At 45.9% G+C, this 53,478-nt stretch overlaps 1 long non-coding RNA gene across 1 annotated transcript; it reads right to left on the bottom strand.

Moving 5' to 3' along the window:
* Nucleotides 1-18,417: 18,417 nt before the first annotated feature.
* Nucleotides 18,418-35,422, bottom strand: LOC102020382. The gene is made up of 5 exons (XR_261991.2): nt 34,938-35,422; nt 34,263-34,314; nt 27,639-27,774; nt 23,195-23,341; nt 18,418-20,643 (listed from the first exon to the last, which is right to left on the bottom strand). It is a non-coding gene; the product is annotated as an uncharacterized LOC102020382 (long non-coding RNA).
* Nucleotides 35,423-53,478: the final 18,056 nt, after the last annotated feature.

The following is a 53,478-nucleotide window of genomic DNA, read 5'->3' as shown; positions in this document are numbered from 1 at the left end:
TTGAAATAAAGTGTTGCCCAATACTAGAATCACATATTAAGCCAATTAAGATCTTTAAACAAAACATTTTGAAACCCTGGATTTGCAACTTTGAGGAATATATCGATTACCTAAAATAAAGTGTCATGCATCCATAAAGAAATGTTTTGGGGGCAGGCAGAAATTGCCTTCTTAAAATTCACTGGGAAGAGTTCTCTCATCCCAGACAGCCTGCAAAGGCTGCTGTTCAGGTTGTTGCTCGGGACCTTGCTAAGAACGCTCCTGAGGGACACACAGTGCTTCTCACTTCTCCCAGGTGCAAAGAGCTCAACACACCCCCTCCTCTGCCTCTGCTGCACTGGCAGTGAATTCTCAAAGTCCAGAGCCTCACGCTGCCAACACAGCAGTGAAGAAATTGCTTTTCCCCGGAGCTCCAAGCAGAAGTATCATGGAGGAGCCATCAGGAGGTAACCAGATGTTTTTTTGTTGGTGGTATCTGCCAGCAGGAGAACGGCATCAGTTCTTACCCAACAGGGTCTTCTTTTCTCACAAGCATGCCAGAACTGGGGCCAGCATCTACTAAGGAGACCTGCTGTTACAGCAGGCCTGGCTTTTCCAGGGCACAGGCGGAGGAAATGTAGAGGGAATCTGCAGTATCATGGAGAGCCACATCAGCTCCCTGAAAATGCATCTGCACTTTCTCCTAAACCTTCCAGGCACCGCTGCAACCCTCCATGCATCAGGCACTCCGCTCTGCACTGGCAAGGTAGCTATCTTTATGCCATCTTTCTTATGTAAAGCTGGTTACCATTTTTAGTAATTTCCTACTTTCCTGAGCAAGGCACCACCTGGCGGGTTAAAAACAGATAGCCCCCAGCTCCAGATTTTCTTGGACTTTCCAAGTTGAAGAAAAAATTATTCCACAGGGGCAAAACTCCTGAACAGAGTTTTTTCTGGTGAGCAGAAGAAGGCAGGGCCCTGCATACCACTGAGGCTTAGAAAGACTCCAGAGCACAGGACATGAGACAGCAGGCCTTGCAGGCATGGGGTGGGAGCTACCATCCCTGCGGGGTGTATGTGTGTGTGTGTGTGTGTGTGTGTGTGTGTGTGTGTGTGTGTGTGTGTGTGAGGCCAGGCAGCCGGGGTACATGGGGATGCTATAGCAAAATAAGGCTGTGACTCCTGGGGCTTAAGCTTTCCTATGGGGCCCCACCCAGCTAAGCACCAGGGTGCAGGCAGGTGCCCCCTTCCCCTCTGCAGGAACACAGCAGACCTCTGGCCAGCTCATGGCATTGGCATGGGCTCATCAGCAGCCAGGAGGGTCAAAATGGTCTTTGCCTACCACCCGACCCCATGTCCCTCACTCCCAGTCTAGTCTAGCCAGGCAGTTCCTCATTTTCTGCTCCGCTTTGCTGACTCCAGGGCTGTTACACGTGCAGCCCATTCTTTGTGGAGCACCAAGCATATACTCTCTTCTCATGTCTGTTCCTTTTTGATATTTGGGTCTCAGCTCAAATACTGCCTCTTCCAGCAGTCCTTCCCTGGCTCACTTTCTCCCGTAGCTCTCTTTCTCCAGCTGACAGTCATCTCTGCCACTTTGTTTTCTTTTAGTACCATCATTAAGTGAAATGATCTTTTTCACTTAGTTACTTGTTTAGAGAGATCTGCATCTGTTCGAGTTATAGATTCCAAGCAAACCGGAACCTCACCTGCCTTTCTTGCCCGGGGTATAAAGCACTGCCACACAGCAGACACCCAACCCATCCATGGAGAAGGGCAAGGTAGCCAGGCCCATGGCACTGGGAGGAGGCAGTGGTCAGAAATGCATCCCTATAACCTCAGAAATCTCCCAAAGTATTTATACTGCATGAAGGAGCCCTGAACTCCAGCCTGACATTTTAATCCACCGCTGTAGGCCAGCCCTTGGAGCTCAGCCTGCCTTCCCCTCAGAACACCTCTCTCTGCAATGTGCTCAGTGTGTGCCATCCCTGAACAGCCACCTTCTGCACTGACATTCCATCAACATCTACTGAGCATGGGCCACATGGCTATAGCCCAGCTGGGTGAGATTCCTTCACTGATTGTTCTATTTGTGTACTATTATGATTTGTGTCTGAATGTCTCCCCAAAGCCTCATGCTGTCATGGGGGATGGGCTTTTCAGAGGTGGCTGAATTGAGTTTGTGACTGATTCATGGTCCAATGCTGGGATTAAGGGTGTGAGAGCTACACCCACCCTAGGGCAGGTAGCCTGCATACAATATAAGGGACAGAAAGAGGTTTGTCTTCTCCTTTCTCTCTTGTTTCTTTTGCTGTCTTCCACCAACGTGAACCGTTGCCCCTCTGCAATGTGCTACCCTGCCTGGAAGTCAGTCAATTATGGGATGAAACCTCTACAAACTGTGAGCTAAATAAACCTTTCCTCTTTGTGTTGGTTTGGGGCTTGTTTTGCAAGGGGAACACAATATAATACAGGACACATTTTTATAAGATTACTTATAATAGTCACCCAAAGAATGATATATAAGAGAGTGCAGGAAATCTGTCCACACAACATAGACCAAGAATCCACTGAGGACCTGGATCCTGCAGTAATGTCCTGCATGAGTCCAACTGAATACCTAGAGCTCATGGCAATGCCTCCCACGAGTCCACCTGGAGGCCCAGAGCCTATAACAATATCTCACGCAGGCCTGTTTCACGGATCTGCACTGTGAAGGCCCAAAGGTCAGTAGTGGAATCTAGAAAGTCAGCGGAATAAAGGATCTGTGCTAGCAGGCTGAGGGATCTGCACTGGAGCCAGGAAGCAACACTCAAAGTGAGGATCAGAGCTCCCCCAAAGTGAACTAAAGCCATTCTCAGTGCCAACAAGGTCCCAAGTTCCTCGGAGGATGAAAATAGCCAAGTTCATCAGGAAAGCCAACGTGACGAGCTCGGCCAAAACAACCAACAGCTCCTTACTGCTTCTACCACCTCCCGACAGCCTCTCTGAGGTCCCAACAGCCTTTTTAGTTCCCAAAAGCCTTTCCTCTTCTTCTCCAGGTCTGCCTCTTATCCTGCTGGCGATAGTCCCCAGGTGGGCCTCCCATATACAACTCCATGCTTACTTAGTTCAGCTGGAGGTTGCAAGTTGACCACCAGCTGTCAATCCACTACACTCTTTTAACTGTGAGTATCAGGTATTTCGTTTCAGCAATGAGAAAAGTAACTAAGAAATTACCAAGAGCATTTTTGTGCCCACATTGAAGGTGGAGTAGTAGAAACTTAGCAAACTTCCCAACCTCAGAAGAGCTCTTCCTCATGCTCTTCTGCACATTCCTGGCCCAGCTGCAAGGCCATATCCCTTCAAAGGCACCAGGCAAGAACCCTCTCTGCTGTCTGCAGGGCTTTGACCGGGTGCAACTTGGCCTCTCCCTCAGTCATTTCCTCTTCTGTGCCCCTAGTCCTGGTGGGCTAGCTCCCCCTTCAGTGCAGTGTACCTGTGCCACTGCAACTGCAAGCACTTTGTTCCCACAGAAAGCCCAGTAGCCGGGGCTCCTGCTGGGCATCTATTTGGGGGCACATTCAGCCTCACCCAGCTCCTCGCTTCCCATGATACTCTGTTGCTCACTTCTCACACACATCCCTCCTGGCAGCTTTTCTCTATTGTCCTCTTTCCCCATGGGATTCTCCATGTCACATAAATTGACTTAGTCTATTTCTCCTCCTCTTTCTCCTGCCTCTATCACTGGAAGCTTCCATAGCTCAATAGCCCTGGAGAAGACCCATGGGGGCAGAATCTCCTATGAGCCAGGACTGTCCTTGGAAACCCACGTGGTCTGGGCAAAAGGGGAAGGTGATGAACTGAGGGGTGAAGATGAGGAAGGAAATGAATGGGGTGAGCATGCTTCTCCTTTTATTGCCTGTATAAAGGGCAGATTGTCTCTATTTTCTGACTCCTGGGACAGGGCTGTGTATGAAGGTGGTAGGTGATGCCCCTGGGATGTGAGCACAGTGACTGCTGCCTGTCCCTGGGCCCTGGATAGTTGCTGGAACTGCCAGTGTCTGCCATGTGATGGCAGGGGACAAACACACTTGATAGATTTAGGTAGATTTATTTCTCACTTGTTCAATCTACCCATGAGAACAATAAAATAGGAGGCTGTGGCAGTGCTGTGTAGGGACTTATTTTGGTTTTATTTCAGATGTTTCCTCCTATACCACGCAGCAGACCATGTCTGCAGGTGGCCTCTGGGTATGGGAAATGCAGACCCTATCAGAGCACTTGCCACGCTGCTGTCCTGAGCTCCAAATGCCCTTTTCCTTTTGGGAGCAGTCCTGGGTCCTGCAGCCTTATCTCTGGCAGGCTGACCCCAACCCAGGCTAGGACAGACAGGTACACAGACCAGCATCTGTCCAAACAGCCAACACTCCCAGGAGGCAACTTAGATGGCCCAGAGTCTCAAGTTGTGTGTCTCCAAAACCAGGCACCATCTCAGCCCATAGTACAGGATCAGCCTTCTCCTGTATTCAATGTGAGGACCTCTGTCGTCTGTTGGCTAAGCCTTGGTCTTGTACCCCAGGAGGAGGAGCCTGTCCACCTCTGTGCCAGGAATGATGAGTGCCAAAGCAGGATGGTCACACAAGGGCCTTCACAGTATGCCCCAACCCGGTACCAATACTGGCATTTTAAAATTAATATCTAGAATCCTTATGGTTGCTTTTAAAATCCTAAGCATGTATTAGTTTATTTTTCATTTGAGATCATTTTGGGTTTGTTTTGCTTTGAGGTGCTTGGGGTAGAACCCAGGGGTTTTTACATGCTAAGCAAGTGCTCTACCACTGCGTTACGCTCCCCTTAAACGTGTTTCAAATGCAATATTCATAAACATCACAAAAAGCAAGGATGTACATTTATAAAAACAATATGAACACATATCATTTTATAATGATCCTATTAAGAGACAAGATTTAAAATAGGATTTAGAAACATGCCAAGTACTACACAAAATGGAAAATCTGTTATTAATAATAAGTTGTTGTGAAATATTATTGCACATTGCTAACAGTGTGATTTTAAAAACCAAAGTGCACCTCTGATGGTATTATTGTGGAGTGAACACACACTTGGGCACATTCTCCCCAGCCTCGGAAGAGCTCTTCCATGCTCTGTTCTCCAGCCGGACATCTGCAGTCACCTCCATCATCCCATTTCCACCGTGTACAGTAGACAGAGATGCAGGTGATGCCAGATTAACATTCTGCTTTTCAGACCTGTCTTGAACTGGAGCGGGGACTGTGCTTACAGCCAAAACCTCGCTTTGCGCACTACTCCTCCTTTCCCCGCTTGAGGGGTTCTGCAGCATGGAAACTTGCCTTCTGGATAGTGGTTCTTGGTTTGCCTGGAAATCTGAAGCAGTCTTCATTCAGTATCATGGGGTGACTCAACAGCACTTCAGCACCTGGGGCTCAGGGCGATGCTGTCTGGGTTTAACTCTGCATGCCACTGGGCAGCAGCTGACTAGAATGAAGGTCACCTTGCCTATATGGCTCCACAATGCCCACTGTCACCAAAGGGTCCAAAGGCTGAGTGAACTGACCCCACCAGGGCTGTTACTGACATGTGCAGGCTGGTAGCATCGGCAGGATACTCCTCTTCCTGGAATGCCACCTGCAATCTGTCCCTCAGCCTGACTGGCTCAGAAAGCCTGAGGACTGTCACCCTCCATCTCTATTCTTGCAGCAGTGTGTCTCTCCTGTATTCTGGCACTTATCACTTTGCTCTGAAGCTCTGTTTTGTCTGTCTGTTGCTTCTTCCTTCTGTTCTATTAAGTCATTATCCCCTTGAAAACAGAGTACTAATATTTTCACCTGAATCCTAGGTAGCTAATACAATACCTAGAACACTGAAAAAAAGACTTCAAAGATTCTGTGTTATATTTCAAAAAGATTCCAGGAAGACATTTTTTAGAGAACTTAGACCACCTGTTAAAAAAAAGGAAAGTAAAAAATAAGATTTCTATTATTTACTGAATCAGTGCCTCATTCCTGCCTGAATCACCATAACTAAAATAAAGAACACAGAATCCATGTTATCCTGACTTCCAAAATAAGACAAAACTTCCAGTGGGGTGGAATGGGGTGGGGTGGTTATTTTTGCTCTTGCTCACGGCCTTCAGAGCACACCAGAGAAATTATTTTCACCGGTATGAATCTTCCAAATTGTCAAGCATTTCCTGACACCCTAGGTTATAACGTATTACCAGTGTGAACAAATGCCACATGTGTGTGTTTGTGTCTGTGTGTATGTGTGTGTGTGTGATTTCTTTTAATCTCTTCCATTTTTACCTTTGGTGGATATAACTGGATACAAAATAACTAGTTTCACTTTAGACACCAAAAGCTACTTCCAGAAAAATCAACAACCAGAAGACAAGTTAATATGCCTGATATGCTTAAGTAAGGTAACTCATTCCTTTGGTGATGGAAAAACCCTTACTGGGAGATTTTTGGGTCCTCAGATGGGCACATGCCTGCTGTGGGGGCATGACTAGGAGAAGAACCAAGGATGCATCTTCTCTAGATGCCTGGCAGACCTGGCTGAACCCCTACAGGTCTGCACCAACACACCAAGTGGACACGGTAGTCCTCTTCCTCCATCCCTGCTGCCCTAAGAGTGGGGCACCATGACCAGGGCCACTGGCTACTAAAGGCTGACTCCAGCTTAACTGACTCCAGCTGAAAGAGTAGGATGTCTCATCTCCTGTGACTGAAAGTCTGGGTAGACTAGCAGCTCAGGTGATGTCCCAGGACACAGGTTCCTTCCCAGCTCTAAGTCTGTTTTGCTGTCTTCTTAAGCAGATTCTCATCCCTTCCTCAGCAGCTCTAGGCTCACACTCCCTTAGCTCCAGAGCAACAGCATGGATATCAGAAGCTTCTAGAGCAGTGTTATTTCTATTGCTCTTCACTCCCAACAGTTGTCTTCTCTATTGTTAGGGAAGCTTTTCTTCTTGAAGTGTGAAGAACTGCCTTTTGGACAGTTTGATCTTTAACTGTTTCTATTCCTATTCAAAATAATGCAATGTTTCTAACAAAACTAACTAGAATAAGTTCATCTCTCTTTCATATTCTCTTTGTTTATCTTTATCCTTTCTCCTAATTTTTCTCTTGCCCCATTTTGTCCCCTATCCTATCCTCTTTCCCTATTCATCAACTATCTAAATAATTGTGGTAATATTAGTTACCTGCCTTGTTTTTTATTGGAGTAAGATAGAAGATAGATAGATGAACAGATGGACCGACCGGCAGATGTTTGGAGGATGGCTGGCCAGAAAACATCTAGATAGATGCATTTTTTAATATTTCAGACAATTATTTAGTGTGTGGTAGACAAGTTAATATGCCTGATATGCTTAAATAAGGTATTGAGTCAGGCTAAAGGATCTGGCATGTTATTGCCATAGAGGGTCAGAGCAGGGAATCTGGTGGGTCTTGTGTTAAGTCTAGGATTCTAAATAAGAAAGGTCGTCTTCTGAGGCCACTATTAAATGCTTGAAGCCAGTTTTCAGAACTATATTGAGTATTTTCTTTGGCAAGAAAGAAAATTTCTTTTAAGCTCAAATATGACCTTATAAGTCTCTATGCATTTATGTTCTTTGTTACTGTGCAATTGTGTTATTTGGCCCCTGAGGCAAGCTTTAAGGCAAAAAAAAACCTTAGGTTATTCCTTTTCAACGGAGGCACATAAACTGCACTGTAATTGAAATATAGCAACTTGTAAATGCCAGCTCTTTTTCTGATGTCTCTTCGCTATGACACCTCAACTCCTGAAAGGAAACAGCAAAATGCCCAGGCAGGAATTTCTCAACCCAGATGCAAGACCAGCCTGGAGTCACCCCTAGCCTGTTCTCTGCACTGAGGCTAAGGGTTGACTGCACACTTCCCAAGGGCTGTCCTGGGCAAGGACACACTGGTCCCTCCACCCCTTGCCCGGCTCCAGGGCTCATAGGTGACAGCAGGTACTGCCTTTGTCAGGTAAACTAGTTCCCACAGCCCCTGTGTGGTGTTTGTGTCCTCCAGGAGGGGAAGCTGCTAAGGGAAGCTGTTTTTCAGACAGCCTCAAATGACTGAGTTTTTTTTCTGGTGCTTTTTGTAAGTAATACATCCAAGTCTATAATTTTTCTAGAAGCCACTTGCCTGCCAGTGAGTACTGAAGGAGCAGATCTGCTATCCTCTTTCTAAGGCTCCAAAAAGATCATATTAGTGACCCACACACACACACTCCTTTACAGTGGGAGAGCTAGTAGGGTGTAGAGGCCACCCCAGGCCAGGTCAGAGGACTGTGCTCCCAGGGGACCCTTCTATACCCTTCTTGCTAAAAGTTAAGGCACTTTGCTGCTTGGGGAATGCAGTTTTCTTCTCAAAACTGCCTCCCTCCATTTCTGCTCTTCAGTTTTATGTTCTTTTTCCCTGCGATAGCTACTTTTCTATCACTGGGGCAAAATACTCCACGCTTGCCGCTTACGAGAGAAGAGGTTTATTTGGCTCATGGTTCAGAAGCTTCAGTCCATGTGTGGTGGACCAGTTCCAGGGCAGAAACAGCATGGTAGAGGGTATGGTGGAAGAAAGCTGCTCAACCCACAGCACTCAAAAAGCAGAAAGGAAAGAGAGGAGCTAGGAACAGCAATATACCCTTACAGGTCACCCCCAGTGACCCACTTCTAACCCGGCCTCCAGAGTTCACGGTCAATCGTGAACTCATCGATAAATGATAACTGGTGAGTATGGCACCCGTGACCCAATCACCTTTCAAAAGTGCCACCTATGAATACAGGAGACTTTCGAGGGACATTTTAGATCTTAACAATAAGAATCTCAGTCTAACACAGAGAAACAGTGACACAATTGGACCACCATGCTCCGACGGCAGTTGCCCACCCACGGATGTGTGTGAATCATTGAAACTTTGAACAACCCCTGGGAATATATGCCATACAACGGGCCACTCTTGCTCCTGCCATTGGGAACCAGAAAGGTCCAGAGCCAGCGGAGGAGCAGCTGCTGAACAAGGACTCAGAGAACATGAGAATGCAGACTAAGCCCACGGAGTCAGAGGTCCAGTGGACTGGGGTCATGAGAGCTGCTTGGAAGGTGTAAACCAGGAGGACCTTGCACGATACCTACAGAGACTCATTGGAAGCCATTCTTCCCCTGACATTACAGGCTGTGGTGAAGCTCTGGAGAAGTCTGCAGCAGGATTCCTGCTGCCTGTGCTGACAGTTGGGGAGAGGACACTAACTGGTTGTGGGGTCCCAAAGCAATGAGAACCTGGAAAGAAAAAGTTACAAAGAATGGCTTTCACCCCAGATAGCTCACTTGAGATGTTAGTAAGAATTGCCTCCTCAGTATTCTATAGCCATGATGAGGAGGAGGCCAGGGAGAGAAAACAAAGAGACCGAGAAAAAGCAGCTGCTTTTGCTGCACCACTAAGAGAAACAGATCCCAGGTCTGATTCCCGGGGCTCCAAGAAGAACTTGACAACTGCATTCATCGGCTACCACTGTTAAAAGCCAGGCTATCTCAAGAGGAACTGCCCTAAGAGGCCCCATGCGCCATGCCCTGGATGCAAAGGAGACCACTGGAGATTGGTCTGCCCTCTGAGGTGGAGGCCCCAGAGCTCAGACCCATGCTACCAGTTAGTCCAACAGGAATGAGAGGGCTTGGGGCATGGTCTGCCTTCTCCCTCTGGCCAGACCGTCATCTCCATCGAGGAGTCCTGGGTAATCATGACTATAGAGGAACAAGAAAACAGCCTGTTGCTAGTCACAGGTGCAAGTCTCTCGGTCCTTCTTTTCAATCCTGGCCTTCCTTCCAGCCATCATACCTCAGTGAAAGGAGTCACTGATGAGGAGGTAATATGCTATTTTTGACAACCCTTAGGCTGTAACTACTTATTAGATCCTTCTTGCATATCTCTGTCTTCCTGAGAAACCACTTTGAAGATACCACCATGTATTACAGCAGCCGTTGATATTTTCCTACTAATCTATCCATAACTGTGTTGTTTGTAATGTTCCTATCCTATTTCATAATGTATGTTTATTATTATGTGTTTCCTACAACAACCATTGAGAATACTTAATGATTTTTCAATAGGTCACTCATGTATAGCTCTATTTATTTTCTTTAGAAGCCTCTTTGAAGATACCAAAGTATAGTACAGCAACTCTTGATAATCTCCTACCTCTTTTGTCTCTAACTCACTATTATTTGTCTATTTGTTTTCCTGAGAAACTATTTTGTAGATAATAATATGTAAAATGATAACCATTGATAATTTCCTACCATTTTGTCTGTAATTTGCTAAGTCCCCCCTATTATTATGTTATCCTTCTTTTATTCTTTAAAATAAAAAAAAAAAAAAAAAGAATCTCAGTCTAGGACCCAGACTTTCCTTGCCTTAAGAGAAAAGAAAGAAAGGCCCTTTGAATATATTCTTCTCTACCTTGGCTTCCAGAAGTTGGCAGAAAACACTAGCTATTTTCAGCAGGCCAGCTCGTTTTCCCTGTGAGTTGTCAATGAAATCCTTGTTATAAAGCAAACCTATGTAGAGAAGAATGTGTTACCCCATAGGACAAATATTATAGCTGGGGTGCTTTGGGGTCAAAAATAATATCCAGGACTAATAGAACAAACAGACACAACTCAGAAGTCTTTACAAACATTTATAATAAGAGGGCATGCTCCAAGAGTCCCTGTACAGAGTCACCTACAAACTCTGCATACTTTGTAACTCAGGTCCCAAATGTAAATCCACCGAGTTAGACACCTAACCTAAGCTACCAAGCTGACTGGAGCAAGGGTCAGGGAAATGCCAGGTCAGCAGCAGCTGCTTGTCCTTTGTTAATGCTGGTGATGACTTTGGAACTCTGGATCCCTAACATCTACTGCCCAGAAAGTCAGGATTCAGTTTTTCTCTTCATAAATTCTGTTCTGAGGTGGATTCCACTGGAATAACTGCCTTGTTCTTTGAGTGCCAACTTGGAAAACGCTTTCGGAATATGTCACTGCTGTAGGGAGATGTGTGGCTCCTTCTCAATTCCACTGAGGATGCTCGTAACACACACAGGGTCCATGTGACACTGCAGAAACTGACCAGTGCCTTCAGTGTGACTTGAAGTTCAGCACTGTTGTCCAAGGATCCTTACCGTCTCAGAACCAGTTTCCAGGAGAGGACAAAATGTCCTCTAAGCTCCAGTCTGGCTGCATGGTCTCAGGAATCCTATGCAGTAGGAAGTATTATTATAGTGCTTTCATCTTCCAAATGAAGAAACTGAGGCTCAGAGAAGCTGAATGGTTTTCTCATGGTCACACAGCCAGAGGCACCAGGATTCCACTCCAGCATAGGCATAGTAACTTGCTGAGAACTTGGGGAGGGAGTTATCCACACCCAAAGGCAGCTCCCTGCCCAGCCATGGAGGAAAACAGGAGAGCCATGGAGCTGGAGCAGGGGGCAGGTTGCTGCAAGGCCAGGAGGATTGCGTCCTTGCTCCCTGGGTCTCCCTCACACACCCTCCTAGGTGGCTTTCTGGTGCTACATGGAGCCCTTCCCTCCCAGAGTAGCCCCAGGGCACTGCTGAGTTTTTAGGAAGGTTCTGGGTTAAAGGAAGGAAACGTGTGAGGTTAAAGGCATTGAGAGACATGCTGGGTGTTAGCTGTGTTTAGCTCCTGAGCATACAGCCAAACACCACCAGTTTCACTACACAGCAGCTCTCAAATGAAATCTCATTCAGATTTTCAAATTCTGCCCAAGTCAACTTCTGTGAGTCTGTAGATTTGACAGTGGGAGAGTTTTGGGAGAGAACCACAGGGGGACCCCATGTCACTTTGCATGCATCCCATAGCTGCCTCCCCCACCTGTGACTTCCAATGACAGAGTCAAAACCTTGATTCAACCCCACTTCTGTCTCTGCTTAGACAAGTTACTCAAATTCCTCCCTCTAGTTCCCATCCACAGGCACACTGGCTGCTTGTGTGACTTCCTGGCCCCTTGTGCACCTTTGATCCCAGAGCACTGCTGTACTGAGTTTCCTGCCCCTTCGGTGTGGCCGTGCTCATTGGAAATGCAGGCGCAGGACTGCACCATGGACCCGCTGACCCTGACTGAGGTCTGAGATCCCAGGAGATTCATGTGCATGCAGAGTTTGAGAAGCACTGTTCGAGACTCCTTAGTGGCCCTGCCCCAGCCAAGCAATCAAAGTCTTGACTTTTCACAGTTACCAGGCACCTCACCACTCCTGTCCAGTGTGTTCTCTGTGCCTTAAACCTCATCATTTCTGGTGCTTACAGCTCCGCTGTCCTCCTCCTCGCCAGGCTTCTTGCTCCTTCGGCATGCCCAGGCTATGCTCAGTAGGGATTGCCCACTCCTTGCTCTGTATCTCACCTGGCCTGTGAGACCTTGAAGCAGGAACATTTTATTCTGTTTTTTACCCCTGGATCTCTGCCCCAAGGTGGCGTACAGAGCATGAGCACTTGGGTGACGAGTGGGAGGACATCACGAGAGGCGTAAGAGGGGCCTTTCCGCCAAAGCACAGCACTTTGTGTTGATACACGGATATGACTGGGTCACTCCATAAATTCAAATGGTAGCTCAACTATTGCCAAATGAGAAAGTGAAAACAGATGTGGAAAAGGTAACAAATCATCCAGTGACTGGGCCAGGAGATGTTCTAGGGATTTAGATGTTAATTCAGATTTGTACCCTTCCCACCTCTTCAGCTCTAAGACTGTATTTAAGATAACTGGCCATTTCTGTGTTAAGAATTCTAAGATACTGAGTAGCCTTTCCTTGGCTACTATCATACCTGAATTCTTTATTTTAAAACATCAAACAACCTCCTCATTAAAATTTATAACTCAAACATGAACATCAGATTTTCCTTGCTGCTGTAATGCGGAGTAGAGCGATGGCCCTGATGGTGCACAGGTCAAAGAAAGGAGCAAAGCCTTGAGAACACTGATCAGGAGGTAGAGGACCCGAGGTGCTTGCGTCTTCACTCCTTCACCTTCACGTTCACAGCCGGCTTTGCTAATCAGGCTCTAGCTGTGTGTCTCACTGTCCAGCTGTCACAGATGCCTGCGAGTTTTGTACAACCCTTCATCCTAGCTGTCTCACCTCATCTCTTAGGGATGAATCCTAACCCTAATCCTCAGGGCTTCTCTGTGGCTTTGAGCATGCGCCTTGGAGCTTGGCATGCTTGGGCCTTCTGCCTAAAGGCTGTTCATCCAGCTCTACAAGTGACTCCTTCACCATTATGGGTTAACTTGGGACTCGAAAGAGATGTGTTAATATTCTGACTCCAAAACCTGTGACTATGACCCTGGAAGGGGATTTTTGCAGAAGTCCTCCAGTAATAGTTAGGCCATCCAGGTGCTCCCGTTCAATATGGGTAGTGAGCTGCAAAGAAAACAGCTGATGAGGCCCCAAGGGAGGTGGCCCCATGGAGTCATATGGACCTGGGGTGTGGCAGCCACAAGCCAAGGAGTACCCAGGGCTTCCAAAGCTGGGAGAGGCATGGCAAGGTCCTGTCCTGGAGCCTTTGGAGGCCATGCTCATACCTTGGTTTTGGCCTCTGGCATCTAGAACTATAAGAGGATGGGTTTCTGTGGTGTTAGGGTTGCTAGATTCAGCTGGGCATGGTGGCACTCCCCTGTCTCAGCACTCCTGAGACTGAGACAGAAAGATCATGAGTTTGAGACCCGCCTGGGTTACATAGTGAGTTCAAGGCCAACCTTAACTACATAGTGAGACCCTGTCTAAAAAACCCAATAACTAAATGATTACTACACTCACCTACTTCAAGTGTGGAGCACTATTACCTTCTCAGTGTACCCACAGTCCACCCAGCCCCGCTGCTCCTGCTGAACTGCCCCATGACACCTACTGTCTTCTTTGCGCTTGTCCCGCCCAATGTGCACAGAAGGCCTGGCTCCCGCCTAGCACCAGCTCCAGGAAGGACGTCACTGCAGGATCCTCCCAACACCTTGACCAGAGCAGCGCCTGGCACAGAGAGGGCACCGGGTGCCTACATCCTGATGAAGCACTGCATTTCCCCAGTGGTGTCAGTGTGTAAACTTTAAAATTTTGCCATTTTACTGACTAGGCTAAATACACAGGAACACACTCTCAACTGTACTCAGACACTGGCTCAATGCAGGGCATTCTTCCCAAGAAGAATTGCAGCAGTCTTCTGTTCTGGCTGGTCAGATGCTGTTTATGCAGCCGGCATCCTCCTCCGCAGCTCTATGTATGCCGCTGCTGCCCTCCATCCCCGCAGTGCCCCCTGCGAGCTGCTGGACTCTCCCCTCCCCTCTCCTCTCCCTTCCTGCACACTGGGACTGCCCTCCTGGTCCCACTCTCCACCCTGTCTGCTTTCCTCTCTCAGAGCGTCTGAACCTTCACTTCGTCTTTGTTTCAGTCAGCCTCCTGCACAAAGGATCTCAGGTTTGTGTCATGAGCTAGTACCACATTTAACAGGGCATGGGGCCACTGCCTCCAACCTACTCAGCAGGGCTGAGCCCCAGCTCTCACACTCACACCTGCCCAGAATGTGTGCACACGAGTGATGTGTGTGCATAGCGTGTGCATGTGGTACTATGCATGGCGTATGCATATGTGTATGGTGTATAGAGTGAGTGTGTGTCTTATGCATACAAGTACGCATGTGCAGTGTGCACAGGTATTGGTGTGCATGTGTGTGTGCACATGTACTTGTGAACCTTTGGCTCAGTAGTAAAGTCAGAAGTTGAGCCATTGGCTCTTCCCTGCTTCTCACTGCTTCAATCTCAACTGCTCACTGGGCTGAATCATTTTACCCCACAGGCCTCCTGGCGGGGTGGCTCTAAGTGATAGGAAGAGGGAGGGCATGTCACCCCCACCACTATACCCAGCAATGGGCTGCAAAAACTGATTAATGACTGTTCTTAAATCCATTGGAGAGCTGAGCTTTCAGGGAACCAACTAATTTTGCTCCGAGTACTCTTCTGCCTTGTTTATCAGAGGCACTCCTATGCCTCCTTCAAAACCCTGCTCAAAACCCCCAAAAGGTAATCATTCTTTTCACAATATGGCTTTCTACAAATACTTTGGCTAACAAGTCCTCAGTGTGCCCCATTTGGCCCATTTCTATAGACTTCTTTGTCATGCAGACCTATTCCCAGCTCATTGCTACTTAGAGGAGATTCCAGCTGCCCACCTTGTCCCCACAAGTCTCAGTTTCCCTGCATGTGAAAGAGATAAACATGACTGCTACATGAAATGTCACTCAGGTTTGCACAGTGGACTGGGGACAGAACCCATCCTGGCACACAAACAGTGACCACAGCTGCTACCAGGTCTCTGCTAATAGGGTCATGGCTCCCCAAGTTGAGGCACAGTAGTCTCTGGGTGACCACTCTGTAGCAGGGGACAGCTCAGCACCTTCTCTGATTGGAGCAGGACCCAAGCAGTTGGCAGAGGCCATTAAGAGGAAGCCTGTCTCCTTAGAGCCAGATATCCAAGTGACAAGGACCAAAAGAGGATTCACCACATCGTGTTCCCCTGGATGTGGACCCTGGCACAGTGTCTTTGGATGAGGACCACCCAGCTTCCTGAAAGCTGCCTCAGCTGAGTGACCATGTGTTAGTGCTTCCTCTGCCCTGGGGTAGGGAGTGTCCACATCCATCCACAACTGGGCTGCCAGTGTGCTTCTGACCGCAAAAGTCAAACACTGAAACAAATTTCCTAAGAGCTCAAAATCTTTAAAGAACTCTTTCACACTTGGGTCAATGAGATTTCTGTGCACTGCTGCCAATCCCAGAATAGATGAAGACTGCCTCGGTCTGCACCCACTCGTTCCAGGCACCATCTGGACCTCAGCCCTCTGGGCTCAGTCCAGTGCTGGTCCATGCAATCTACTCACATCATCCCATAAATCAGGAGTGGGTTTGCCCTGTGCTGTCCTACAACCACAGGAAGCCTCCCTGGCCTGGGACCTGACGGCGTCACAGCTACTAGGTGGGCACTGGGGTTATGCTGGAGAAGGGAGTGGGCCACCCGATGCCTACCAGACGTGAGGAAAGAGACAGGGTTAGACCATATCAGGAGCATCTTTGCATGGGCCAGGCCTTCCCCACATCCTGTGTCCAAGAGGTTGGGAAGCCCAAACTCAGGGTAAGAAGGGGAGGCGAGGGCCTCTGGGCTCACCATGGCCCTATAGCTCATGAATCTCCCGGGTGTCCCCATCCAGGGACAGTCTTGTGACACCGAGTTACACAGGCCATGCCACACCCTTCCTCCTCGCCTCTCCTTCCCTTACCCCAGGCCTCCAGGACTGACCATGGGCAGGTGTGTCTTTTGTGGTGGACATAGACACTCCTAGTAGCTAGGGTTCCATCAGTGACTTTTTGATGTATTCTCTTCTTGCCCCAGGTGTCATTTTTTAAACTTGCTCTTTTGTGAATAATTATAGATTCGTAGGAAGTTGCAGGAAACACAGAGGGTGCGCCCATGTGCCCTTGTGCCGTTTCACCTGCGGCAACATTTGCATGACCATCCATCACACAGAGGAAACTGAGGTAGGAACAGGACTTGTTTATCAAGACTCCTCCAGTGTTAAACACACTGTGAGGGCGTGTGCATGCGCACGTGTGTGTATAGCTCTGTGCAACTTCATCACATGTGTAGAGACATGTAGCCATCACGTTGAGATACGCAACGGTTCTGCCACCGCAGGCCCATGTGCTGGTCCTTCATAGCCATCCCCTTTCTTAACCCTGGCAAGCACTAATCTGTTCTCCACTGTAAGACTTTGTTATTTCAAGAATGGTAAATAAATGGGCTCACACAGGATGAAAGCTTTTGAAGTTTTCCTTTTTATCACTCAGCATAATTCCTTTTTTTTCTTTTCTATAGGGCTTCACCCTTGCCACTGAGCTATATCCCTGGCCCATCACTCAGCATAATTCTTTAGCCCTCTACCAAGTTACCTGCCTGTATAAATAATTCATTCTTTTTAACCGGTGCACAGTTTTCCGTGATGTCAGTGCATTACCATTTGCTAAATTGTTCGTTGTTGGAGGGCTTTGGGTTGTTTCCAGCTTGAGTTTTTACCAGTAAAGTTGTTACGAGCATTCATGTCAAGTTTTTTGTTTGAACATAGATTTCATTTCTATGAGATAAATTCCCAAGAATGCAGTTGATGTGTCGCATATTAAGTCCACATCTAGTTCTTTAAAGAAACCACCAGACCATTTTCCAGAGTGACCATTGCTTTCTAATTCCCATTGGCAATATACAGTGATATGATTTCCTCACACCCTAGCTAGGGATTGGCAGTATCTTTTTTTTTTACTGTAGTGACTCTGATAAGTTTTTTACTGATGTTTCCTTATGGTTGTAATTTGAGTTAACCTAATTTGCATTTGCCTTAGCCTTTTCATGTGCTTGTTTGCCATCTGTACATCTTTTCAGGGAACTGTCATTCAGACCTCTTTTCCATTTTCTAATTGGATTCTCTGTGCTCTATGTGTGTGTGTGTGTGTGTGTGTGTGTGTGTGTGTTTACTACTGACTTTTGAGAATTCTATACACACTTGCTGGATGTGGGGCTGTTTGATCTCTCCGTTTCTTCCTAGTCTGCAGCTTGTCTTTTCAAACATCTTCACAGAGTCTTTTGCAGAATAAATTTTTAAAATTTTGATGAGCTCTAATTTATCACTTTGTCTTTTTATAGCATGTGTTTGTGGTTTCTATTCTAAAAGTTTGGCTTAGCCTTGAGTACCTGAGTGTCTCTCTGTTTTATTATAAATGTTTTGTAGTTTTACACTTAGCCTTTACATCCATATCCATTTTCTGTTTTGTGTTGTTGTTGTTGTTGAATTCACAGTTGATATCCAAGGTTCATTTCTCCCCTACAGCTGTCCAGTTGCTGTTTCTGTGTTTGTTTCTGAGTTCTGCAGTGTCCCTTTTCCAAAACCACAGTATTCAATTACTGTAACTATATCATAACCTCTAACATTGACCAATGCCTCTGCTTATTCCTCTTTTTAAAGATTATTTTATCTGTTCTAGTCTCTTCACCTTTCCACATAATCTGTAGACTGAATCATTAATGTCTGTGAAAATAAATTTGCTAGGAATTGTGCTAAACCTATGAATCTCATTGAGAGCCAGTGTCCTTATCACACTGACTCTTTCGATCCATGAACATGGTAAGCCTCCCCAGTTATTAGGCCTTCTTTGCCTTTCATCAACGTTTTGTAGTATCCACCCCACAATTATTGTATATATTTGGATAAAATGTAACCTAAGTATTCATTTCCTTTGAAGCAATTATACATGAAACAAATTCTATTTTCATGGGTTTTTTTTATTATTACCTATTTGCAGTACATAACGATTACATTCCTTGTGGGGAGTTGGTGCATGTACATAATGCAGCTTTACTTTTTTCACCCCTTTTCCTGCCTTCCCACCTTCCTCCACGATATATATAAATGTGGATGATTTTTATGTGTCAGCTTTATAAACTATGACTTTGCTGAATTCACTAACAAATTCCAAAAGTTGTTTTGTAGATCCCTTGGGATTTTTCTACTTAGACAATCATTTCACCTATAAATAAAGCCAGTTTTATGTCTTCTTTGTTCACCCATATACTTTTTCTTTGTCTTTTTGCCTTATTTCCCTAACTATAACTTCCAGTAATGCACTGAATATCAAGGTAAGGGAGATTTTCTCTTTCTTCCTAACCTCCAGTGGAAACATTCAGATCTTCACCATGAAGCACGATGTTAGCTGTAGATTCCACACAATAATTTGCACACCATATGAGTTTCTCATTGTTCTTCTAACAAATTGCCATAAACTTAGTGGCTTAAAATAATACGAATTTATACTTTTACAGTTCTGGAGATAAAATGGCTGCATCAAAAAGTTAGCAGGGCCTCACTCTTTCTGCAAACTGTAGGAGAGAATACACTTCATCATTTCTTTTCAGCTCCTGGAAACTTTACACGTTCTTTGACTCATGAATCTTTCCTCTCACCCTCTGCCCCCCTTGTTTCATCATCACTGCCCTCCCTTTCCTTCTCTTATAATGTCACTTGAGATTACACTGGGCCCCTGGATAATCCTGAATGTTCTCTCCATCTCAAGATGCTTAAGTTAGTCTCACTTGCATAGTTCCTTCTAGCACAACAGGTAACTTCATCACAGGGGTAGGTACTAGGGTGGAGATGCCTCCAGGGGGTCTCTCCTGCACTGAGCATACATAGGGCATCACAGATGTCTGTACATTTATCTGTCAACACTCCCGTGATGTTCCCAACTTCCCATCTGATACACAGACAGGCCCTGTAATAACTGCTGACCCACTGAGCATACAGCTGAGAACACATTTCCTGCTCATCAGCCCAAACAGAAAAATGATGACAACTTCTCTGAGGTACAGTGATGGATTTGTGAGAATCTGCTACAGAATATTTGAATTTGAGGCTTACAAAACCTGAGGGGTAGAACCCACAGATTTACCCATGCAGCAAAAACTCAACACCCTCCACATGCTCCTCCTGACTCACAACTGGACAGACTGACCAAGTAGGAGAGGACAGGAGCCTCGCCCTCTTCTTATGCCCCAGGTCCCCTGAGCTTCAGCAGTGCTCCACATGTTGCATGCATGTGTGGTCAGAAGCCAGCAGGTCATCCTCTATGCAAATAGCATCTGTCATTGCCCAACCTACTTGTCCCCGAGCACAGGCTGAGCAGGTGGCCCCACGTCATCCTCCTCATGGTGGCTTCTCACACCCATTTTTAAACACAGGCCACCAGGACAGCTTGGCAGAGTGGAAACAGTTGCATCAGCTCTTCTAGGATTAGTTCTCACAGTTGGCTGTGTTGTGTAATTGAGACACAGTCCTGGGCAGATCTGGTGGAGGGTGAGCTGAGGCCTTGTTTCCTGGGCGGATCTCTCACGGCAGTGAGCATGTGGTGGGTCCAGCCCCACGAGCAGGGAGGTGAAAGTGGGGGCGGTGGGATTGGGGGCTAAAACTGCAAGACCCACCCATGAGTCTGGGGACTTTTCCTAATGTGAGAACTTTGGCATAGTGAGAACATAGAGAACAGTTTGGTTTTTGTTTTTGTTTGCTTTTTCTTAAATGGAAAAACTACTGGTTTTCATTAAGAGCTTCATGGGTGTTGGCAGGACACTCTTCACTCTGTAGGTGCATCCCCATGTTGCTGATGCTCAGGTTCCCTGAGGGCTGCCCATTCTTGTCTGTAGTCCTCAGCCATTATGAAAAGCAAAGCACCCCCAGATGTTTCCCAACGTCCTCACACACACAAACACACTTTTCTGGCACACTGCTTTGGACATATCATAACGTCATTTTTTTGAAAGAGTCTTCGTCCAACAGGTACAGGGGCTGGGGAGGGGTACCCTGCACTGAGCCAGGCACTTGCTTTCCCTGCCTTCACAGAGCAGGCAGTGTGGTCGCAGCAGGTTCTGTACACACAGTAAGAAGCAGATTCCAGGACACTGTGGAGAAGAGGAAGGACACTGTGCTGTGCTTGGGTCTTAGACGGTGAGGCACCTCAGTGTGCAAGCACGGTGGGCTGCAGCAGGTGACGGGGAACTGCACGTCCCAGTGGCCTGAGGACAAGCAAAGGGAGCCAGGAGGAGGGGGTCAGGCAGGTGCCTAGAACTGCAAGGACATTTGTTGAGGTCATAGCTAAGTAAATGAGCTGGGGAGCAAACCAAGATAACACAGAGAGCGGAAGAAGAGAGCAAGTGGGGGCCTTGAGCTGGGGCCATGGGGCGGGCTCTGCTCAGACAGCCAGTGTCACAGCCCTGCATCTCACTGACCAGGGCTGTCACGTGGCTGAGTGAGATGCCAGCAAGGCAAGGTCTGCACTTCTTCTGTGGGATGTACAGGCTATGCCACAGACAATGGCAAAGCTGTAATTTCATCACAGGGAGGAAGTAAGCACTTGGGGACAGTTATCCGGTCCACAACACTGAGCTGCCTACATGTGCAAGGCGAGAAGTGGATTGTTGGGACAGGAATCTGCAGCAAAAGACAGGAAACCAGTCCCACCCCACGGTTTCTGATGCCATAGGTCTGGAGGAGGCCCAGGAATGTGCAGTTCTCACAAGTTCTAGGGGGCCTCAATGGGGCTGATACAGGGGCCACAGCTGAGGTCACAGAAAGGGGAGGGCACTCAGAGATGTGAACTTCAGTAGGGAATGAGACCCTGGGGGTCCAGGCATAGGCACTGAGTTCTGGAGCACCATAAAGGCAGTCAGGGCTCAGTCTAACACAGAGCTGTGTATTCTGCTCTGCTTCTTCTACACAGGATGATCAGAAAATCTCCTGTCAGTCCCAGCTGCCTGAAGAGGATAAGGCCACTTCAGGGCCTCAAGCAGGCCTAAGATAGGTCCCGGTGTCATGGGGCCTGAGGCATGTGAGGGCTCCACAGCTCATGAGGTATTGGGGTGCTGCTTGGAGTGCAGGGGTCAGCAGCTTGAGCCAGTTTAGCTGGACTCAAGCCATCAGCACCTTGATTCCTCCCATGAGTTGGAAATTGGCCCAGTGACATCCCAAGGCATCCATGAGAACACACACCCGCATCTGGTTTTCTCAGCTGCTCCTACGGCTCTGTGAGATATGCAGGCTAGGAAGGCCTCATGACGCTCCATGGCTGCTTTATGCACCACACCACAGACCCCGAGCACTGCTGTTGCTGCTCTCCAAGCAGCTGCAACCACCCAAGACAGACCCACATCCTCCTCCTGGTTCTCAAGGCACTGCTCCAGGGGTCAGGAGGCATCCAGCACATCACGAGGCAGGGACCAGGTCTCACCCATCCTGTGGCCCCATGTCAGCAGGGAGCTCAGGACTCAAAGGCAGCACTGCGCAGCTGCTGTGGACACCACATGATCCCACAGGCCCGCTCTGCCCTCTCTCCTCTGCCGGTCCTAGGGCTGCTGCTCAGGAAGCACAGACTATGGCACCTCAGCCACATCTCTCCTCCCAGGACAGGTAGCAGGAGATACCGGCAGGACCAGCTCAACTGGGCATTTGTCAGAGCTTGACACAGGTCAGATCTTCAGAAAGCTCCAGAACAGGCAGAGCCCACTGTTCATCACTTTGTGACCTGCCTGGTGTGGACATGAAGCAGTGACCCTGCTGACCAAAGATCAGCCTCCAGGTGCAGGAAGCCCATCCCTCTCACCTTGAGCCCTGTGAGATTCTGTGAGATTCTGCGTGTTCTTGATTCTTCCTGTAGCCTCACACTTTTTGCTGCACAGCTCAGGCAGCTCCAAGGTGATGGAGGACTGCCGTGTGTATGCCTGGCATCAGCTAGCTGTTGATTGAGAGGGCCCTTTGACTAAGAAGAAGCCATGGTGGGCTTCAAACCCAGCTTCTCTTGTGATAGTTGGCTGTTGGGGCCAGCAACCCAGTCCTCCTCCAGTTCCCTAAGATGTTAGGGACCTGGTCCTTTGGGCTTTTCTGTGTGTAACATGCAGCTACCTCAAGACCCAACACTTCTCTCCTAGTAGGCCCTCCATTATCGGGGAAGGGGAAAAGAAGGTCACCCAGGAGATAAGGCTCCATGTCCCAGCCAGTAGTGGAGGCAGAGGCCCATTAGTTGGGATAAGGGAACCACTGATCCTGGACGTGGCCTTCTCACCTGCCAGGCACATGCTTGGAGACCAGTGTCCTGCAGAAATTTGGGTCTGCTCCTGGCCCTGCACTGGCACAGGCTGGGCTGAGATGGTTCACATGGAGAGCAGGTAGTAATGGTGATGCCATGGCTCTCTGCTCTTCAAACAGCGGGTAAACAAGGGCATTTCCTTGACTGAGTCATGCAGGTAAACAAGCTTGCATTTACCTCCTGCATTTTCTTTTTTTTTTTGGTTTTTCTCCGGTACCAGGAACCGAACTCATGACCTTACACTTGCCAGGCAGGCGCTTTGCCGCTGAGCTAAATCCCCAGCCCACCTCCTGCATTTTCATCTGAGGCTTTTTATACCAGGAGTTGAAAGTATTTCTTCCCAGCCCATGCTTGGGCTGAAGGTGGAGGAAGAGCATTTCAAGGTACAAGGCACATTTGCTTCTTATGTTCTGATTGTCCCTACCCCTTCCACCATATTAAACTTCATCTTTTCATGGCCTCTGCTGGTGTCACCGAGGACTCACCTTAAACTCCCTTGTGCATGTCATGATCGTTTGTTCTCTGAGACGTTGGACTCCTCAACAGTGCAGAATACAGAATCTCTAAAGAAAGCCACCCTGCCTTGCCTCCTGCACCAGTCACATAGATCCCTGTTGTCCAGAGAACCACACCTAAAAGTAAAAGAAAACATCAACCAACACCACACTGGGCTGAGCAGGTCTCTTGTGTTCTGTCTTTTCTCCAACATGACGAACAAGAAGCAGGTGGATCCTGTGGAATGGAGCAGGTGGCACTGCCCTGCCTCACTTCCCCCACCCCCTGACATCACAGGAGATCCAGGCGCAGCTAGAGCTGCTGAGCACCTGGACAACTCCTAGCCACTGCCACACTGGAATCCCGTTCACCCAATTCTTTGAGTCTCCCTCCAGCACGACTGCAGCCAAGGGTGGGAGGGAGGGTTAGGAGGGAGACCTCATGCCCACCATCCAGCAGAAGGCCCTGAGGTGGCAGGTGGATGTGTTGCTGTCCCCCTTAGTAACTCCACAGTGCTCACAGCTATTGCAGAACCACCTGGCTTTTTTGGAGGTTCAGAGGCCTCTGTCACAGGTTTTTATCCTGGGTGGTATTGACACTCAACACCCAGCTGACGTACTCCATATGGAGCTTGCAACTTCCTCCATAACCACCAGCCTGCTTCTGCCCCAGCAGATATGGTTGGCCCTAGCTGTCACTGTGGCAATGACGTGAACCCACTCTTGCCTGGTTCACTGCCCCCAAGACCCTCCCCAAAACTTCTCACTAGTCTGAGGATGGAGGCACCTGTTTGTAAAGAGTGGATTGACAGGTATGGTGGCCAAGAGTCAGGAGCCTGTGAGATAAGGAAAGAACCCCAGCAGGTCCTCAGAAGGGGTAGGGAGGAGAAGTGAGAAAGGAGTCTGACAGCTTGGAAGCCCTCAGCTGTGTCTCCAACTTACTCTTGCCCTTATTTTTCTCCCTGGTAAGTTTCCTTTTCCTAGTGAAGCTATGTTGGTGGCATGCCCACCAGTGAATGCCTATGGCCAGCTGCACAGGCCCCCATGGGACATCAGCTGTGCTCTGTGGGGTGCAGTTGTAGGCACAGTTGAGCATAGACTGGAGACAGAGACCCATCTCTGCTTGCAAGTACCGGGTGCTCAATGGCTACCTCCCCAAGGAAGGAAGGATCTGGAAAGAATGAGTCAGGACCAGTGGAAATATGTGTGAGTCCTCCGAAAAAGACTAAACCTGACCCCCATAGAGCGCAAGGTTGTGGGATGTAATAAAGGAGACAATAGTGAATAAAATGATTTATGAAATTCAGCTATGCCCAGGTCCCTTGAAAGTGGCTTATCCATTGCTTGACCAGACTGAATTTGATGAAGGACCAGACTCTTCTGGAAAAGCACGTGGCTGATTTTTCACTGTCTTCTGGACCACATGAGTCAAGGTCAGAGACAAGAGATCATCCTCTCACCTTGCTACCCTTGTCCTTCTATGATGACAACCCCCTGCCCTCAACACAGCTGCCATAAGCACCCAGAGCAGACCACACCTCCCCACAAGCACAATCCCACTTTAACACCAGGCTTTCTAACAGCACCCTTTTCACTGCCTTGAGCCAGGGGTGCACCTTCTTGCAGAGGGTACCCAGTCCTTGATTAGCTTACCCATCCTGAGACCAACCCAGAACTTCAGGCCACAGTGATGAAAGCGGCTGACCCCAAGGCCAATACATGACACTGTCAGTCACCAGCCAGCACCAAGGCTATCCAGGCCAAGGCTGCTGCTGTGGGCTGGGGTACATTCCAGCACCAAAGTGTTGTGTTGCCTTGGGCAAACCACCTACTTAACCCTTCCTGCCTCAGTTTCCTTTCCTGAAGCACAGGAATAAGGGAAGCATCCGCCTGGCATGAGTCATTTGCCTGATAGTCAGTGTGAACATCTGTGTGTGTTCATGTTAACATCAACTCCAGTCACATACCCACACACCCCCTTGACTGTTTGAGATGGGCCCGAGCTCCCGGAACAGTGAGGTCCCAAAGAACTTCCTTGGACCCAATAAAAAGCAGTCAAAAAAAATGGCGAATAACTGACCAGCAGTGGTGACTGTAATGGCCTCTGATGTTTGCACTGCAATTTCTGGGCTCATGAGCACTGCCTGCCTGGTACCCAGCCACCCTCCCTCAGTATCACCCTCTCCAGCTTCCTCCCTGGAGAAGCCTGGTCCCCCCTCATCCTTCCATTACTGGTCACGGCCTGTCTGGTCTCAAGGGCACCTCCCCACCCTCAGAGGCCATTGGGGCACAGTGTCCTCAACAAATACTCGAATGAAGGGCTGCTCCCAGAGAGGAGGAAGCAGGGATTTGTTGTACACCAATCCCTTGGTAATCATCCTACCAAGCACTGGATGGGCCATGAAGAAGTGGGCATGAATCAGAGGACTTCTGGGACCCAGAGTCCAGAAAGGAACTGAAGGACCACCCAGAGACACCAGGCGTTTTGGGTTTTGTGAGGGAACAGCCTTTGTTTGGGGCCCAGCACAGATTCTCCATCAAGATATGGTTTGTAGGGGGCTGGGGATTTAGCTCAGCAGCAAAGCACCTGCCTGGCAAGAGCAAGGTCGTGAGTTCGGTTCCTGGTACTGGAGAAAAACCAAAAAAAAAAAAAGATATGGTTTGCAGGAGGTTGGATGGTGCAACCCATCCAGGTCCACTGCAGGGGCCAGGTGAGAGCAGGCTGGGTGGGACCAAGGTGACAGCCTCACGCACTTGTGTATCCTGGCAGTGGTTGTGCTAAGGGAGGGCACAGCCTGTCCTAAGCAGACACCAGCTCTGTCGTGTGGTGCCATCATACCATGCAATCCATGGTGCCAGGTCTGGACCTGTCCCTGAGGACAGTCCAGTGCTCTCCACCTCCTCTTTAGACCCCCTCAACATTCCATCCCTCCCTGACACATCTGACACAATCTTGCTTCTCTGAAGAAGAATGAAAGGCTTTCTGTCACCCCAAATTCTTGGGGGTGATGAACAAAAGAGGCAGAGACCTGGTGCTGGTCACTGCAGCTTTGGAGGATTCTCCCTGAGGGGAGGTGGAAAGAACATATAGCACTCTGTCCCTGGGAGTTCTAGCAAAACTGGCAAGGGCCATGGGAGAACTTCAAATGGAGGAGATGTCCGAGCCTGGGCCGCAAGGGTGACCCAGGGTGAGGAGGGTGGAGCAGGCAGTGACCATGGCAGGGCACAGCAGAGGCAGGTTCTGGTGGGATATGGTGAGCAGGGTGCAACCATCTGGATGCTATACTCCAGATATGCAATCATTCCTGCAGGAAGATGATCAGACAGACAGAAGCAAGATATAAAGACCAAGGGCCAGGCCACCACAGTGGTGGGGAGGCCTTAGTTTCAACTGTGCTTCCACTCTGCATGCTCACCTGGTGGTAAAGAAGATCCTGTTCCCATGCCCACTCTGTAGATGTGCAAGTGATGTATAGAGAGGATTTGTGACAGCCTGGTCACAAGGCCAGGGCAGGAGGCCCGGACTACCACACAGCCACGGTCCACTCAGGACCCAGACCTCTCCACTTCATGCGCTCCTGGCTCCCGCCCCAGACTCGGGATTTGGCAGGTCTGTGAGGGCCTGAAGAAAGGCATTGCTGACAAGCAGCCCCCAGGGACTCAAAGTGGAGGAACAGGTAACTGTGCTGTGAGGCAGGAGCGCACACACAGCCAGAGAAATACACACACACAAACACACACCCACATTCATGTACCTGCACATGCACAAACTCTCATCAACCACACAGACACACAAACCCACAAGCACACATCACACTCCCATACACAACATACAACACACACAGGGTGCACCTCTATTGTCTCCCAGTTGATTGTGGCCATCAGCTGGCACTGGGAGCTTCATTCAGTGTCCAAAATATCTGTGGGATTTTCCCGCCCAGGGATCTTGTTCCAGGTCTGTATGGGGTGGTGTGTACCCCCTCTGTTCAGGGCTGTGACTGTCCATTATTGTGAGGATCAGAGAGGTGCTGAGAGTACCAGCGTGGAGGGAAAGCCACAGATGGCGAGGTCTCTCTGGCTGGTTTAGGAGACGCAGGTCACTCTCCAGGAGCATTCCCAGAGAAGCACCACTCTGCTCCTCTATTTGGCAGGGTCTTCCATAGCTGGGCTGGGCTTTGAAGGAAGAGGAGCTCCCAGGGTCCATGTGCTGGGCTGCAGGGTGCTGGCTTGGCGGGATCCTGGACAGGATGACCTGGCCAGAGCCAGCCAGCCTGGGTGCCCCTGTCCCCTGCTCACCTCCAGCTCTGAGCCCTCCACTTACATTTAGCTTTGGGAGCTTGACAACCCCCAGCGGGGGGACAACAGCCAAAGGAAAAGGCCTCTGGGCAGGGAGGGCACTCTGGGGAACCCATCTCACAGGGGGCAGGGCTTCTACCTGAGCCTGGCAGAGAAATTCCGCCTCCCTAGCCTGGTGGTTAACCAAGAGGAAACAAGCAGTCCAGAGCGGGTGCCTTGATTTTCACCAAATGTGGGAGAAGAAAGTTTGAGCAGGCTGGTCTTCCCCACGCTCCCTGTAAGAGAAAATGTTTTTATTTTAAGCCCTCCCCTCCCAAATGATCTTCCTATTTCTTTAACACTACACTAATTATAGTAAAAATACACCCTTGTATCTTCGTCAGGCCTTTCATTTGTAGTGAGACAGAGTCGTTTGGTGCAAATACATCCACAAAGGGAAACCTCTGGCAAACAAAGGCTTCCTCCCACGCAGCACAATGTCCGGGCAGTGTCCCCTCCCACCTCCTTGTGCTCCCTCCCTCCCCTCCGTGGCTGCATTGAGCACTGAAGGAGGCCTGGGAAGGCGAGGCTATAACACTCAGTATCCACAGGCAACGGAGGACAAAGGACTGCACACTCCCAGGGCCCTGCCCTGGCGGGTCCCACAGCTGGGAGTCCACAGCCAGAGACTGCTGAGCTCCAACTAAATGTTTTTGGGCCTTCTAAGTGCTTCTCTGAGGCCTTTATTCTCCCTCTTTTATTTTCCATGATTAACAGTATATTACATATATATTTACAAATGAAAAAGTTATTTATCATGGTGCTGCACCTTTTGGTTGGGAAAATAGAACCACGTGTAACAACACGTATCACATAGCCTCTTTACCCCAGTGTAGATTTTTAAAAATAGTTTTCTTGAGGTATACTTTACATATCATACAATTCACCCAAATTCATTCTTTTTAAATAAATCTAAAAGATGTGCAACCATCACCATAAGTTAGATTTAGAACACTTATATCCCTCCAGTAAGTTACAGAGTTAATCCCTACCCTTCCCCATTCTCTACCCAGGGGGAAACCACAAATCTACTCTCTGTCTCTTGAGATTCACCTTTCCTGGATAGTTCATCACCTTTTCCAGATAGTTCATGGAAATGCAACTCTATAATATATAGTCTGACTTCTTAGCATAGTTTTTTGAGATTTTGTTTTAATGTCTGGAATATATTAGTACTTCATTCCTTTTAATTACCACATAATATTTCATTGTATGAACATAGCATGTTTGCTTATCCATTTCTTGTGATGGATAACACTGATAAGTTCATTTCCCTCTAGGAGACACCTAACAGTGGAGTTGCTAGACCATGTGGTAAGCTTATATTGAACTTGATCGATAGATAGGTAGGTAGATAGATAGATGATAGATAGACAGATGATAGATAGATAGATAGACAGACAGATAGATAGATAGATAGATAGATAGATAGATGGATTCAGTAAAGTGTCTGCTCAAACATTTTCCCTTTTTTCAGATTGGGCTCTTTTTAAAACCAAGATCTATTTGTATATTCTGAATACAAAGCTCTAGGTGACATGTGTTTGGCAAATATTCTTTCCCAGTCCATTGTCTATCTATTTATTTTCTTAATGGTGTCTTTTGAGATGCAAAAGATTTGGATATGTGCTGCCAAAGAAAGCCCAAAAGACTTGAACTGTTTTAAAGCAAACATGAGTGTATTTTAATAAATAGTTGTAGTAAAAAATACACAGCATAAAATGTACCATCTTAACTATTTTTAAGTTTACATTCCTCAGGTTGGGCAACCAGTCTCTAGAACTCCATTCCTCTTACAAAGCTAAAACTCCACATTCCTTAAACACCAGGTCCCTCTTTTCCCCTCCCTCCCATCCCAGAACCCCATTCTTGCTTTCTTGCTCAATGAATTTGCCGATTCCAAGTACCTTAAAAAGTAGAATCAGGGGCTGGGGATTTAGCTCAGCGGCAAAAGCGCCTGCTTGGCAAGCGCAAGGTCGTGAGTTCGGTTCCCGGTACCGGAGAAAAACCAAAACCAAAAAAAAAGTAGAATCATATCATACTTTTTTCTCTCATTACTGGCTTTTTTTGCTTAGCATAATGTCCTTAAAGTTCATCCATATTGTTCCACATTAAAAAATCCCTTCCTTTTTGTGGGCTATCTTCCATTATAGGTATACTGGAACATACCTGTGTGTTTGTTTACCCATACATCTACTGACTCCATTTGCTTCCACCTTTTGACTGTTATGAATAGTGCTACTGTAGAAGTTTGAAGTTTGATGAGGTCTAACATATTTTGTAAATCAGAATTTTGCTTTTGGTGTTATAGCCAAGAACTCTACCTAAACATACTTAGAAGATGTTCTCAAATGTTAACATCTAAAACTTCTATTGTTTTAGCACTTCTGTTTAAATCTATGATCATATTGTATTTATTTTTGTGCATGGTATGAAGTATAGATCCCAAATCCATCTTTTTTGCATATGAAAATTCAATTATCTCAGAATCATTTGTTAGAAAGACTCTCCTTTCCCATGAGTTACCCTGGAACTTGTGCAAAAACTCATTTGACCATGAAACTAAGGATGTATTCCTCACTTCTGTCCTATCCGTTAATAGGTTTATCCCTACACAGAAACATACTGCTTTGACCACTTTAGCTTTTTAGAAGGTTTGGCACTGGCTAAAGAAAACTCTTCAGTTTTTTCAAAATTATTTTGGTTGTCTTTAGTTCTTTTGCAACTTTATATGGATTTTAAATTCATTGTGTATGTTTGTGGAAAAAATAGCCTGCTAAACTTTTGATAAGGATTGAGTTGTATCTATAGATCGGTATGGGGAGAACTGACATCTTAATGTTAATTCTTACAATCCATGAATATGGAATGTTCCTCTTGTTTATTTAAACTGTCTTTAATTTCACTGTGCAGTATTTCATTATTCTCAGTGAACATGTATTATATTACTTTAGTTAAATTTATTAAGTGTTTTGTTTTCATACTATTGTACAAAAATTGCATTGTTGATTTTATCCTTAGATATTCCATTGCATGGATGTAGAAATATACTTGGAGTTTTGTATTTATCTTATATCCTGTTTCCTTTCTGTGTTTCTTCAATGTTTCTAAATGTTTTCTGTGTATTCAGGATTTTCTATGTAAAACTATATCAAAGTGAACCAATTTTATTTCTTCCTTTTATTCTGTTTATTTATTCTATTTCTTTCCTTCTTTTATACTATTTATTTATTTTCTTTCTTCCTTTCTATTCTTGTTCCTTTTTATTTCTTTTCCTTGATTGATTGCACTGGATAGAACCTGTAAGGCAATGTCAAAAAGAAGTGGAGACAGCAGGCATCCTTTCCTTCTTCCCAGCCTTAGGGGAAGCACAAAGTCATTCACCAGGTAGTGAAATGTTTGCTGCAGGTTTTATGTAGACACTTTTTTCAGGCTAGGGCAATTCCCTTTAGGGATTATTGCACTCCAGGCACTGTGGTCAGGCATGCTGCCATTTGTGCTCACTGCCAGGTAAGCCTTCTTTAAAGTTAAGATAACAGGGGTGCAGGTGAGTGAGTAACACACCCAGAGTCACAAACCAGCAAGTGGCAAAGTAGGATCTGAACTCAAGGCTGATCAACTCCAAATACCATCGTCAGCATCAGGACTCAGCCGACTCCTGTTCGTAGAGTAGAGACACCCTACGGTGAATTGCACTAGGCTCCAAGAGCCCCATGACAGGTAATAAAGGGCTCCAGGCCAGGTGTGTAACATTCAGCTCCAGGAAGAGCTTCAGCCTAGGGGACCTGAGATGGAGTCGTGTGCCCACTTACTGGATTGTTGCGGTCTTCTTCCTTTTCTGTGGCCTTGTGGTGAAAATACTCCGTTTCATGGAGCAGTGTCACAACACGGCCTTCCAGGAGACACCACTGCTCCCAGCCACAATTCACAAACTGGACAGGAGCAATGGTGACAGTACAGGAGCTGCAGAGGTGTGGTCCCTCAGGTCATAGCTGGTTACACTTCTTGCCTGCAGGAGGCTTCGGCTCTGGCCTGCACCTGCAGGTTGTTACCAGGGCTTACCACAAGCCCCAGGGGGCTCAGCCTGTTGCTAGACAGAGTCAATGAGTGATTTGTGTTTTGTCTTTAAAGAATGAAAATACCTTTACCAGTATATTTGTGTTCTGACTAATTGTGATATCTTCTAAAGTGACCAAAATAAAATTCCAACAGAGAGACCAGGGATGTTAGTTCTAGTCAAGTTCAGAAGTCAGGTACTCGCATTTGGGGAAATTATATTAGAGTGTACTTTGGTCAGTGGCATGGTGACTTCTGGCTCCTGATACCTTCCAGGATGCCATCCTGCCTCAGGGATCCCAATATGAACTGAAGGGGGAAGTTGAAATTCAGAAGAAGTTATAGTTTGGAGGCCTGAATCCACAGGGAAGTGGGGAGAAGTGGGAAATGTCTCATACAGGGCTCCAGTCCTTACAGAAGGAGGGATCTGGATAAAAGCCAGCAGAGTCCAACTATAGAGAACCAGAAATGCAGATGAGACAGCGGATGGTCCCAGGATGACCAAAGTATGGGGCAGAGATACAGCAGGAGGACCCAGTGGCTCTTCAGCTTCAGAGGTGGCCCAACCACTCCAGTCTGGGGCGAGTGAAACTGTGCATGGCTCTCAGGTATCCATGGGGCAAAGGCAGAAAACACCCAGGAAGAAGGCAGGTGGCCAGTAGCCCTGCCAGGGACCACTTTGGTCCCTCTGTGGCTTTCATGGTGGCCAGGGCTCCCAGGCAGACCCAGTTGTGGCCTTTCCCTCAAAAAGGCTCCTGGCCCTCCTCGGTGGCCCTGTTCCTGAGTTCCTGGCTCTTTTGGATAAACCTCTATACTGACCGCAGGGCACAGGTGTGACTTCCATGGAGGCTGAGGACACTTTGCCCTTGGCCCTGAGTCCCACAAAGGGATGGTGTTTGGCCAACAGGATTTGGGAGCCTCATTTTCCTGCAGCAACTGAAAGTGCTCGGTGAGCAAATGATCACTGCCCTGAACCACTTTCCCTACCTCATCCCCCCTTGTCACCCCAAGTACTCCCTGGCACCCCTGGCCTTTCACACCCATCAGCCAGGGTCACTGCTGGGTCTGGTAGGAGCCTGTGAACCTGCTCCTGCTTGCCACTCTCTGAATGTGTCTAGCTGGCTGGTGACCAGGAATCGCCATGGCTCAGCACTCGGTTCTCCCAAGGCCCAGGACACCAATGGTCTTGTCTCCCCCAGGGCAGAGAGCTGGGGGTGAGGGGGATTGTGGCAAGTGAGCATATATGACATGTGGGGTGGGCAGGGGCAGACGTGAGGTGGCAGAGCACTGGCTGTAGGGCTCTGGAGGTGATACTGGATGGTAGGAGCCAAGAAATATCTTTAGGATTACCGCGTGTGTGGAAGTCTCTTTCTTTGCCTTTTTCTTTCTTTCCCCACCACCACTGTGTGTGAGGCTTGCCTCAAGCAAGAAAAGGTCAATTTGTAACTCTCACACAGTCTGGGCAGCAGTCTGCAAGCAGACTCACTTTTGATTTGGAAGCCTAGGCTCCGGGAGCTGTGCTTTGAATATAAATGGCAAAGTCTGCACAAGAAGGTGCAGCTCAAACCGGAGGCTGAAAGGGAAGGACACCCTGTCCTTAGCTGACATAGGAATGGCAGGTAGCATGAGGTCTCTGAGGAGGAACACAGTGAGCCTGGGTGCCTGAGAAGCCTCCTTATGCTCCCTCAGGACCATCTCCTGGCCAGCTTGGACCCTTTTCTGGTCCTCACAGCATGCCATGGAAAGTGCAGCTTTGGAAAGAAGCTGTGATGCAAGCTCTTCACTGAGCAGTGAAGACAAAGGGGACCTGACAGGGACAGGGAGAGCTGGCCCCCACCCCCCTAAAGGGGGTGCACTGCCATACAGACCCCTGGATGAGCCCTGAGAGGCCTGGGCAGGCGCCAGCTCCCTGTGTCCTCTTCTGAGGTGAGTCCAAGGCCTTCTTCCCTTGCCTGTGTTGGGATTGGCCTAGATTTTTGCTCTGTGTTCTGCAGTAATGAAACCCGAAGTGCTGGACAACACCCAGTTCTCAAGTTACAGCCAGTTACGGCCTTGGGCCCATGTTCTCTGCTTAGTTTTCTTTCCCATGTTTTAAATAACTGGACCAAATGTAAGGGCAAACGATGACAAACCCTATCTAACAATTTGCTGTCCGTGAAAAATTGTTCCCACCCTCTTTATTTACCTTGAACCCAGAGCTTGATGCATGCTGCGTTTTTCTGGTGTCCTCACTGCCCCAAACTCACTTCCCTGCATGTCTTAAGAAGAGAAATATTGTTCCAAGTCCTTTTTTGATGGGAGAATCAGCATAGATTTCTTTTAGCTTTCTAGTTCAGAAATAACAGTGACAAGCATGGCTACCAGGTAGCTCCAGTAGGCAATCAATTTATGGCTATACTAGCTGGCTGCTGCTGTGTAACAAGTGACTAGCTTAAAACAATTACATATGTGTGTTCTCTCAGCTCTTATGGGTCAGAACTCAGGAGCCAGTTAGTGTGGGGTTCTGCCTTGAAACTAATCTGGCTGCCCTAATGTCTATGTGCAGACAGCTGTCCTTGACTGTGTTTGACTAAACAGGAAGTGGGAAATATTTTGGAACAATATCTTTGAACAGAATAAGAGGGTAACACTGATCATAGGATAATATCATTAGAAAACAGACACTGACCTTTGATTTGAATTATATGTCACCATTGTGCAGTCAACCATATTTGTCAGGTCTGGAAAGTCAAACAAGAAAAGCATTGAATTGCAGCCAACTACTTAGACATTGACTTTAAGTCTACTGTTTCTAATAAAAATGTATTGATCATCTTCTGCACACACGATGTTTTATCAGCTTTGTGGAAGAGAACATGCCCAACTTTTATCCCCAAGCAATCTAGGAACAGAGACCAAGATTTCCATGACTAAGTGTCCCAGAGAGAAGATGCAGTGCCTCAACCATCGCAGCATCTGGCTACAAGTGCAAGTTTATCAGCTTGGGGATTCCTGGAAGAATGCACCAGAAAGCAGGTTTAATCTAAGTTTTGACGGATGAGAAGAGCTGCTGATTACTGAAAAATTGGTATCTGCCACTCAGTGTACTTTCGATTAATTCTCCAAACCATTCACGTAAGGTCGGTGCACTTTCCCAGTTCTAAATTGAGAAAGTGTGGATTCTGGATCCTATTTACCTCAAGGTTAGCTACCAATTAATGATCTCTCATGTTCCATTCAAAACACTGTAGTGTTCATTAGATGTGCAATAAATAGATTTCAAATGTTAAAAGTTGACTTCCAGAATTCAAAACCTTAATTTAAGGTGAACGAAAGAAAACCACTCACATAAATGTCTGCTGACCTGGTTTAAAGCCTCAGGAGCGCCAAAGCTGGGGTCAGGTGACTGCAGCTCCTTCCTTTCCTCCAAGCCATGCACACGGAGCCAGTTTCCAGAAAGGCAGAGGCAGGAAGGAGGCTCCCTGTGAGCTGACAAGGGGCCAGGTGCGTCTTAAGGTGACACCACTCCCACCTTGCTATTTCTGCCTCATTCATCCTTCACTGCAGCTTCCTCTACTCTTTATTTATCTTATGATGATCCTTGTAGTTTTGTAAACTTCTCCACATATTTCCTGGAGCAGCATGTAGTAAAAGCAGAATGATGGCTCCTGTGATGCTTCCTGCTGAGGTTGCAGGTGTCTCCCTGAATCCTCGCTTTCCTATCTGTAAAAGCAGGAGCGGGTTCAGAGCAATGAAGAGGAGATGGCACGGCCCTGTTTTGTGCAGCCCGTACAACAGGACGGTGTGCTAGACAGCCAGTGAGCTCGAGCATTATACAGGGTGCCCAGACACAGGAAGAAAGAAATGGCCCTGGTTTCAGTTATGTATCACTCCTAAACAAACCACGCACAGCCCAGTGACCAGAGCAACAGCCATGCACTATTGCTACCAGTGGCCACAGCTTTTGTGGGTCTCCCTGACGCTTTGCTGTCACGAGCTCTGCTGGGGTGGCTGTCAGCCAAGGAGGTAGCTCTCTCTGCTCAGCACTTCCTGCCAGGTTTTGTCACAGCAGCTTCAGGATTCCAAGAGACGAGGACAAAGCTGCACACCTCTAAGGCCTTGGCTCCGAGACACACATGGATTTTGTTGGATTCTGTGGAGAAGCAAATCATACCACCAGGCCAGCTCAGCTCTGGCTGGAGGAGCAGGAAGCATGGGGGTGCCATGGGTCATGCCTGCCACCCATCCTGCAAGATGATGCCAGACAGTGGGCTAGAGCCGAGTGAAAAGAAATTGAAAACGGACTAGTCTGTGCCGATTCCTCCTCTGCACATTACCTCTAAGACTACTGGTAAATCACACTTGATCTTAGCCAAAAGGCCAAGAAGCGATGGTAAATCATATTTTAGAAAAGAAAAACCTGCTATTCCCCAAGCATAGTGGATGAAGCTCCACATTTCTGGCTGTGGGCTCTCTGTCAGGCAGAGAGCAGAGTACAGCCTCCTGGGATGGAGGGAAGCAGGGCTACCTGAGCCCCAGAACCCCCTGTGGACTCAGGGGAAAGGAAGATCCACCTGTGACCAGTTTAGCACAAAACCAGCATGCCCCCTTGAGGGAACCACATGTACACTGCATTAATACAGAAGGCTTTTTAAGAGATTCAATTAACCAACAGTAAAAAACCCACTCAGGTAGCAACTGTAGGACCCTCAAGGAAACCTGGACACAGAAGCAATCAAAGTTACAAGTATTTAATCAGCTGCCAGAAGATCAACTTCAAAATATGGTGGGCCACTCACATTTCTATAACAAATTCTCCTTTTCAACCTCCTAATGGGTCACTCAATATATATGAATATCACCACAAATGGCCCAAATCTAGGGTTATCCTCAGAAATTCTGGCAATTTCAGATTGATAAAAATAACAGGGGCTCCAAGAAAAACAGGATTCTATTGACAGCATCAAGATCTCAAACAAAGGACAAATATCCTGTGCAAGATGCATGCCATGTATAGTGGGAGATATGAAAAAGGCACACCAAAGGCGGTCTGTTTCTTTAAAGAACTAATTGGAAAGAAAAATTTATACTCATAAAAACAATGGAAATCAAAATGGTGAAATATTGCCCCAGCTGAAAGTCTTGTACAGGTACTGAATATATCATCAATATAATGAGCATCATCACATCATCAACACCATCATCACCACCACCACCATCACCGTCATCATCACTACCATCAACAACAGCAGCATCACAAACATGTTCAGTGCCACACCCACTACAGAATAAGCTTCCTGTGACCCGTGAACTGTTGAATCATTTGGACTTCCTAGAATGGCTGTTACTTTAACTGACGTTTTATAGAAATGGTAATAAACCTGAAGACCTTAACTAACTGGACAAGGCTCACCAGCTGGCCCAAGCTAGGTCTGGAACTGGAGCCAGCATTGGACTAACTCCAAATCTGTGCTCCTAACCACTGTGCTTTCCTATTCTACAGCAAGAAGAAGGGTCCAATACTCAGAGTTGACAAACATGAAAATAATGGTAGAAAGAATTCTCTCCCAAATATGTAAATACAGTGTATGTCTGTGTTGTTTTTTATTCTACCAATTGTTTAACATTTGGAAAACAGCTTGTTCACATCTAAGGTATTTATTTCTAAAAATAAACCATCATCTATTCTTCTGATTTTATAAGCAGCAAGCACCAAGTTGAAATTAAAGTCAATGTGAAATGATTCATAAATATTTGAAAAAGATTAAAACAATCAGTACTTAGAAGCCTGGAATTCAAGATATATTTGTCTGAGTTGCCCTCCTAATACCACCCTATATAAATCATACTTGTTTTCTTCTACCCTGAGTTTATCAGGAATTTGACCTGTAATTCATCCTGAACACATCAGGCTTTACCTTCACAAAAGTAATTAGGCACTACCCAGCCAGCAAAGATAAAGACTTAAAATGCATTATACATGGAGATTAGAATGCAGACACAGAAATCTCAATTAACCTTCTAATCTGTAGGTCAGAAGGAGGGGCTCTGAGTTAGTGGGAAAATATAGTGCCCATTTCCTATGGACCCCATCAAGTTGGTGATAGAATTCAGGTCACGGCAATTAGTTATAATAACAAGAGGAAAACAAAAGTTTGTGCAGTTTATTTCTGAAAAGAGTGGCAATCAACCAAAGCTAAGATGAAATGCTGAGCATAAGTTAGGGCAAGAGACAGCCTTTCTGACCAGTTGCAAAATAATCTGTGTTTCCTAGTAACTGCTTTGTGGATGAGAGGAGATCAGGGTGAGAGAATATGACACAAACAAGCCATGGAGCCAGCTCAAGCCCAGGCAACAGGCTTCACATGGGCTCAATGCATGTCCTGGTGTGGACCAGGGGGAACTAATCAGCCCTACTAGGCACAAGAGCACCAGATATAGTGTGGTCTCAACCTCTGATATCTGTGTCCTGGGCAATGAGGTCCTTGGGAGTTTCTGGAGGCAGCGTGGGGAGATTACCACTTAGTTGCCACCATCCACTCAAAGTTTTGGCATTCGTGGAACATGCCCTGGTCTTCTAACAGGTCTGCCATGCTAAGGGACCCTGCTGTGCGCAGCAACAACCTACATTTGCCTCAGTTGCTCTCATGGCCTCGGCCCAGGGGGAGGGGGTGGTCTTCTCTTCTCCTGAAACTGAGGCCTGAGCCCCACCCCCACAATTTATATCCTCCTGTGTGAGGCAGGCCTTCAGAAAGCAGAACTTAATTTCCTAGCATTCTTGTACCCTTGGGTGAACTGCATACAGAGGTACTGGTTCAGTAGTGTGCCTCCAAATTATATGTCACTCATTGTGACCTTATTTAAAAATGATGTGGCTAGAGATGAAATCAGTTACGGGGGGTCACACTGGAGGAAGGTGACTCTTACCCAGAATGATCATTGTTCTTAAAGAAGAAGAAAGACAGACAAAGCCAAGGAGATGCCAAATGGAGACAGAGGGATGGGAGTGTCTGAGCCATGGAGTGCCCAGGACCAGGCCAGGACCATAGCCCAGAAACAGATTCTCTTGCAGAGTTCTGGAAAGAACCAACCCAGTGACACCTGGATTTCAGACTTCTGGCCCCTAAATTGTCAGAGAGTATGTTTCTGTCATTTTAAACCACCTGGTTGATGTCACTTTGTAAGAGCGTCCCTGGGAAATAGTGACACAGCAACCACAACCTCCGTGAAAGGGTCATCCCACAAGAAGCAGACCCACAGCAGCCCAAGTGCAAGCCAAGGAGCCTGCATTCCACCAAACTCAGGCCAGGCACTGGAGTCAGGGGCTCCTGTTCCCACCAATAAAGTCTTTTCTCAGCACCCCACCAAACACTGTCTTCTCTGCTCCAACCTCTGCAGCCTGCCTTTGACCTTCTTCCACTTGCTGAGCAGTATTTTTCACCACATGAGCCCCTCCCTGCTTCCTTGACAATCTGCCTCAGGTGCTCTTGGTTGGTTGGTTGGTTGGTTAGTTTTCTTCTTTGTTCTGCAGAGCCTTAACACTGAGCAGCATCCTGGAGATCCCTGCAAGGTGTGGAGAGCACTCCTGGCCATGTAGGTGGTATGAGGCTGAACAAATGAAGGAGCAAATAAACAAGTGAATGAATGGGATAATGCTCCACCCACCACACGAGTTGTGTCAACACCATGTGCAGTTCAGAAGGGTTCCTCGTCAGCTCCTACTGTTGCTCTCCATCTGCCCACAGCTTCCTACCACCTGGGCACATCTACCCCAGGGAAACTGTAGGGGCTAAAGGGAAAGGCAGCGTGGCAAGAAGGAAAGAGCATGCAGAAGAAGGAAGCACACAGAGAGTCCTCCTGCCAGAGAGGGCCAGCACCCCTCGCCTCAACGTGGTGATCCTATTCTACCTCCATTCCTGAAGGCAACCACGCCACATTCCAAAGGGTGGGACTTCAAAGCCAACAGAGTCCGAAAGCAGTCACTTTCCCTGTGTTCCACTACCTCTTCTATCTTGGTTCGTGTTGTGTTGTAATAAACAACCTTAAGCTGGGTCTTTTATAAAGCAAAGAGCTTTATAAAATTGGGCTTGCAATTCTGGGGGCTGGCAAGTCAACACAGGATGGCACCAGTGTGAGAAATGGGAAGAACCCAGTCATATGTAGAAGGGCCAGGCACGTGGGTGGCCTCACCTTGTAGCAATCAGCTCTTGAGATAACTACATGCTCCACTCTTGCAGGACTCAACCCATTCTATGTGACTGCATCAATCTATTCAGGAGAGGGGAGCCCCCTGACCGCATTTACCCCAACCAGGCCCACTTCCTGAAGCCCCCACCGCACTGGGACCAAGCTTCCTTGGGGGAGTCGCATATAACCATGGCTTGTAACTTCATTTTGACAATGACCTCCACCCTGTCTTCCAGTGACTTAACTGATTCTTTTCTTGTCTTCTCAAGGTGACTATAAACTGGTAGGCTGTTTCTTTTCTTCTCTGCCTCCTACAATGCATCAAGGGCCCAATGTATCAAGGGACCAGGAAGCAGGGATGGAACAGTATGCAAGAAGACAACACACACTGAAGGCAGGAAGACACATCATCTCACCACACCATGCCACTGGTCATAGCATGGCAAGACATGAATTATTTCCTCCTCATGAAAGGATAAGGGCATAATTTAACAGAATATGCATCGTGATTTCTTTCTCCATCAAATTCCAAGACTGCCATTAAACACATGAGACTCAATACAGTTTTGCATGAATGCAAACATCTGCTCAAAGTCCTTGAGAGGAGTGTGAGTCAGTCAGAGATACCATGTGTGAAGTGTGCGGTATGTATTGGCCACACAGCTGGAGCCCAGGCTTTTAAATAGCACCGTACACATCTGGAGCAGCAATATGGCATCTCCCAGGATGAGTACGTTTTAAATACCAAGCTACATCATCAGGTGCCTCCTGGGGGCCAGGGATGCTGCAATTAGAGTTCTTTCCAGGGTTACCATGGCATTACACATCACAGGCACACTCAATCTGGATATTTATTGACTAATTTATGTTGCAAGAATATTTGTAACTGTTAAACTTCAAGCTAGTGACTTCCCATGCCTATTATTTTGAAATATAATCTTTTCATATTCTTTTAAGTGAGTGTGACAGTATGCAATAAAATATAATATGACAGTACGATGCTGATATTTCTGGGAAAAGTTTTTTAAATGCTATAAAAAGGAAACCTGCCCATTTGGCATAATATTGCAGGACCTCACTACACAACACCTATCCTGGCTTCCAAAGGCACGTCAACACATCTCACTGCAAGTTTCCTGAGGCCCAAAACAAGGTTGGCAGAGCACTTCTTTTAAAAAGGAATCTGCCCAAGAAACATCAGACTACCACAGGTGAACATCAAGAAAAGACTTGCAGGCTCCTTTCATACTAAGACCTGCTTCACAGGTAGCATGGGGGAAATCGAAGTGGGTGAGTCCAGGGGTGCAGCCTTCTCTCGGTGTGCGGTCAGTGAATTAGTAATCTCTTTGAAGGTACTGACCCATACTGCACTTCAGATCAAATCCAGAGGTAGCTGTTGAAAGAAATGGTAAAGATAAGTGAGGAAGAAGGGAACAGGGAATGAGTTTTATTGAGCAACTATAGGAAGAAAGAGACATAAGTTTCGATAGCACAACTGTAGGACTGGACCAGCCTACCCTTCCTCTTTGTTCGTCTTAACTTTTTTTATTCTATTGAAACATATCTCAAATATTTCAGTGTTTGCTGAATTTGATCAGAATTCTTCATGAGAGTGAACCCACATTCTCCACCTGGCTTTCTGGGTGGGTAAAAATAGTAACCCTGAAGTTGATGCCCATTCAGAACTCCTTAGCTCAGCTTGCTCTCTGTAGTCTGGAGCTGTCTCCCATTCCCCTCCTGCCTCCTAAGTGAGGTTCACCTGTTAAACTCAGACTGGTTATACCTGTTCCAGATTATCTTCATCAAGACATTTGTGTGAGGTGTAAGCTAAGGCTTCTGTTGAGCAACAACTGTGCCAGGGAGAACTGAACCCAAGATTTTTATGTATATTTTCAACAAAGCCTTGTAAAATATTTATGACACATCTGAAAAGGAAAAATGTTGTTTGATGGTATTGTAGTATTTCAAAGTACTTTCAAAAATCAACCTACTTGTATTGGTACATACTTACCCAAAATGCTTAATTTTGAGTTATAAGGAACTGTAGAAGTGGGAAGACTCACCTTTGCATCCATGAGCTCCCAGCTGTTGCTGTAGCTCACGCACAACTGGCTCTGGGCACAAGTCCAGGAGAGTCAGGGTGAGCCACAAAGAAGACCTCCATGAAGAACCTTCCTTGAGGAACCCTCTCTGATGAACTCTCCGTGAAGAACCATCCATGAAGAAGCCCTCCATGAAGAAACCTCCAAGACGAGTCCTCTGTGAAGAAGCCTTCTATGAAGAACAATTAGTAAAGCACCCTTCATAAAGACCCTATTGTGAAGGAACCCCCTATGGTGGATTAACTAATGGTCAACTTGTAACATCTATCTGAACTGAATCAGTGTGGTTCTGGGTGTGTATGGCCCACTGAGGATTGCTCAACAACATAAGAGGAGAACTGGAGGGGAAGATGGTGTGCTGTTGATTCTCCTGGAGAATTTTGTCACACTGGCTTTCCTGATATGAACTCAGCTGTTTTCATCATCAGAGGAGCTTAGGTTCTTGCTATCACTGAGGATAGGGGAGCTCTAGTCCTTACCTTGAACATTGCTTCCTGGCTCCAGTGCTAGCACAGATCCTTCATCCCACTGGTGCCAGACCTTCTATCTTTAACTGCTGAACTTTGGGCCTTCCCAATGCAGATCCTTCATATAGATTTGCGTGAGACATTGTTGTGGGCTCTAGGTCTTCAGCTGGACTCATGGAGGACATTGCCGTGGGGTCCAGGCCTTCAGCTGGATTCTTTAGGTCTCTATCATGAGTTCAGATGTCTTACATTCTTCTGCATTTCACCTTTTGGGTGAATATTATAAAAGAATTGTATAAATTATGTGTGCTGTATTAAGTCTATTCCCTTGTAAACCCTGACTACAACACCCTCTATGCAAACCTTCCATAAAGATGCCCTCCTTGAAGAAACCTCCATGAAGAACATTCTCAAAAAAGAAAGAAAAGAATATTCCCTAACAAAGCCCTCTGTGAAAAATCCTCCATAAAGAAGATCTCCATGAAGACACTTTCCACAAAGCCCTCTGTGGAATCTCATTTTAGGACCGACCCTCCTGTAGGGTTCCTGGGGGTCTCTTGAGAGTTTGGGGTGTTTTCTAGGGTTGAATATGGCTGAGGTGAGTGATATGCACTTACCCAGCCTTAGGAAGATTCTAATGACATACACTTGTTCTAATCCCAAAGATTTCATGTGAGATTTCTACATTTGGCTTCACAACTAGTTCACAGTTCGGAAGGTTTTGTATTTTTATAGAGCTTATTTTTTATTTTAAAGTGAAATTTTCCACTGCCGTTCCCTTCCCCTGGCACATCTGACGTTATGGCTGTGAACATCCCCCAAACAGTGCAGACTGTGGGAGACGAGAAAGCTCAGGCACTCACAGCCACAGCAGGACTCTGTTGGACTCCACAGGAGCATACAGAAAAGAGAAACCTGTATCGCAAAGCCCAAGGGGAGCCAGAAGTCTCTGGAGTTGGCACGTACCTATCAGTACAACTGTTTGGCCTGTTATGATGTCATCTGAGGACATTATTTCTAACCCACTTTTCCCTACCCTCGTTTTAAGACACTTGAATATCCACCTGAACTTAAGATGCTGTTCAGGTCCTCCCCTGTTGGGCTTGCTCAGCAGGATACTACTTTGGCATACTACTTTTAATTTAGCTGAATCAATACTTGTATATTTCTTTTCTAGAAATTCTGCAAACATCCTTTGACATCTAAACCTCAAATCGCTCCCAGGTAGATATAGCCACATCACTCATCTGTAGGTTTTACAGTGACACACATTCCCATCTGGAAAGTCAGATGTCTGTCCCTTTCTTTTGTTGGATCTTTCTTTTATTCAAGATTGCACACAGTTTACCTCCAAGAACTTTGCTGTCTTATTTCCAAGACCTATTAGGTCACCTGGGTCTGGCAGTTCATCCTTTTTTACAGAAAGTAGGTTTTGTCATATTATTTCTGCTCAAGATTCCAGTTCCCTCAAGTTTGCTGTATTCTTTTGTTTGAACACCATTTTTACACAAAGAAGAGGAAAAATAAAGTATAAATTGAGTCATTCTGGTTTCTTCTCCATCTGTTAACATTACACCATCTGCCTTTTGCTTCTTGCAGGAAACAAAATGAATCAAAACAGAAAGCCTCAGATGCTTCTAGACTAAAGCGTGTGGGCCTCTAAGCAGAGAAAAAGAATGCAGCTGAGGGCTTTACAAGTTCTTTAGGGTAAGATGCCGGTCAGGGTGCTGGTTTGGATGCCCTTGGGGCCCAGACACAGGGCTCTGTCTTGGCTGTCCAACTCTGCCCATAACTGCACCCCTCTGGTACTGGGGGAGGGTGGGAAGAGCAGAGGCCTGGAGAGCTGCAAGGGGGCACAGGTGGAACCCTGCAGCATCCACACTGTCCTCTACTGAAACATAGAAGCTGGAAATTGCTCCAAGGGCAGGAGACCCTCCTTAGCTTCTGCTCAAAGATCAGGCACCTCTGAATGAAGATAAAAGCCAGAACTGTCACTCTGAGAACTCATTCCACTCTCCCAGAGGGAGAGCTGGAGAGCTGATGGGTCATATACTTGGAATTACAAAAACAGACTCAATCCCAAAGACAGACAATAGGAACATAAGGCAAATAGCACTCTTCAAAAGCATTAGCAAGAGGCAGATTTATACCCAGCCACATCAATCATTCTACAAAACATAAATGGTCCAGATGTCCCACTTAAAAGGCAAAGGTTATCAGATAGATTAACAAGACCCCCAACCACAGGCTGTTGGGGAAACCCACCCCAAACACTGTATGGCTGCCTCTGCAGTTAGCCATCTTCCTCCCACTGGCACAGGCTCCATTCCTGGGCACTCCCTCAAGGGGAGCAAAAGCCACATCCACACAAATATGTATACAGCTATCTGAAGCAGACTTGTCCACAATAACAGCTACAAACAGCTCTGATGACCCTCAGCTGCCATCAGAAGATTACCACACTACCATTGTCATTTTGTACCATTTAACACTAAAGTGACCAGCCAAGGCACACAGCAACACAGGAACTTAGGATCAGCACAAGAGCAACTGCACATGACAGAATACATCCCACAGGGTCCTGGCATGTGGGGCAGGGGTGCTGAAGGTAGGCAAAGGGCACCAAGGAATTCTGGAAGGATGGATACATCTGCCTTGATTGCTTAACTGCAAGATTAACAGCTGTATACCACAGAAGCATGAATTTTACTGTATATAAATCATGTCCCAATAAGACAAAATAATGTCACTGTTTTAAAAAGCAACAGGGCTGGGTGTGGTGGTTCATGCCTGTAATCCCAGCACTCAGGAGGCTGAGGCAGGAGGATCGTTGCGATTTCGAGACCAGCCTGGGCTACAAAGTGAGCTCAAGGTCAGCCTGAACTGCATAGAGAGACCCTGTCTCAAAAAGACAAAAATAAATAAATAAATAAAAATAAAAAGCAACAGGGTCTATTTACTCTTCTCACTCCTGTTCAAGAAACACTCTCAACTGACTGCCTATCTGACAGTCCTCCTGGGTACCAGCTCTACCGAGTACTACCATGTGCACAGTTTCTGCTTTACCTCCCCTTCAAAGCACCTCTCTGCAGAGTTAGCAAGAGTCCACCCTCTGATCACCAAAAGGGAAACCAAGGGCTGAGCTACTCAAGGAATAGTCTCCTTGGAATGGAAAAGAAACAATCTTTAATCATTAGTATGTGGTTTTTTGGGTTTTTTTGTTGTGCAGGCTGAAGCTTTGTGAGAAGATAGACTCACGTTTCCCAGGCAAAAGTCCTCTTCATCCTCAGGTCCAGAGCTTCAGATGCCAAAAAAGACCATCCTTGGAAACCCAGAGCTGCAGAATCTGGCTGTCAATCATCTGAGCTGATCCTACATGACCTCTCAACATGCCAGGACCCTCCTTTCCCACTAGGGACACTTCCTTCACTTTCTCTCATCCTCTACCGTGTGACTTGTCAACAGGAGAGACTTCCGATGTGAACAGGATCCAACTTGGGATGTTCCAGCCTCAGAATGCTAGTATTGTGGATATGTGCCACTGCGTCCAGCTAGAGAGAAGCAATTTCTGAATGTCATCAGCTTTTCTGGTCTCACATGTAATGAAGAAAGTTTAATGCCTGCCTAAAACTGTCACATAAAAGCAAGAAGCTTCCAAAACATGCCACATTATATGAAGGGGTGTTCTCTGTAGTGAGGCGCTTCTTCCAGAGCATGTGGCAATTCCCATCTCCTTCTTTATACCGAAGTTTTCTTTTAACTCACCCCACCTGCCTAAAGCAGACTTAGTCCTCTTTATCTACCACTGATCAACCTTACATTGAGTTTACTTCATTTCTTGATATTATTTTCTAGGATGAAGAAGTCTTTGGACCAACCAGAGGAGAATTAGGAACAGATTCAATCTTTGCGTTATCTAGACAGAAAAGTACCTTTATATTGTAGGCCAAGCACTTATCGCAATTTCTAGCTCATTTCCTCCTCTCTCCAAGGGGAAATAAGGTGAGCAAGGCCTACAGTCAACCAACAGAAACGTCTGGCAGCTGGACCTTTTGATCTGTAGGCATCCCCCTAGCAGTGATCACTTCCAGAGCAGTGGCTCTGGTCACAGCTGGGAGACAGCAGCAGCTGAGGGTGGTGAGAGCTCCAACAGTGGCACCCATGTGAGGCAGAGAGTTGGACGTTAGCAACATGGACATAGGGGCTGGCAGCCACAGCAAAAGCAAAGATGTGTTTTCCTTCACTTTCTTAATCATTAACTACAGATAAAATCCAAACAAGGTTTCAAACTTTGGCCCAAGTAAATGTAACCCCCTCTGCATTGAGCATGTAGATAAGGTCCGGGACCGTACAGAGTCAAACCATGGATGAGGGGTGGGAAAAGCTCAAGGTCTACAAACAAATTAAAAAACAGAAACATGCCACCTACACAGGGCTAAGACCCAACTTCCTGGTGATGTCTACCATACCAAGGAACTGGTAGAAGACACCCCTCACCCAGAGTGTCAGAAGACAGCAGGGCCTCCACTCCTGAGGGCAGATGTTGAGTCTGCGTGGTAAACTGAGGCATGGTGTACAATGGTATGTGCTCTTGAGCACAGGCAATAAACACCTCACATCACTGCAGTCTGTTTTTCATAAAAGGTAAGTTTGAAGCTTGTAATGGTAGAAAAAGCAATTTAGTGCCAGCATAAGCTTGGGTAAACCAGGGGGTGTCTGAGGTTGGCTTCCTCACCTGAAAAACAGGGGTTACTGGGTTTCCTGGAGCTGTAGAAAGAGAAGGTGCCACAACTACCATGCTGTGTTACATTTCAGTTGAGTGTAGGTCTAAAACCAATCTTTTCTACACACATTTATATACAAGTCTGTCTCAGTGTAGCAGACTTAAGCAAAGTTTCGGGAACTCCGCAGACCTGGCTGTCTCTCTGTGTTCCTAGGGAAGTAAACTAACTTTCATGTGCCTCATATTCTCATCACTGAGGAGAATCTAACCCCCCCCTCAGCAGGTCATTGGTGGGGCTGAGTAGGATCTTGAATGGGAAGAATGAGAGGCTTCTACCTAGCACTTGCCAAAGAACAAGAGCTCAGGACACACCCTACAATCACAGGGGCCCAGGAAGTCTTCGGCCAGGATGTGGCCACATTAAATGACAGGCCAGTATTATGTGAACCAAGAAAGATGAGAGAATGTAGGCCATCTGGCTTCTGAGTTATTCCGTGCTCAAAGGCAGTTTACTCAGTGCCTTAATGACAAAAATATCTGAGAAATCCAAGTATTGACTTCTATTTCCATCAATACTGTGGGTAAGATAAACTGAACATCTCTGTCTTTAGGACAGAAATACTGACTAGAATATGTCAGTTATCCTTTCAACTGTGTATCATAGTTCATAAACAAGCAAGGAACATCCAACAAGGTCAGGAATAGGGGACTAAAGGCCAGGGCCCCAGCAGCCCCAGATCAGTGGGGATGGCTCACGGGTTTTGGTGTCAGTAACCCAGGGACTCTGAAACCCTAACACAAAGATAAGGTCCTTCACAGGTTCCCCTTAGTATAAGGATATACTATAAAAATCCCTTGTCAATGAAAGAACAAAAACACATCTCTCCATGGGCTCCAATGCACAGGGAAAATAATTATCTCCCCTTAAAATTCATGATTACAGGCTGTTCACGTCTGGTAGTGGTGTCTAGAGTTATACTCAGATACACTAGTCAACAGCACACTTTACAGAAAAAGATGCCAGTTTATAATGCCAAAGGAGAGATGGAGTGAGAAAGTCAACCTTTCACAACAACAGGGACGTGATTCGGGCCAGGCAGTCACGATGTTACCGGGTAGTTTCCTTCTCGAAGTAGCTCACCAGATAAAGTCACTAGGTTTTTGGGGGTGCTCATGTCTTAGATTTCAGGCCCTTTCTGTTTTGAAAAAAGGATTGAATGAAACAAGCTAAAGACAGTGACAAAGTTTATGTGAAAAGTGAGGGTGGAGGGTAAGGGGGAAATGGCTCTGCAGAGTGAAATTGGATCAAGCAAAAGATAGAAAAAGTTAAAAAAAAAAACTAAAAGTACACCCTGGGAGACACAGGGTGGGCTGTCATGATAAAGTACGACAGTGAGCCCCTCACAGATTCTGTGTCCTTTATGCTCTCCACATCTCGTGGGAACCTTTGAGAACTATGTACAGAGTGCTGAGATTTGTTTGGCGTGTATTCTGGGATCTTATAATTAACAGGTAATGTTTACTCCCCCAGCCAGCTTTGCCATGCCCTATTTTCTGCCTCTGGGAGGCTTATGATTTAGAAAACAAGTGATCTACAGCGTGCCCATCACCATACCTACTGCTTTCTAGTTAAACGGAGGGTGGGAAGATTAAGAAAAAACACTCAAAACTTGGAAGCAGGCAAGCGTGGTTGCATATTATTTCAACATAATCCTGAATGAATGTGTTTGCCATGCCAACTCAGGATTATCTAATTTTTCAGGGCTATCTTTGTTGACACACAACTTACTATTGATTAGGATGTTTTATAATTCTGTAAGAGCAGATGTTAAGCTGTAGGAAATTGATTCAATGCAAATGATCCTTTTCTCATGGCAATGCAAATTAATTTTGTCTGCTAGGGATGCAAATGCATCTTTCTGGTAGAAAAGATAACCCCAAAGTTTACAGTTTCATCATCTTATAAAACATTAACTGTTGTGTCTAAATTGATAACTTTACGGTAGCATTACTTTTCTCAGTGCCTATAAATACTTCTATCTTTCCTATAATCTTTTGAACTAAGATTGCCTTACTCCTTGTTTCCCCATTAGTGGATTAAATAAATTGTTGCCATATATTCATTTCCTGTTTTTAAAAGCCATCTTACTAATATGGAAAACCATACTTTGACAAAGCAGTTTTATAATGGAAACATCTGATAGTCATCATCTTAATCCATCATAGGCCACTCTTAGCAACCTTAGACATCTAGTGAGTATTTGTCTCCTGTTTGCATGTGCCATGAAGCTCACATCACCTCAGATGCATGATAAATAAACATGGTCAATGTGAATCTACGAAGACATTAAAAGTGCATTGAAGTGTGAAAAGAAAATAAGGGCTGTGCTAGATGTGTCGACGTTTCAGGAGCTAATGACCAGCTGCAGCTCATGGCTCTGGATTGGATCTTGGTTTAGACAAACCAACTGCAAATAACATTTTGGTACAGTGGAGTCATTTGAAATGAACAATGCATAGACGAAAATATAATTAAGTGGGGAGGTGGAGATAAGGAGCTGAGAAAAGCAGACAATAAAACAGTATTTTAACGTAATCTCAACTTAGTAAAAAGGTGGAAAGTGAATATTGAAAATATAGCTAGAAATATGGGAAAAAAACAAAGAGGAAAAGGAAAGAAGGAAAAGAAAAGAATATATATGCTGAGGTGTTAATCATGACCTCCTGATAGGTATTTTTATTTCCCTTTTTTCTTCTTTTCTAACTTTTAAATAGATTTTTACAGTTTTGTAATAATAAATGTTTTTAAAATAACAAATTAGGACAAAAATTGATACTATTATGTGGCCTAAAGATTTTTAAGCTGAAATTTTTATAAACGTAACCTGAGAATATGTTATAATTCTGAATCTCATAGGAAAAGCAATCACAAAATTTTCTCCATGAACACATCCTCAGCAAATTTTCACTGTTCCCACTGAGAATAGAATCTGCGCCATGTGATACATGAAAAAAAGCCAAAAAATTATAAAACTAGAGATAAATAATTAGCCTACATAAATAATGATAGAGTTCCCAACAGCAATGGTGGCTGCCAGAATAATTTATTGAATGAGCTGAAAGTAACTGGATGTAATCTTAGAGTTCTACACCCAATTAAATAATCTTTCAAGAGTAGTGATAAGAAAGATGAAGATGGGAATGTATGGCTCTAACACCATGGTGAAAAGCCCTGGAGAATAACCTGGACATGAGGATGTATTTGGAACTCTGTGGTCTCCACAGTGTTTGAGAAGAGAGATCAACTACCTTTAACTTTGCTAAGTTCAAATTTATGTTAATATTTTAAGAACAAAACTTGAATGTAGAAAGTAGATCTCCAAAGTTGGGCAAAGTTAAAAAGAATATAGATGATGAGCCCAAGGTAGAAGAGGAGGGAAAAGGGGTAGGAGCAGGACACAAAATAAAGAGAGATAAATATGAAGCACAAAGTAAGATGATAGAACTAGACCTCAATTCTCAGCAACTAAATATGTGTGTTCTAAACTCACCAGTTAAAAGGCAGACACTCAGATTGAGAAAAAGAAAGGATGATGAAGGGTAGGAGGAAGATGATGGAAATACGGTTTATACTAATTATCCCAAAATAGGACAACAAAGTTAGAAACAAAAGACTATATAGATCAAAAGTTCCAGTTTCCAATCCAGCATATAAAAAGCTTGCGAGTTGCCATTCCCTCCTAACTAGTAAAAAGCTGAATAAACTTTAAAAATCTTTAATGCTTTTCAGATCTGCAAGACAAGTAAAGTCACAGGGCAAACCTTTGCCCTCCAAATTAAGAGACTGACAGATGAATACAAGAATCACAACTTCCAGGAGAAGAAAATGATGAGCTGAAACTTGCCTAGGAGCCAGGGCTGGGCAGGAAAATCTGCATTGGAACTCATGAACTGCTCAGCACTGAGGAGACTGAGATAAGCTCCAAAGGGAACAGGCCCAGGGGATCCACAGTGTTGTGAGTTTTACCTCCCGGAAGCCTATCAGGTCCTCACAGTGATGACTGGGGAAATATTTCCCACAGTCTGACAGAAGGATGTGAAAAAGAACCATGAATATCAGCACATTCTGTTCTTAACAAGACCTGCCCTCAGAACAGTCAACTGCAGCCTAACCTACTGAGGATTTATCAGCGCTTCACTGATCCAGGGAAGTGAAATACCCAACTCTGGCCAGTGCTAGCCATTCTGTTCCACATAAGGGAACAATAAAAATCTGAGAAAAGCTTATTAAGAGTCACAGCTGATGGCTGGGGTTTAGCTCAGTGGCACAGCGCCTCCCTGGCAAGTGCAAGGTCGTGAGTTCCGTTCCCAGTGCCAGAAAAAAGCAAAAAAAAAAATAAATAAAATAAAAGTCACAGCTGAGGGTCTGGGCTCACTGAACAACTGAGACCTAACTGGAGGAGCACAGAATGATTTTCCTACCCAACACCCCACCACCACAGATAGCCTGAGACGCCCACTGCAATAGTTCCTTTAAGCCAGCAGCCACCCACATGTGGCTAGTGCAGTTAGAAACAAAGGAGCCGAGTGAGTTCCTCCCTGACCCCCATCTAACCCTAAAAGCACCCAGTGGTCATTTCTGCTTCCAATATCTTAAGAGAGGTACAAAATGAAATAACAAAAGCCTAAGAGATCCCCATACCCTAAGAGGCAGAACTCTGGCACCAAGGGAGATTCAGTGGGAGGCCCCTAAAGCCAGAGACACCTGGCCTTTAAATTCTGAAAGCCTGAGTTACCAGCCTTCTTTTTTCCTGTTGCTGCCGCTACATTTCCTGTGATCTTCAATAAATATAGCTACTTACTACTTACACTGGGTGTATGGTTGGCAATTCTTTCCTCCTCAAATACAAGAAACTGAACTAGTATTGGCCCATTCAACTATAACATGGCTATCAAACAATTACAGGGCAAAAGCAGAATTTGAAGAGCTAAAGCAAACACCAGAACCAGATTCAGATATGGCAGTTATTAGACCAGCAATTTAAAAAAAATATGATGTAGTGGTGCATGCTTAGAATCCCAGCACTCTGGGAAGATGAGGCAGGAGGATCACAAGTTTAAGCCTAGCCCAGGCAACTTGGTAAGGCCCCACCTTAAAATAAGAAATAAAAAAAGGGCTAGGAATATAGCTTAGTGCAAAAGCCCTGGATACAGTCTTGTAGTGGGGGCAAGGTCTACTGGATGAAGTAGACAGCATGCAAGAGATTGGAAATAGGAAAATACAAACAGAAGGAAATTCTAAGTAAAAGAACAAAATGCTTGAGATTGAGAAATGAGGAATGCCTCTGATGAGCTTTGTAGAATGGACACAGTTGAGGAAAGAATCTCTGAGCTTGAGGCTATCTCAGTAGAAACTTCTAAATTGAAATTTAAAAAGAAAAAAAATTAGAAAAAAATCACAACATAAGACCGAAAGCTATTGCCCAACTTGAAAAATTACAACTTATACATATGGGGATACCAGAAAAAAGAACAGAAAAGGCAACAGAAGAAGCCTCTGAAATATAATGACTAAAATTTCCCCAGTTAATTTCAGACCCCAACCCACAGATCCAAGAAGCTCAGAGAACAGCAAGTAAGTAAATGCAAAAACAAGCAAATAAACAGCAGACCACACTTAAACTTATCACTTTCAAACTACAGAAAATCACACATAAAGAAAAGATCCTGAGGGAAGCCAGAAGAGAAATTTCTTTTTTTTTTTAACATTTTTTATTTTAAAAAATAAAAGAAGGAACCACATTAACAGACAGACATCCATTTACAAAATAGCATAAGAACAATACAAACAAAACAGAGTTACAGACAAAATGGTAGGAAATTAACCATGGTTGTTGTATTACTTATTGATATCTTCAAAGTGGTTTCTCAGGAAAACAAATAGAGACATACAAGATTTATCAAACAAGTAGTCACTAACTGTTCCTTTCTGTAGAGCAATAGAAGACAGTAGCACAACTATGTCAGCTATCTTGTGTATACATACTCACATAATTTCCCCTTCTTTCACTTCTAAAAGAGCCTGTCTCTTTTTGTGGTCCTGGGAATTAAACTCATGACCTCAGGCTTGCCAAGCAAGTGCTTATGCCACTGAGCTACATTCCCTGCCCCAGAAGAAAAACTTCTATTCTATAGAGGAGCAAAGATATGAATTGCCTTCCTTAATGTGCTAAATGTTTTGATTTTGAAAAAGAAGCTAAGGGCAAAATAATTGAAGTCTTCATGAGGCTTTCATTGACATCCCCAGTTCACATAGTACTGTGGATTACAGACAGAGTAGGAAAAAGAAGGCCAGAAGCAGTGGTGCACACCTGTAATCCCAGCATTCAGGAGGCTGAGGCAGGAGGATTGTTGTGAGTTCGAGAC

This window comes from Chinchilla lanigera, unplaced genomic scaffold (genome assembly GCF_000276665.1).
Source record: "Chinchilla lanigera isolate Chin_1 unplaced genomic scaffold, ChiLan1.0 scaffold00038, whole genome shotgun sequence".
NCBI classification, from domain to species: domain Eukaryota; kingdom Metazoa; phylum Chordata; class Mammalia; order Rodentia; family Chinchillidae; genus Chinchilla; species Chinchilla lanigera.
Note: the sequence above shows the minus strand (reverse complement) of the source record. Positions and strands in the feature narration are given on the sequence as shown.